We start from the raw sequence: 72,089 nt of genomic DNA, 5'->3' as shown, positions 1-72,089 counted from the left end.
GAACTATGATCGTGCCACTGCACTGCAACCTGGGCAACAGAACAAGACCCTATCTCAAAAAATAAAATAAAATGTCTTAGAAGTTTAGCTGTCCATCCTATGCAACTGAATATCTGTGTGTAATGTCCACCATGTCCTTCTGTTTTACCTCCCCCTTACTTAAGCCAGAAAGGCATTTGTGCGGAATATCATTGGCACATGGCCGGGCATGGTGGCTCATGACTGTAATACCAGCAAGTTGGGAGGCTGGTCAGGAGTTGGAGACCAGCCTGGCCAACATGATGAAACCGTGTCTGTACTAAAAATACAAAAATTAGCCGGGCACGGTGGTGCAGGCTTGTAAGCTGAGATCACTTCACTGCACTCCAGCCTGGGTGACAGAGCAAGACTGTGTCTCCAGAAAAAAAAAAGAAAAGAAAAGAATATCATGGGCACATGTATGGAAAGTTTGTTAGGCCGGGTGCCGTGGTTCACACCTAAAATCCCAGCGCTTTGGGAGGCTGAGGCAGGCGAATCTCTTCAGCCCAGAAGTTGGAGTTCCTGGGGCCAACCTGGGCAACATAGCAAGACCCTATCTCTAAAAAAAAAAAAAAAAAAAAAAAAGTTAGATTTGATGGTGCACACCTGTAGTTCCAACTATTCTGGAGGATCACTAGTGCCAGGGTGGCAGGGGCGGTGAGTTTGCAGTGAGCTGAGATCATGCTACTGCACTCCATCTTGGGTGACAGAGTGACACCTAGTCTCAAAACAAAAAGTAGCGGTGGGGAGAAAATTTGCTGTGTCAGCAAGTAAATCAAGAAAGGGACATTATTAGAGTTGAGAAAAAAATTGGAATGTGATTTGGTATCTTTCCCACAGAAGATAAGTCTGCTAAATGTGCTGAAATTAGAAGCATTATATAAGGCCGGGTGCAGTGGCTCATGCCTGTAATCCTAGCACTTTGGGAGGCCTCGGGGGTGCCTGAGCCCAGGAGTCTGGGGACCAGCACGGGCAACATAATGAAACCCTTTCTCTACAAAAAATATAAAAGTTAGCTAGGCCTTTCAGATGTGACAACTGATTGTGCCACAGAGACACAACCCCAGTGGCTTAGGACTCTGGGAAGATATAATCTCCCCCGTTTATCTAGTGATCCATAATGCATGAAAGCTTTGAAAGCTGGAGCAGGCGGCCGGGCGCGGTGGCTCACACCTGTAATCCCAGCACTTTGGGAGGCCGAGGAGGGTGGATCACGATGTCAGCTGATCGAGACCATCTTGGCCAACAAGGTGAAACCTCTGTCTCTACTAAAATGCAAAACATTAGCTGGGCGGGGTGGGGCGCGCCTGTATTCTCAGCTACTCGGGAGGCTGAGGCAGGGGAATCGCTTGAACCCGGGAGGCGGAGGTTGCAGTGAGCCCAGATCGCGCCACTGCACTCCAGCCTGGCCGCAGAGCAAGACTCTGTCTCAGAAAGAAAAAAAAAATCTGGAGCAGGCGTCCCTCAGTGGGTTCTAACCACCAACCTTCAGATTAACAGCCGAACGCGCTAACCGATTGTGCCACAGAGACACGTAGTGTATCTTCTTCTGGGCGCTATAGGAAGGCTGCACTCACCAAACACTCCCCAACCCTCCCATCCTCAGAGCCCACCGGACAGTACAACTGTGCAAGGCTTTGGAAAACTAACGATTAGAGCGGTGAATCGTGTTGGTCTCATTGGAGACCCGCAGGTTGGGAGATTCTGGAACCAGGACGACCTTGCCCCTCACCTGCATCAGAAGCCCCCGGAAACGCCCCGGCCGCGACCCGGACCTGAACCGCCTGGAGGCCCAAGGGAACCTGAACGGCCGGTGGGCTCCCGGGATGGCTCTTCCCGTTCTTTGCGCCTCCTTCACCCAGTGAAGGAGCCTGTGCCCACTCTGCCCAGTCACTTTTGAGGCCGCTGCGGAACTTCCGCTGTCATCTTAGGATCCTGTGTCCTGTACGGGGGTTCCACCAGGGCACGGATCGTGGTTAGGATCGCTCATGGGTCCCCTCGAGGGGAGCAGGGTCTGGCACTCACCAGGGCGCAGGACTAGGACTTGTTGAATTAATCCATCGTCGTCTTTAGCTTTTAGTCCTTTGAAGAGCTCTGAAAATGGAAATCATGAAATATTTTACCATGGGGAACTTTTGATTTGTTTTTTTGTTGTTGTTTTTGTTGTTTGTTTGTTTTGTTTGTTTTTGAGACAGGGTCTCGCTTTGTCGCCCAGGCTGGAGTGCAGTGGTGCAAACACGGCTCACTGCAGCCTCGACCTCCCGGGGCCATCGTCGCCTTTAGCTTTTAGTCCCTTGAAGAACCCCAAGAATAGAAATCATGAGATTTTTCCATGGGGAAGTTCTTTTTTCAAAGCGTTTATTCACGTTGATTTCTAGGTATCCCCCAGGGAGGGCAAGGAGCAGGGCCTCCAGTGCACCTTCTGCGCGGTGGAGCCGCGGGGGCTCAACTGGGCAGTAGTAGGGTCGTGGGGCTGCAGGGCAGGAGCGGGGGAAGGGAAAAGCAAAAGCAGGGAAAGAAGCCGCAGAGCGGTGGAACAGACATCTAGACCTCCTGAAAGGCTCGTGCAGAGGCACAGGCTGGATCTTCTGGAGGTGAGAATTGGTTGTTGTTGTTGTTGTTGTTGTTGTTGTTGTTGTTGTTGTTGTAGCAGAATGGGGAGGAACTGAGGGGAAAATTCAGAGAGAACATGGAAAAGCTCCAAACGCCAGGACTATAACTCCCCAAGAATAATATTTTCCAGAAGAACTAGACAGAAAACTAGGCATCTGGGAACCCTGAAATCCCTGGAGGAGTAGCATCATCATGACCCTCTGTGTTCCTTTTGGCAAAAGGACTTGCTTCGCTTGTTTGTACAATTGCTTGTGTTTGTTAAATAAATAAAACCCTTTTCATATATCTTTGAAAGTACATTGGCTCTATTATTGTAAGATTACAAATAATGCTGCAGTCATCATTCTTGTACACTTCTCATTGGCCACTGGTGTGTTTCTATAGGGTAGAGGCCTGGAGAGCAGTTGCTCCAGCATAGTGTTTACATATTTTTTATATCATTCCATTTTCTTTCCTTTTTTGGCTTATTAGCTGTAACTATTTCTTTCTGCTTGTCCACCACTCCCCGACTTCTTTTCCTGCTTTTGCTTTTTCAGTGATGGCTTTAGGGTTTTCAGAATACGTCTTTATCAGTGCCATCTAATGACATTCTACCTCCCCTTCTGGCTGTTATGCTAGTGTTGTCATGTAATTTGATTTTACCCATGTTATAAACCCCAGAATCCGTTATTATTGCTTTTGTTTAATCAGTCAAATTATTTTAAAAGATTTATATAATAAGAACATATATATTTAACTATGTACCTACCAATTTCCAGTAGTCTCCATTTCCTTGTGTAGATTCAGATTTCTGTCTGGTATCTTTATTCTTTGGCATGGAGGACTCCTTTTGCATTTCTTGTAGTGCGGGTTGCTGAATTCTTTTTTTTTTTTTTTTTTTTTTTTTTTTTTTTTGAGATGGAGTCTCACCCTGTCACCCAGATTGGAGTGCAATGGTGCGATCTCAGCTCACTGCGATGTCTACCTCCCAAGTTCAAGTGATTCTGCCTCAGCCTCCTCAGTAGCTGGGATTACAGGCACAACCCACCATGCCCGGCTAATTTTTTGTATCTTTAGTAGAGACGGGGTTTCACCATGTTGGCCAGGCTGGGTTGGCCAGGCTGGTCTCGAACTCCTGACCTCATGATCCACCCACCTCAGTCTCCCAAAGTGCTGTGATTACAGGCATGAGCCACCGCGCCCGCCTTGAATTCTTTCATTTTTTTTCTGCGTCTTTAAATGTCCTCATTTCAGTCACATTCTTGAAAGATTTTTCATTTTGGCATAGAATTCCAGGAAAACTTTATTTCTTTCAATGCTTTAGGATGTTGCCACTTTGTTTTTGTAAAACTGGCATAAAGTGGGCTTCCTGTACTTGTTATATAATTTTTGGAATGTGTATTTAAATTAATAACATTAAAATGGGCTGGACTGCAGGGCGCGGTGGATCACGCCTGTAATCCCAGCACTTTGGGAGGCCGAGGTGGGCAGATCACGAGGTCAGGAGATTGAGACCATCATGGCTAACACAGTGAAACCAAGTCTGTACTAAAAATACAAAAAACAGCCAGGTGTGGTGGCGGGTGCCTGTAGTCCCAGCTACTCCGGAGACTGAGGCAGGAGAATGGCATGAACCCAGGAGGAGGAGCTTGCAGTGAGCAGAGATTGTGCCACTGCACTCCAGCCTAGGCAACAGAGCAAGACTCTGTCTCAAAAAAAAAAAAAATGTCTGAAGGAGGTGGTGCACGCCTGTAGTCCCAGCACTTTGGGAGGGGGAGACAGGAGGATCCCTTGAGGCTCAGAGTTGGAGACCACTGTGGGCAAGATAGCAAGACCCTGTTGCTGTCTCACATATATACATATATATATATACACACACACACACACACACACACACACACACACATAAATCAATGTCCTAGATTCATCTTAAGTTCCACCAACAGTGCACTTAAAGTAAAATGTGCCCAACCTGAGGGTCAAACCTCCCTGCTAACGTGCAATTTGTGTTTGTGGGACATTCTCAACAGCATTTGCTTTCCCTAGCATAGTGGTTTTCATGTTTTCCTCACACCTGAATGTCTTAAGTGCAAAACCTGTCAGAAATAATTTCCTTTGCCAAAAGATTCTAAAATACTTTTTTTTTTGAGATCAGCTCACTGCAACTTCCACTTCCCATGTTCACAGGATTCTCCTGCCTCAGCTTCACGAGTAGCTGGGACTACAGGCCTGTGCCAACACACCCAGCTAATTTTTGTATTTTTAGTAGAGACAGAGTTTCACCATGTTGGCCAGGATGGTCTCAAACTCCTTACCTCAAGTAATCCGCCCACCTCAGCCTCCCAAAGTGTTGGGATTACAAGCGTGAGCCACCGCACCTGGCCTAAAATACTCTTACATCAAGTAAAAGTGCATTAAAAACAAACTTCTCAATTGTATCCCTGGAATCCATAGAAAGCCCAAGAGAGACAATAAACTGCTACAGGACCAAGTGCTAAACAGAGGAGGACAAAGCGTGGCTTCCTCACTAGGAGTCAGGGCAAAGTTAACTGCCTTGGTTTCCAATGGAGACCAGAACTCTGTTCACCTGCAATGGGAGGACGCGGCCCAGAGGAGGTGGACTTTCTCTTCATGGTGCCTTCAGATAGGAAATTTCCTAGGATTTCTTTCTTTCCCTTTGATCTACTCCCAACGCTCCCTTTCTGTTTCTTCAAGACCTTTTTTGGATCCCTACCATGCAGGACCTAAGGGGCTGGTGCCCTTCCCTACCCTCCCTGCCTGGGTGTCTTCAGCACCCAAGCTCACCCAGAATGTTACTTCCTGCCAGAGACAGCGAGAAGACCAAGGAGGGCAGCAGGTGCAGTGGAACCACAGCATCACCATGTACCTGTGCCTCATGGGCTCTGAGCAAATTGAATAAATGCCCCCTGAAGCTTTTCTGCAGGTCACAGGGAAGGGGAGGGTGGCTGCTGACCCGGTGAGGGAAGCATCAAGAAGTGTTGGGAGGACCTGACCCTACCCCTGGACCTTGAAGACAGGCCTGGCTAGGCTGATTTTAATGGGTAGGCCAAAGGAAAAGGCTCAAGGGCAACCCAAACCCCAACCCTGAGATTACGGCTTTCAAATGTCTGATCGTTCTGGTGATGGTCAGTAGAATCCATCCCACCGTTATCAGGAGACGCCTTTGCCAAAATTCCAAGATCCAGGATTCCTGCTTGTTGCCACAGAGAAAGCCAATCACCGAGATGATTATTGCCAAGGAAGGCACTTTGATAAGGTGATGCAGTGGGGGAGATGAGAACTCAAGTCTCAAATCCATCTCCCTGACCAACCAAAACCAGAGGTTTTGATGGCAGGGAAGAAATGTAACAATGTGTAAGAAAACAGGAACTAGGGAGGAGCAAGGAAGTAATCATGATGAATGAAGGGTCCCAGCATCTCACTGTCTGGATGAATTTCAGTTCTTTGATAGCTTTTTTGACAGGCCTGAAGGTCTTTTCCTGAGGAAGGAACTCAGATGGAACAAATATTAAGTTTCAAGCTTTAAGACCATTTGTAGGTTTATCCAAACAAGCTACATATGGGACTGTTGGGTGGTTTTCAGATCAAGGAAGAAATAGACTGTGCAGACCAAAGCACAGTTAACCAAAGAAAAAACAATTTTCTGACCAATAGGGTGTATGGAGCCAGAGAATGACCAGCATATAGAAGAACTGTTTTTTGTCCTGAGCATAGGGAAAGGATGAAGTTGCACCAACTAAGGTGCAATTAAGCTGCAGATGGGCAAAAATCTGAATTTTGGTTCAGATCCCTGGGATCTTCCTCAAAAGTCTCCTTCCTTGAAAGAGGAACCCTGTCTTGGTTTCTGCATCTCTCTGAGTCCTTTTGGAGGTTGAGAATGCTGAGTTCTTGGTGCTTGGCCCCCTCTAACCCTGAGTACTTCCCCTCCTGCAGGGCAACCTGGCCCAGTACCCGGGCCCCAGCTCCAGGGACCATTTCCCCCTACTTTGCTCCTGGCAAAGGCTATTTCTAGGTCAGTGGTGAGGTACAGGCAGGACAGGGCAACTCGTTCTGAGATTTTTGGTCCTGTAAGGCCTTGAGCACTGTGGTCCTGCAGAACCACTGTCTCCCTCTTTTGGAGAAAGCAGGGAGGAAATGACCTGTGTGGAGGGAATCGAGGGCTGCACCTGCATAGAGGAGCTGAGGCAAGCAGGGCAGTTCCAGTCTGTAAATGTAAAGGACATTTGTCATCCAAGAGGTTGGGCTGTTATTATTTTGGATTTTGTCAAAACAAGCTGCAGGAAAATTTGTCTTCTTACTTGTAAGAACCTTACAAGACCTCCCATCTTATATTCCAGGGAGAATTGTTGCGTATTACATGAACACATAGGTGAGACTGCCATTCTGACCTGCAGGCCTTGATGTCCTGGCACAGGGGCACCAGGGCACTGGCAAAGCCCTTCCCATACAAACAGCAAGCATGTTATGTCTACAACCCATCGGCACCAGTTCCAAGTACAATTTCTATTGGCTCTATGGGCTGAGTACACGTTCGCCCCAGCACAGAAATCCTACAAACTCCCGTGAATGCTATAGTGAAAAGCAGGGGCTGGCTAGGTGTGATGGATCACACCTGTAATACCAGCAGTTTAGAAGGCCGAGGCAGGGCGGATCACTTGAGTCCAGGAGTTGGAGACCTACCTGGGCAACATGGTGAAACTTCAACTCTTAAAAAAAAAAAAAAAAAAAAAAAAAAAAAAACAACAACAACAAAACAAGGACAGAAATTAGCCGGCTGTGGTGGCTTGTGCCTGTGCTACTCCAGAGGCTGACGTGGGAGGATTGCTTGAACCAAGATGCCACCAGATACAGTGAGACCCTGTCTCAGGGAAAAAGACAAACAAACAAAAAAAAGAGGCTGTGTAAGAGGTGACACTAGGGACAGGGGAAAAACACTAAGGTTTTCAAGTGGTATTAAAACCCAGTAGGCCTTGGGGACCATTGAGCAATCTACAAAGCAGGGAAGCCTAGATCCCTGAGCTCCACCTGCCAAGGACCACCACAGCTAACATGAGAGACCTCCCCCAGAGAGACTGCAATTTGCCTCTTGAGGAAACAAGTGACTACAGACATCTGTCCCAGGACAGTAAACAAGAAAACAAGGTCTCACAAAAACAAAAACAGCTGACCACACCATACAATCAGTGAGACCGAGCCTGCGACTACAGGTGAAAAAAAAAAGGCTGTCTATTATTCATACCATGAAGGACCAGGGGAAAGTGTGAACACAGTCCCCTACTACTGTTGTGGGAATGAGGAGAACAGAGAGACCAATGGGTGAAACAGGAGGATTTTTTATTGAGTGCACTTAGGCCCAGCAGATTAAAATCCAAAGGTTGAGCCCTGAACAAAGACAAGGCTTGACTTTTATACACATTTCTGAAAGGGGGTTGGCTAGTTTGGATGGCACAGTGGGAATTTGAAGGTGCAAAACTCACGGGGCAGGCAAGAGGGCTTACAGAAGCAGAACAAAGGCAGCTAATCAAACTGTGACAGGTCTTGCAATGCAAGCATAGCTGGTGACCTTGCAGCTGCACTGAAGGGAAATCAGGAACTTAACAAAACTTGAATAATGAGAAATGGTAAGGGGGAAAGAGAAGGTAGTAAAGGGATTTGCTGTTTTTTCCTCTTACCCTTGCTAGGGGCGGACTGTGTTGAGAGAGTCTCTGGAACTCATTCCTCAGGGCTCTGGCTTTTCAGACAGTGTTATCAAGGATCTGCTAGGGCTCTATGTATTGCTGGCCTTCGAGTCAGTCAAGTACTGTGAAGCTCAATTATGCAGCTGAGCTTCACACATTAGGGGAGATAACAGAGAACAGCACATCTGGAGTGCAATGGATGAGCCTCAAACTTAGGATGAACCACTATTGGTGACCATAGGATTTCCCCTACCAGGTAAGTGGCAGTCCACATATCTCTGCCCCACCACAGCTCCATACACCTCACCCTTTACACACATGGTCACTTGCCCCGAGAACCACCCCCAGCAATCCCCAACCACCCCGAGCCCTCCTAGCCCTAACACACAGCAGGGACTCTCACATCCAGCCAGCGGTCCTGGACTTGCTCCTACAGCACGGGAAATCCTCGGTGGTGAAGCAGCAGCCCTGTGCTGCCTCATCTACAGAGAAATGCCCTATTGGTGATGTCACCAACAGTGCCTTTCTTAATGTTCTGGAGATTATTAAATTTGATTTGTATAGTTGTGAAAAGTGCTCATATTGCTGATTCCATTGCTTATATGTGATCATATAAATCTTTTATCTCCTTTCTGTAGTGTGGTTTAAATTTAATCCTTAAAGGACATGTATTTGAATTTTTCAGCTGGTTAGAAATCTGAATATACCAATCAAAGAAAACTGCTCCTTAAATGCTACAGATTTAGTTTTCTTCCTGTACTAAGATATCTTTTAGATATAGTAAATTTGTTAAAGCCAAGAGCTCCTATGGAACGAAGTTGGATGGGAGGGGGGACGTGGAGTAGTAAGATCACTCTTGTAACAGGGATGCCACTCTTGCAGATATTGACAACTATTGGGCCCATAAAATTTTTACCAAACATTGGAAAGACAAGATATGAACAACTTATCATTGCTACAGTCTCAAATATCAGGAAATACCATTATTCTCAGGACAATAAATAGACAATAAAAAAAAGTCTCACAGAGCAGATTAGCTGTCATGTATTACCAAACAGGGACTGGATCCTTGTCAACACCACCCAACAGAAATTGTCCATAGAAATTCACTTCATAACATCAAAACCAAAATCCCACACTGATGGCAAAAAATAATGATGCAAAAATGAAAGAGAGAGACCTGTCCTATAGCCATACTTAGTGGGTAAAAGCCAAAGAGCTCAATTTCTGCTTGTGATACTTAATAGAACAGATGGAACATGAGCCAATAACTCAGTGGGTTCAGATATGCACCAAGCACCTGTTGGATGCAGGATTCTACTGTCTCCAATAGTATGTCTCAGATGGACTAGTTTTTTTTGTTGTTGTTGTTGTTGTTGTTTTGTTTTGTTCTGGGACAGAGTCTCACTCTGTTGCCCAGGCTGGGATGCAATGGCATGATCTCGGCTGACTGCAACCTCTGCCTCCTGGGTTCAAGCGATTCTTCTGCCTCAGCCTCCCTAGTAGTTGGGATTACAGACACATACCACCACGTCCAGCTTTTTTTGCTTTCGTGTGTGTGTGTGTTTGTGTGTGTATTTTTAGTAGAGATGGAGTTTCACCATTTTGGTCAGGCTGGTCTCGAACTCCTGATCTCAGTTGATCAGAAGTAGGTGAGGTCAGAAAACATACCTTGGGAGAGGCTGGCACAATGCCCAGAACCGCCATCGCTAGGCCTGGGGTTTTCTTTTGTAGTGGAATACTAGTATTCACGCAATGCAGGGACAAAACCAATTAGATACTTCTGGGAGTTAAAAAGAGATGAATTTACAGTGCCATTTGAGAAGGGTTATTAAGGAATTTGCCAGGGTACTGACGCGTGTCAGGTGCAAACTGCAGGTTGAGAGAGAGCTAAGTATTTTCTGTCCATGAAGGTGATAAGCGAGGGCCTGAAGAAAGAGGGACCGGGGAGGACACTGGCGCCAGAAATAGGAAAGGGCTGCTTAGGGGTGGGAAGGATGGGTCGGGTTGCTGTCTAGAAAGTTGCCTGGCAATGGATGTAGGATATGGAAGCGAGACATCAAACAAGAAGCTGTCATTTAAATAAAGTCTGAAGAAAGACTAGATATGTAAACGGCAGGAGATAGTAGGGAAACTGGACCCCGCTGCTCATAAAACTTCCCGCCTTATATTTCAGGGAAGATCGCAGCGCATTTCAGCCAAGACAGGTGAGACTGCGGTTCTGACTTGCCGGCCTCGAGGAAATTCATTAGGGCACCTGGGCGCTGGTAAAGTCGTTCCCCTCCACAAAGTAAGCGTGTTATGTCTACAGCCCAACGGGGACACTAAGAGCCCCAAAGGCCCTGTTTTCATCCCAAAGAACAGCGCCCTTCTGCGTAGTTTGTACCTAGCTCTATGAGGTGAGAACACATTCCCCGCTAGCGCAGAAATCCTACAAACTCCTGAGGGGGCTAGGGTTAGAAGCAGAGGCTGTGTAAAAGGTGACTCTTGGGGGCTAGACAAAAACACGAAGATTTTCACAGAGCGTGAGAACCCAAGACACTGGAGACCATGGATCAACCTCTGCAAAAAGCAGCCCTGCGTGGAAAGGGAAGAGCTGTGCGGCCTTCGTGCTAGTTTGCTTGTGTTAAGGCTGACGCTTCCTATTTCTCCTCCAGCGGAAAAGCGACACCTTACTTCCTATTCCTCAGCCTTCCACTGTAAGAATAACAGGACCAAGCCACAAACCAATGAAAGAAAAAAGTAACACTTAAAGTACAACTTATTCTTGAAACTACAAAATAACAAGGGAAAGCGCGAACGCAGTCCACCACTACCACAAATTTTGCAGTCGAGTTTCCCACATTTGGGGAAATCACATGGGTCAGCACATCCAGAGTGCAATGGATAAACCTCATCCTGGGAAAACCACCTTCATGATCATGGTATCTCCCCTGCCGGGTAAGTATGAAGTCCCGCACCTCCGCCCCGCCACAGCCTCATACACCTCACCCTTTACACTCACGGTCGCTTGCCCCGCGCACCCCTGAGCCCTCCTAGCCCTGACACACAGCTGGGACTCTCAGGTCCGACCAGCGGTCCTGAACCCGCTCCCATGGCTCGGGAACTCCTTCGTGGTGAAGCAGCAGGTGGGGAAGCAGCAGCCCCTGGGCTGCCTCATCTACACAGAAGTCGCCCTATCCATGATGTCACCGGCCGTGCCTTTCCCGGTCCCCGTCTGTCTTTCTGCCACTCAGCCGACCAACCCGCTGCCTGAGCCGGCAAGGGGAAGTGACGTCTGTCTCTCCCTTTTTTCCCTCCCTCCCAGGCATCTGTTCTCGCCCAAAGAAGCTGGTCCTTAGCCTGCGTTGCGGAGCAAACTTTCGGCGGCCAGATGGAGCCTGGGCACCCTTCTTCAAATAATGGCTTTTAATTCGCAGACTAGAACGTATAGGACTACAAAAGAAACCAGTTTTCTTCACATGCTTATCCTTGTGATGTAGCATTCCGGTTGAAATTGGAAGCCATTCAATGTGAGAGAGAAACCATATTTATGAAAGTAAAGAGACTGCTCAGATGACTGCAAACCAGCCTTCCTTACTGATTTTATCACTGGTAATGTTATAAAAACAGTTGTCCAGTTTCATGAATCCTGTAGTTTTTTTTTTTTATGTTGTTGTTTTTTTTCCCCCAAATTCAGTATTGTAGAAAAATATGCTGATCCACAAGAGATGATTGGACACTCTCAAACGTGGTATTGGACTTTGTCATCTCTTGCACAGCCATCTCCAGACCTTAGTGCTTACCTCATGTTAGTTTTTTATATTCTGCAAAGACAAAACCAAAATAATCCAAATTTGACACAAATACTTGGGATACACCTTATTTGAGATGTTTAACAAATGTCTGGATCATCTTTTCTTATACTGGATTATAACTCAGGAAACACTGTGAAGTAAGCAAAGTTGGAATTCCCAAGTCAAAGACCATTTGAATATTTACAAGTAGATTTGAGACAGGAATAATACAGGGTGGTCACAGGCTAACAAATTCTAGGCAGCAGATTTACATGACTTGAGGCTATGGGCTGGTAAGATGCTGAAAAACCAGGGTGTGGACCAAGCTGGCTAAGACTGACTGGACCCAAAGTGGTGCTGTATTTGACATAGGTTTTACCTAGGCCCTCATTATATGCTCATTAACATACTAAATCACACACCCACCAGTGCCATGACAGTTCTGAGACTAATATTTGATGTAAAAATGGATGGCACCACAGTTCCGAGAAATCTCCACCTTTACCCAGGAATTTTCATGAATATTCCACTGCTTAGTTAAAGAAACCTATCGAGATGAAACCCCAGAACCCATTGTTCTCTCTTGGGTATGCCCAAACTCCCCTTTCTTGAGTGTGTAGTTTTTGCTTTGCAATAAATCTCTTCTTTTACTATTTGCTAACTCATCCTTGACTTGGTTCTTGAGATGATGTCAAGAGCCTGGACACTACTGCTGGGTTCGAGATCCCACTAGTGTCCGGGAACCTTCCCCAGCCCACCAGTATCAGATTCTATTCCATTGCTCAAATCACGAAACATCAAATGGAGAGTTATCCTTTGAAGACCATAAAGCAAAGATTCTGTGGCATGGTGGCCAGTTAGACCACTGGAAGACATGGCAAAATATTGAAAATGAGGGATTAGATGACAGTGCAGTAACTGCTGAATGCAAAATACTTGATCCAGGCTCCATTCCCTGGAGACTGACCGGGAGACACATTGTCCAGGTAGTAGTGGAGAAATACTTTCTGGGTATCTGACCAGCCTTTGTGGAAAGAACTGGCACCATCCTGCAGATGTAACCACCTGATGGGTTCTTCCTGCTCACTGTACACACAAAATCAATTCATGGAGACCATGGCATTGGGGTAAAGAGTTTAACTGACACAGGCCAGCCATGACATGTGGGGGACAGAGTTATTACTCAAATCAATCTCACTGAAGGCTTGGAGGTAAGGGGTTTTTCAAAGACAGTTTGGTGGGGAGGGGGCTAAGTCTTGGGTGGTGCTTATTGTTGGGAATAAAATCACAGGGGTGTGGAAAATGGCCCTCCTGCACTGAGCCAGCTTCTGGGTGGGGACTAAGGGACTGGTTGATTTTTGGGCCAAATGGTGCCATCCAGTAGTCAGAAATGCAAAAGCCTGAAGAGACTTCTCAAGAGGCCAATCTTAGGTTCTACAATAGTGATGTTCTTCATAGCAGTAACTGGGGAAGCTGCAAATCTTGTGACCTCTGGAATAATGTCTGGTAATTATTTAACGAGGCATATATCTTACTTGAATTCAGGTCCCTTTCATCCTCCTAACTTGGTGGTCTTTCGTTAGTTTTACAGGGGTAATTTAGTTTTGGGGAAGGTTATCATTTTAACCAACATTTTTGGCTGTCCCCATTGTTTTTGGCACCAGGGACTGGTTTCATGGAAGACCATTTTTCCATGGAAGGGGGTGGTGGATAGTTTCCGGATGAAACCGTTCCACCTCAGGTCATCAGGCATTAGTTAGAGTCTCATAAGGAGTGTGCTATCTGGATCCCTCACACACGCAGTTCCCAATAGGGTCCAAGCTCCGATGAGCATGTAATACTGATGCTGATCTGACAAGAGGCAGAGCTCAGGTGGTAATGCTTGAAAGCCTGCAGCTCACCTCCTGCTGTTTGGCTGGGTTCCTAACAGGCCATGGACCAATACCTGTCTTGTGGTCCTGGGGGTTGGGGACCCCTGATTTAAACTATAAACTCAATTTTTCCCAAAAATAGCTTGGGCGAAATTGCACAAGAATGAGCAAAGACAGCTAGCCTGTGAGGCTAGAACCAAAGTGGAGTCAGCCATGTCAGAGTTCTCTTATTGTCATAATTTTGCAAAGGTAGTTTCAGAGGGACCACACAGGACACTTGTTAAAAGCATGAGACGGATTTTATTGTATGTACTACAGTAGGCAAGAGAGACCAGCAGAGAACTGAGCTCAACTCCAAATACAGCAAGAACAGTTGAAGATTTATAGCCAATAGGCAAGATAAAGTCAGTGGATGGAAAATTACTAAGAGGAACTTGATTAGCTATCAAAGGTGGTTGGGAGGACTCTTGCTAAACTAGGCTCAACAATATTCTTTTCTAAAACTGGACTTGGCAGGCCAAGAACTAATAGAGAAAAGGGCTCAGAGGAAACTACTAAGGTTTGGTCAAAGATGGAGTCCTTGTCAACTCTACATTGAAGCTTCTGCAAATAAATGAAGACCAACCAAATGAAAAAAAGCAAAGGCTATCTATTCTGAGCTTGCTATAGCAGGGAGTCAGCCACTGTTACTTGTGTTTTGGCAGACTTGAAGGCAGTCAGAAAAGTGGGAAAGCTTTTTAAAAAGAAAGGCTTCAGGTATGCTTCAACTGGAGGCTGTCAGCGTGGTGAAGATGTAGATAGATGAAAAAATCAAAATATTTTACCCCAGAATATATTTAATTGGCATATTTTAAGATGGCTGTCAGAGAGCCAGCAAACAGAAGTAACTCTGCAAAGCTGTCTTTTATAGGGGAAATTTACACCTGCAGAGAATCTGCATTAATCCAGCCTTCCCTTGTCAGGATTGAGAAATACAAATAAGGCCTAGGCCCTACAACCAACTGAACAGACTCCCTCTTGGCTGACAGGACCACAGAGAAACCTTGAAAGCTCTTTCTGGCTGTGGCAGGGTAGGAGGTCAGACATGCCCCCTTAAAACCCCTCCCTCACTAACTGCCGTTATGAGGCAGGAGAACAGCAGAGGGAGTTGGAAGTTGGCTAAAAGGCAGAATGAGTAAAAGCAGAAACAGAAGCAAGGTGATGGGGTAGGAGAGCAAGAAGCAAGATAAAAGGCAGAAGTTGAGCAGCCAAAACAAAAAGTAAGATTTTAAAAAGCAAGCAAGGCTGGGCACAGCTGCTCACATCTGTAATGCCAGCAGTTTGGGAGGCCAAGGCAGGCGGATCGCCTGAGGTCAGGAGTTCGAGACCAGTCTGACCAACATAGTGAAACCCCTTCTCTACTAAAAATACAAAAAAAATAGCGAGGCATGGTGGTGCACTCCTGTACTCCCAGCTACTCAGGAGGCTGAGACAGAGAATTGCTTGAACCCAGGATGCAGAGGTGGCAGTGAGCCAAGATTGCACCACTGCACTCCAGACTGGGCAACAGAGCAAGACCCTGTCTTAAAAAAAAAAAAAAACTAGCAAGGAAGGACCCCATGGCCAGCAAGATCCAAACCAATAAAGGGGCAGCTCTTCAGAGACAGTCACGTGCATTAGAGAGAAAAAGAATCCTTAACATGACTTCATATGATAATCAGATCATTAAAGCTCATGCATATGGACTGCATATCTTGCATGTACTTAAAATTGTGGGATGCAGGCAACATTCAAGCACGCAAGGGCCAAAGTAACTAAGCAACCCACCTATCAATCAAATGGCAAACCCTGGCTAAAAACTAGGCATCCTTGGCCGGGCGCGGTGGCTCACACCTGTAATCCCAGCACTTTGCGAGGCTGAGGTGGGTGGATCATGAGGTCAGGAGATCAAGACCACCCTGGCTAACACGGTGAAACCCCATCTCTACTAAAAATACAAAAAAATTAGCCAGACGTGGTGGCAGGCGCCTGTAGTCCCAGCTGCTGGGGAAGCTGAGGCAGGAGAATAGTGTGAACCTGGGAGGCAGAGCTTGCAGTGAGCCGGGATCGTGCCACTGCACTCCAGCCTGGGTGACAGAGCAAGACTCCGTCTCGAAAAAAAAAAAAAAATTAAAAAAATAGAAAATAAAGATTAGGCATCCTTGTGAAGAGAAGAAAAAAAAGCTACACATAAAAAGACCCAAAATACACCAAACTAATACTGCTCTCATCTCCCAGAGGTCAGCCCACTCTCCCCACTCTGAGAATGTTACTGTGCTTAATAAACTTTTGCTTTGCTTTGCTGCTTTGTGTGTGTCATGTAGAGTTCTTTGTTTAGGACACCAAGAGCCTGGAACTGCACGGTACCATCTGGTAAGAATTAGCCTTTTTTGGCCGGGCGCGGTGGCTCACGCCTGTAATCCCAGCACTTTGCGAGGCCGAGGTGGGCGGATCACGAGGTCAGGAAATCAAGACCATCCTGGCTAACATGGTAAAACCCCATCTCTACTAAAAATACAAAAAATTAGCCAGGCGTGGTTGCAGACGCCTGTAGTCCCAGCTACTCAGGAGGCTGAGGCAGGAGAATGGCCTGAACCCGGGAGGCGGAACTTGCAGTGAGCCAAGATCACGCCTGGCGTGCACGCCTGGCTGGCACGCACCCCCGAGCCCTCCTACCCCTGTCACACAGCTGGGACTCTCAGTTCCGACCAGCGGTCCTGAACCCGCTCCCACAGCACGGTAACTCCTTCGTGGTGAAGCAGCATGTGGCGAAGCAGCAGCCCCTGCGCTGCCTCATCTACATAGAAATCGCCCTATCCGTGATGTCACCAACAGCGCCTTTCCCAGTCCCCTTCTACTCTTCCGTCCCACCCTCCGCCAACTCAGCCTATCAACCCACTGCCGGAGCTGGCAGAGGAAGTGACGTCTGCTTCTTCCTCCTTTTTCTCCTGCCATTGTCCTTTGGGGAGGTTGGCAGAGACCCCGCACCTGGTCTCCCCAAAAGAGTGTGGTACTTGATCTGTGTCCTGCAGAGAGCCCTTCTAGCGGCCAACAGGACGCCTGTGTACCCTTCTTCAGATAATGTCTTTTAATGCACAGACTTGAACGTTTCGGATTACAAAGAAAAACAGTTGCTTTCAAACCTGTTTATCTTTGTGATGCAGCATTCCGCTTAAAGTTGAAAGCCGTTCAATGTCAGAGAGAAAACGTATCTAAGAAACCAGAGAGGTTGCTCAGATGGGTTGCAAATGAGCCATCCTTACTGGTTTTACCACTAAAAGTGTTACAAAAACAGTTGTCCGATTTTATGAATCTTGAAGGGTTTTTTGTTGTTGTTATTTCAAATACAGGGTAATACAAAAATATGTGGCCCCGGCAGAGATGATTGGACACTCTGAGGCATGGTGATGGACTTTGTCACCTCTTCCACGGCCATCTCAGAACCTTAGTGCTTACCTCATGTTAGTATTTTATATTCTCCAAAGACACAAAATAATCCCAATTTGACAAAACAAACAAACAAAAAGAAACATCTAGGGTATGTCTTATTTGAGGCCCTTAACAAATGACTGGATCATCTCACTTGTATATAACCGAGAAAACACTGTGAAGTAGAGCAAAATTGGAAAGCCCAAGTCAAAGACCATTTGAAAATTTCAAGTAGATTCCAGTCTGTTGCTCAAATCACAAAACATGAAATGGAGGGATCTCCTTTGGAGACCATAAAGTCTGTGACATGGTGGCCAGTTAGGTTACTGGAAAACATGGCAAAATATTGAAAATGAGGGATTAGGTGAGAGTGTAGCAACTGAATAATAAATGTTGATCCAGGTGCCATTCCCTGGATACTGACAGGGAGACACATTGTCCAGGTAATATTGGAAACACACTTTCTATAGTGTAAACCACAAATAAAATTCCAAGCCCCTCAACTATTTGAATGCACCCCTTCTCTCAGCCAGGGTCATTCCAAAGTTAACCCAAAAATCTAGTTCAGACCATGATGGGAAGTAGGGGTCAGATATGCCTCATTATACCCTCCTTCCTTTGGAATTCAGGCACAACTGACCAGCACATCTGACCAGGCACAACTGGCATTACAACAGAGATCTTAAGACTTTTTGTAGCAATAAGACACCAAATTCCGGCCTGACTCTAGTGTAGCATTACATGACAGATAGCAGGCCCTGAAAGAAATAAAAATATTTTACCCTAAAATATATTTTTTATCATATTTTGAAATGTCCCTACAAAGTTGTCTCTTGTGGGGAAAGTCTACATGCTATAGGGAATCCCTTTCCAGGTCTTTTCCCTAATCTAGGCACCTCTTTAAGTCTGATAAGAAACATTTACAATCAATTCTCTCAGCAGCTTGCTACCTGGAGGCTTCGTCTGCATAATAAGAACAACTCCTTAACACAGAGACTCCTTCTATGGATTCCAGGTCTTTAGATAAACTCTTTCAACCAATTGCCAAAGTATCAGAAAATAATGGCTGGTAACTATTTAATTATGCATATATATTAGTAGAATTTGGGGGGTGGGCACAGTGGCTCATGCCAGTAATCCCAGCACTCCTTCAGGAGGCTGGCAGATTGCCTGAGTCCAAGATTTTGAACCCAGCCTGGGAAACATGGTGAAACCCCATCTCTACCAAAAAAAAAAAAAAAAAAAAAAAAAAATTAGCCAGGCATCGTAGTGAGCACCTGTGGTCCCAGCTACTCAGGAGGCTGAGGTGGGAGGATTACTTGAGCCTGGGAGGTGAAGGTTGTAGTGACCCAAGCTTGCAACACTGAACTTCAGCCTGGGTGACAGAGGAATGGGCCTTCACTAGACACTGAACCTGCTGGCAACTTGATCTTAGACTGACCATCCTCCATAACTGTGAGCAATAAATTTTTGTTGTTTATAAGTTACTCACTCTGTGGTATTTGTTATAGCAGCACAACTGGATTAAGACATTAACCTGACCTTAAGAAATTACCTCAAATCAGTCTTGGCTTTGATGGGAAACAAGGGGCACACTCGGATGTGTGATTTAAAGAGAGTTTTGTTTTTGTTTTTGTTTTTTTTGAGACGGAGTCTCGCTCTGTCCCCCAGGTTGGAGTGCAGTGGCTCGATCTCGGCTCACTGCAAGCTCCACCTCCTGGGTTCATGCCATTCTCCGGCCTCGGCCTCCCAAGTAGCTGGGACTACAGTCGCCCGCCACCACACCTGGCAAATTTTTTGTATTTTTAGTAGAGATGGGGTTTCACTGTGATGGCCAGGATGGTCTTGATCTCTTGACCTCGTGATCTGCCCACCTTGGCCTCCCAAAGTGCTGGGATTACAGGCGTGAGCCACCGCACCTGGCCTACAGAGAGTTTTATGAACAGAATATTTATAAATGTATGGACAGGATCAAAATAACCCAACAAAGGACTGAGAGGCACTCAGAATTTGGAATCAGCAGAGAAGTTGTATTGCCTCTAGGACTGAATTGTTGTATAAGTCTGTTCAGGTTGCCATAACGAAATACCATACACCAAGTGGCTTAAACTATAGAAATGTATTTCTCATACTTCTAGAAGTTGGGAAGTCCAAGAGAAAGGTGCTAGCAAAGCGGATTTCTTTCTAAGATCTCTTCCTATGGCCTGTAAGTGGCTGTAGTTTCACTGTGTGCCCATGTGACCATTTCTTTGTGCACCAGGGGGAAGGCGGATGAGCAAGCTTTCTAGTGTCTCTTCTTATAATGGCATTAATCTCAGCATGAGGACCCCACTCTCATAACCTCTTTTAAACCTGATTACCTCTCAAAGGCCCCAGCTGCATAAACCATCACACTGGGGATTAGGGCTTCAACATTTAAGTGTGGGAGTTGGTGTTCACAATTCAGTCAACTGGAATGGAAATTGAAATGGGAAAGGAAAACTATAGTTACTAGAGAGATCTATTGTCTTGGGGAGGATCACTGGACAGGACTACAGTCTTTGGAGAAATCAGTGAGTGACAACTGACAAAGATTCTTTCTGTGAAAATAAGTAATTTAAAATGTAAGTTGTTGGAACTCCAAATTATTTTGAGCATTAAAAAAATGTGAGTATGGGCCAGACACCATGGCTCACACCTGTAATCCCAGTGCTTTGGGAGGCCAAGGCAGGCAGATCACCTGAGATCAGGAGTTCGAGACCAGCCTGACTAACATGGAGAAACCCCATCTCTACTAAAAATACAAAATTAGCTGGGTGTGGTGGTGCATGCCTGTAATCCCAGCTACTCAGGAGGCTGAGGCAGAAGAATTGCTTGAACCTGGGAGGCAGAGGTTGCAGTGAGCTGAGATCGCACCATTGCACTCCAGACTGTTTAACAAGAGTAAAATTCTGTCTCAAAAAAAAAAAAAAAAAAAGGAAAGAAAATGTGAGTATGGAGTCTAAGTCACATGGGAGGAACCTGTAAACTAGGCAGTTGTAACCTTTGTTTCTCTGATATAGATTGGCGTTCTTCCTTACATGCATTGTTTTCTTTTTTTTTTTCTTTTCTTTTTTTTTTTTTTTGAGGCGGAGTCTTGCTCTGTGGTCCAGGCTGGAGTGCAGTGGCATGAACTCGGCTCACTGCAACCTCGGCCTCCTGGGTTCATGCCATTCTCCTGCCTCAGCCTCCCGAGTAGCTGGGACTATAGGTGCACACCGCCATGCCCAGGTAATTTTTTGTGTTTTTAGTAGAGACGGGGTTTCACCATGTTAGCCAGGATGATCTCTATCTCCTCACCTCGTGATCCACCCACCTCAGCCTCCCAAAGTGCTGGGATTACAGGCGTGAGCCACCGCACCTGACCACATGCATTGCTTTCTAACATGTTATATAAATTACTGAAGGGTGCCAGGGAAGATTGCTTCCCTCTTCACTGCTGATTTTCATTACAGATTAACTTCCTTCTTACGTTGCTCTCATAAAGACTTCATGGCTATTGCATTGTCTTAAGATGCAATGTTAAATACACTCCCTTAAATTGGAAAGGAAATGTCAGCCAGCTATAAAGAAAGAAAACAAGTAGTATGGAAAGAGAAAAAGGTCGGGCACAGTGGGGCTCATGCCTGTAATCTCAGCACTTTGGGAGGACGAGGTGGGTGGATCACTTGAGGTCAGGAGTTTGAGACCAGCCCGGCTCACATGGTGAAATCCCATCTCTACTAAAAATACAAAAAATTAGCTGGGCATGGTGGTGGGCTCCTGTAATCCAGCTATTCAAGAGGCTGAGACAGGAGAATCGCTTGAAACAAGGAGGCAGAGGTTGCAGTGAGCCAAGATCATGCCACTGCACTCCAGCCTTAGTAACAGAGTGAGACTCCATCTCAGAACAACAACAACAAAAAAATTCTGCAACTAATTAATTTGTTGTAACTCTTAAAGCAGCCTTGTATAGAAAATGTTGCTATCCTATTAAATTTCTTTTTCTTTCTATGTAAGCAAGAACTTGACTTTTGACTTTGCAGCACTGACCCCATTTCTCTGGACTCTGTGTGCCCTGATTGGCTATTCCCAGATTTTAGTTTGAATAAACTGTTTTTTAATTTTTACCATTAGTTCCCACAAGCAGAATGAATAAACTTTTTAACACTAAATTCTGAACCTTTCAGTTATTTCAGGTTGACATCTCCTTGGTCAAACTCTAATCAGGCTCTTCTGAGTCCTCTTCTCACTAGGCCTCAACGATTGAGCTTCTGTGTTCCTCTCTGCATTGTTCAATCTCAGCAAGAATCCTTCTCAGTCAATTTAACCAGAATTCCCATCTTCAATAGCTGATCACTCATAATATCTAATAGGGCTCCTCATCCTTCACCATCTGCTAGGTGATGTCTGATCACCCTGCATTCAGCAAGAATCCTATATGTTGGGTTAGCCATGTGGGAAACCCAAAATATGCCACCCCAAAATACACTCCTTTGGTATATTTTGAGATGGCTATTTAGAGGGGCTGCAGATGTTACTGAGGGGTCTCACCCCAAAAAGGGACTCTTTCCTGTTTAGTATTGCAAAGCCAATGTATGAAACCAAGAGTGAGTGTCAAGCAGTGCAGGCTCTATTCAGTGGCATTGGAGAAGTAGGAGCATAGCATGGAATTGGAGTAGTATAGCTTGCAAATCACCTTCTGAGCTACTGAGAACCAGGAATTTACAAATATAGAGGATCTTTAATGAAGGGAATGAGCAAGGTGAGGAATATTCATGCTTTTCTTATGAAGGGATGGAGATTTTCCTAGAATCAAGGAGCCACCTCATTTCTATCCTTTCTTGGTCTCTTCATTGTCACAGTGATTGTCAACTGTCATGGGCTGATGGGAGTGCTATTTAGCATGGAAATTGGATTAAAATAAAGCTAGATGTTTTTCAGAGGTTGCGTAAGCTGCCATCATGGATTTCACCAGCTTCAGCTGGTTTAGTCCCAAGAAGAAACTTCTGACCACAGACATCCTGTTTCCTAAAAATAAGCAGAGTTAAAGGTGAGTAGGAATTCAGCCATGTCACATAGGCACTGCAATGGGCAACAACATCTGGGTAGAGGTCCAGGTAAGTGATGTAGGCAGTGCAATAGGTAACACAGTCACAGAAATACATATGAAAAGCTGTTCTTTTGTCAGGGAGATTAGCATGTGTAGAGGAAGTAAACATCAACTGCAAATAGGAGTTCTCTGAGACCTTCTTATCTGCTTTATCCAGATCCAGGTAAGATTAACTACAGGAAAAGGAAACAAAAGGTCTCATGCTTTTATAGGTCTGACAGAGAAACTTTTTTTTTTTTTTTGAAACGGGGTCTTACTCTGTCACACAGGCTGGAGTGTGCAGTGGTGCAATCTTGGCTCACTGCAACCTCTGCCTCCCGGGTTCAAGCGATTCTCATGCCTCAGCCTCCAGAGTAGCTGGGATTACAGGTGCCCACCACCACATCAGGCTAATTTATTTATTTATTTATTTTTTAATTTTTATTTTTTTGAGTCAGAGTCTTGTTCTTTCACCCAGGCTGGAGTGCAGTAGCGCGATCTCGGCTCACTGCAAGCTCTGCCTCCTGGGTGCACACCATTCTCTTGCCTCAGCCTTCCTAGTAGCTGGGACTACCTACAGGTGCCCGCCACCATGCCTGGCTAATTTTTTTGTATTTTTAGTAGAGACGGGGTTTCACTGTGTTAGCCAGGATGGTCTTGATCTCTGGACCTCGTGATCCGCCTTCCTCAGCATCTCAAAGTGCTGGGATTACAGGCATGAGCCACCGTGCCCGGCCTGTATTTTTAGTACAGATGGGGTTTGCCATGTTGGCCTAGGCTGATCTTGAACTCCTGACCTCAAATAGTCTGCCCACCTCAACCTCCCAAAGTGCTGGCATTACAGGCATGAGCCACCACATCTGACAGAGGGCTGCTTCTTGAGAGACTTCATCTGCATCACAACACAGCCTTTGCTCACCATGTCTTTCCTCCCCTCAACCTCCCATAACCTGTGGCCACCACCCCCTAAGAACTCTAAGCCTAGTTAGTCCTTTATGTGCTGCATATAAACTTCAACCATATGGCCTTCTTTGAGGCTTTTTTTTTTTTTTTTTTTTGAGACAGTGTTTTGCTTTTGTTGCCCAGGCTGGAGTGCAATGGTGTGATCTCAGCTCACCGCAACCTCTGCCTCCCATGTTCAAGTGATTCTCCTGCCTCAGCCTCCCGAATAGTTGGGATTACAGGCATGTGCCACCACACCTGGCTAAGTGTGCATTTTTAGTAGAGACGGGGTTTCTCCATGTCGGTCAGGCTGGTCTTGAGCTCCTAACCTCAGGTGATCGTGATCCACCCGCTTCAGCCTCCCAAAGTGCTGAGATTACAGGCGTGACCCACTGTGCCTGGCCTGAGGCTCATATTTTTATGTGACTCTGTATTAGTCAGGGTTCTCTAGAGAGACAGAATAGGATAGATATACAAAGGAGTTTATTAAGTATTACACTTAATTTTTTTTGTCTTTGTTTTTCTTCCTTTTTGTGGAGAATGGGGTCTTGCTATATTGCCCAGGCAGGTCTCGAGCTCCTGGGCTCCAGCTCTCCTCCAGCCTCTGCCTCCCTGAGAGCTGGGATTACAGGCGTGAGCCACCGCACCCAGCCAGGAGTTTATTAAGTATTAACTTACACAATCACAAGGTCCCACAATAGGCTGTCTGCAAGCTTAAGGAGAAGGAGAGTCAGTTCAAGTCTCAAAACTGAAGAACTTGGAGTCTAATGTTCCAGGGCAGGAAGCATCCGGCACAGGAGAAAGATGTAGGCTGGCAGGATAGGCCAGTCTTGCCTTCTCATGTTTTTCTGCCTGCTTTATATTCATTGGCAGTGGATTATATTGTGCCCACCAGATTTAGGGTGGTTCTGCCTTCCCCAGCCCATTGACTCAAATGTTAATCTCCTTTGGCAACATCCTCACAGACATGCCCAGGATCAATACTTTCATCCTTCAATCCAATCAAGTTTGTGAGAAACACATTCACCCATCTAAACCCAAACAATGAACTCAGAGACCTGGAGAACAGCCAAAGTGAGACTTTTAATGACGGTCTTGCAAGATCAGTGCCCGGCATGCAGGCACACCCAGCACAGTTTCAACAAGCAATTTATGCCCTAGTGCACAGGTCCCTCCCCCAGTTCCTCATAGGCTGAGTACTAGCCTTCCACAATCTTCCTAGACATCACCTATTAATTGTTCTTCAAGTACATTCTTTAGGGTCTTTCTGCTGCATTTTATTGCAGCACACAATGCGTCATGACTCTCAGGATTTTTCAAACATTTGACTTATGGCCCTAGTGGCTGCACTTAGCTAATAAGAAAGGGTACAATTATCTATGTTGCAAGCTAGCTTAAACTAAATTTCTTGGTGGAGTGGGGAAGGAGTAGATGAGGGGGCCCCCACCGATAGATGCCTGGCCACTGGGTGAAAGAGAAAGAAGGAAGGTGGAGGGGGTGGCTCAGTACATTCTGCTTCTTTGTTTCTTTATTTCCAGGTAGGCTGCCTAAACCTATACCTAGCCACTTAGAATTGAAAATAGATCATCACATATAGGTTATTTTCTACAATTCCCTCCTTTTCCTTTTACCCTTTTTGGTTTCATTTTCACTTAAATTGCTTTTTCAAACTGTTCCAGAATTGTTTACTTTTTTTTTTTTTTTTAGATGGAGTTTCGCTCTGTTGCCCAGGCTGCAGTGCAGTGGGATGATCTCGCCTCACTGTAACCTCCGCTCCCCAGGTTCAAGTGATTCTCCTGCCTCAGCCTCCTGAGTAGCTGGGATTAGAGGCGCACTGTAATTTTTGTATTTTTAGTACAGAAGGGGTTTCACCATATTGGCCAGGCTGGTCTTGAACTCCTAAACTGAGGTGATCGTGATCACCCGCTTCAGCCTCCCAAAGTGCTGGGATTACAGGTGTGAGCCACCGTGCCAAGCCAGAAGTTGTTTACTTTCTTCCTCATAGGAGGAGGAGTTTATTTGGTTTCTAATAATAGTAGGTTATTTTGTTGGAACATCAGGGGCATCTGTTTACTGAGAGTTGTTTTAATAAACCTTAGTGTTATATATATATTATATATATTACATATATATTATATATAGTAGTAGTGTTAAACCTCTTACACAAGTAATGATGCAACATCCTATGTCAATGACAGAACCTAAGTTGGAAGAGTATACTGTAGAAGATACATACTTCACTTTTTTTTGTTGTTGTTAGATGGAGTCTTGCTCTGTTGCCCAGGCTGGAGTGCAGTGGTGCGATCTCAGCTCACTGCAACCACCACCTCCTGCATTCAAGCAATTCTCCTGCCTCAGCCTCCCGAATAGCTGGGATTACAGGCGCCCACCACCACGCCTGGCTAATTTTTGTATTTTTAGTAGAGACACGGTTTCACCATGTTGGCCAGGCTGATCTTGAACTCCTAACCTCAGGTGATCCATCCGCTGTGGCCTCCCAAAGTGCTGGAATTACAGGCATGAGCCACCACCCTGACTCATACTTCACTATTGAAACAAACTTTTTTTGTATACAGAAGAAAAAAAATCGTACAGTTAATAGTGTCAGAGATAGTGAAAATATGAAACAAGAACTGCTAACAAGAAAGGAGCACTCAGTGGACCAAACCACTGCCAGAGCCGGCAGGGAAGTGACTTATGCCTCTCCCTTCTTTAACTCCTGTCCCCTCCCCTTGTCTCCTGCAATGAAGCAGGTACTTAATCTGTGTCCTGTGGAGGACCCCTTTGGCAGCAAGCTGGAAGCCCGTGCACCCTCCTTCAAATAATGGCTTTCAATGAGCAGACTAGGACGTTTAGGATTACAAAGGAAATGGATTCCTTTCAAACCTGATTATCTTTGTGATGTGGTACTGTGTGCATATCTTCATTAAAACGCATTAAAGGCCGCTGCACTCCACCCTGGGCGACAAGAGGTGACTGTGTCTCAAAAAAACCAAAAACACTCCCCCCTCAACCCCAAAGCATTAGACGTCAAGGCTGGCAGGGATGTCTGTTCTCTTGAAAGTTCAATATAATTATTCAATACTTTAAATTCACTGTAGTTTCAATCCATTGGTATGAAAAGTGTTTTGAATTATTGTACTGATTTTTTTCTATCCTCTTTCTGAAATGCATGTTAATCGCGTTTGGACCTTGGACATCTACCTTCCTGAAATTTTCTCTCCTGTTTTTACATTCTTATTTTCGTTTGTGGGAAATATTCTTGACATTATCTTCAACTTAATTTTTGTTCTTGCTTCTACTATTTTAGTTTAATTTCCAAGTATTTTGATATTGAACTTTCAAGAGAACAGACATCCCTGCCAGCCTTGACGTTCTAATGCTTTGGGGGGAGGGGGGAGTGTTTTTGGTTTTTTTGAGACACAGTCACCTCTTGTCGCCCAGGGTGGAGTGCAGTGGCCTTTAATGCGTTTTAACGAAGATATGCACACAGTGCCACATCACAAAGATAACCAGGTTTGAAAGGAATCGGTTTCTTTGTAATCCTAAACGTTCTAGTCTGCTCATTGAAAGCCATTATTTGAAGAAGGGTACACGGGCTTCCAGCTGGCCGCCAAATGGGACCTCCACAGGACACAGATTAAGTACCCGCTTCATTGCGGGGGACGAGGGGCGGGGACAGGAGGGAAAGAAGGGAGAGGCATAAGTCACTTCCCCCGCCGGTTCCGGCAGCGGGTTGGTCCGCTGAGTGGCGTTGGGTGAGGCGGAAGAGTAGACGGGGACCGGGAAGGTGTTGTCTGTGACATCACGGAGATGGCGATTTCTATGTAGATGAGGCAGCGCAGGGGTTGCTGCCTCGCCACCTGCTGCTTTGCCACGAAAGAGTTCCCGTGCCGTAGGAGCAAGTCTGCGACCGCTGGTCGGACCCGAGTGTCGCAGCTGTGTGTCAGGGCTAAGATGGCTACGGGATGCGCGTGAGGCAAGTGACCGTGCGTGTAAAGGGTGAGGCATATGAGGCTGTGGCGGGGCGTAGGTTTGTGAACTCATTACATACCATGATCACGAAGGTTCTTTTTCTAGAGCGAAGCTTGCCCTTTGGACTTTGGGATGTATTGACCCCTGCGATTCCTCTAAATGTGGGAAACGCGACTGCATGATTTGTGGCAATGGGGGACTGCGTTTGTGCTTTCCCCTAGGTTGTTGTCGTTTTAAGAGTAGATTTTGTTTGCTGTGGAAGCTTTTGCCAAGTGTTAGTATGAACTAATGAACAGGTGTTTATTCCCGTCTGTAACTTACGCTCAAAGTAAAGATTTTGCCAGATAGTGGTTGGTTCTCACGCTGGTAATCTCAGCAGTCTGTGAGATACGTTGATAACTTTATGTTAATGCCGCTCTGGAGTTTGATGTCAGTGTGGGCAAATATGGTGGACCCGTCTCTACTAATCTCTTAACTTTTTTTTTGTTGTGTAGAAATAAAACTAAGCTTTTCTTTTCCCTATGGGAGCCCATTGTAAACATTTATTAACAGCAAACAGTCCACTGGAGTGCATGGTGGGATCCTGGCTTACTGCAACCTCTGCCTCCTGCGTTCAAGCTATTCTCCTGCCTCAGCCAGAGAATACTCAGTCTCCTAAGTAACTGAGATTACAAGCGCAGGCCACCAAAAAATTAGACCTGGCTAATTTTTTGAATTTTTAGTAGAGACAGGGTTTCACCACGTTAGCCAGGCTGATCTTGAACTCCTGACCTCAAGTTATCCGCCCACCTCGGCCTCCCAAAATGTTGGGATTACAGGCCTTAGCCACTGCGCCTGGCCTGTTCACAGACTTTACAGACACATTTTGTTTACAGGCTTTACAGGCACGGTTCAGTTGCAGTTAGCGTATATTATGTTTGGCCCAAGACAACTGTCTTTTTTTTTTCCAGTGTGGCCCCAGGAATCCAAAATTTAGACAATCCTGCTCTAGAGGGTTTGATTCATGGTTCCACTGGGTTATGCTTATTGCGTATAATTCCATTTGATATTTTACAAATTTGATTTTTTAAAAAGCGTTTTCCTGAAGCACCCTAAAGCTTTCCTAATATGGGAACATAAGCCAGATTGGATGTATCAAAACCCAGCTGGAATCCTGCAACTTCTAACCTTAGTGTTAGATGAAGAAGCAAAACACCCACCAGTCCAAGGGTCAGGGAAGCTGAAGATCATGCCTGAGCTGTAACAACACCCTTCCCAGTATACAAAAGCAGGTAACAGCCACTTGAATTCTATCTTCCAAGTGTGTCCTGTGGCCCAGGCTAACCTACAGCTATCTAAAGATGGCAAATCTGGGAAATATGCATTCAGCTTAGCAAAACTGACACATTACAAATCCACCACAGTCCACTTCTTTTCAAGGTGGCATCAATGTACACCTTCCTCCTCCTCCTTCTCTTTTCCTCCTCTTCCTCATCCTCTTCTTTCTCTTCTTCTTCCTCCTTTTTCCTCCTTGTAAAACCACACTTAAGGTTCAAATAAAGACAATAGGAAAATCATACTTTTTCTCATTCAGTGAAAATATACCAACCCTTTCCCCAACAGGATAAAGTCTTTTATTTGGCTTTGAATGATGTTCACTCCTTTTTTAGCTAGGTCACATTCCATATTTGCTATCCTGTAACCTAAATATTGAGATTTCTAAAAGTTAATTATTAATGAATACGCTAGCTAGGATGATGCAAGAGGAGAATTCTCAAGAAAAGTATTGGTTAATATATACCCAAATGTATTCATCTCAAAATAATGAATAAATACTCCTAACAAGTCCTCATTTCTGCAACTGTCACTGGCCCTAGCTGGTATTTGTAACTATCTTCACATCTTGCACTCACAGCCATTTCCTTTGGGCCTGGGCCGGTGGACGTGAGCGTGGGAAAGACCAGAACCCGCGGTGCCCCCAACCGCATCATTCTCGGGTCTCCAGAGTTGGGATCCACCGGGCAGGGACCTTTGCTGAATTCTAAACTAGCTCTGGGGATACAAGAACAGCTGCCTTTGAGAACAGTTCAGGTCTCCATATTCCAGACTTCCTAGTAGGACTAAACGCTTAATGTTCACACGGGAATTCATGGTTCTCCTAAAACCCTGCGGTGGAATGCCTTCCTTCACCGAGCATTTATTGGGCGCCTACTAGGTGCTAGGCTGGCTCTGGGCGAAGGGCTGCAGCCTGTGCAAACTCCAGGTCCCTGTCTGGTGGATCCCACCTCTGAGGGCCCGAGGGCGACGCGATGAGAACACCACGGGTTCTGGTCCTTCCCACCCGCGCGTCCGCTGGCCCCAGGCCCGGCGGAAATGACTGCGAGCGCAAGGTGTGAGCGGGGCTAAGAATGGGAAAGCGAGTGACTTCCGCTGGAGAAGCTGCAGTTGTTGCCTGTAGAGGGGTCGGCGACTTTTGAGACGGTGAAGAGCAGGCGGGGGAAGCAGTGAAGAGCAGACGGTGAGGAGCAGGCGGCGGTTTGGCCGTTGGAGTCCCCCAGCTGACTCTGCCCGGGAAGAATGTCCAAAGTGCCCAAAGACCCGACTCTTGGCTTCATTGTCTCCCGTGTTCTGGGCTTCTGGAGTGCGCGGAATTGGACAGGCCACAAATATATGAGATTATCTGCAGCCAGAGGTTAAAAAGCCATTTCTGGTATCAGCAAATGAGTTTAAGACACAAGCCATTAGAGTCTCTATGGCGCAATCGGTTAGCGCCTTCGACTGTTAACTGAAACGTTGGTGGTGCCAGCCAACCCAGGGATGGCACCTTTTCTTAGGCAAGATTCACACTTTCCGTTTAAAGACTTTAATCCTGGGGATCCTCCGGACCTCTACTAGCTTTAAATCAGATGCCAAAATATGCTGCACGAAGGCTCAAGTTCCATGGAAGTTCCTAAAAACAGGAATATTTCAGCAAAAGTAATTTTTCAATAGAGCCTGAGCCTGGGGCTTCAGAGCTTACGCCAGAGCCACTACACCTATTTCATCACCTCCTGAAGCTGGGTTTTTACAATTGCACATTCCTGGAAATCCAAAACTCCCAATAATTGAAAACAAGAAAACCCCAGTCTTCACTTGTGGTGAAGCCTCAATTTCTGGGTTGAAATCTTGGTTCATTCATGACGTGACTTTTAAAACGTTACTGAATTTTCTGTACCTCAATTTCTTCATCTATAAAAAAGAGCAGCCGGGCGCGGTGGCTCACGCCTGTAATCCCAGCACTTTGGGAGGCTGAGGCGGGTGGATCACGAGGTCAGGAGTTCAAGACCAGCCAGGCCAAGAAGGTGAAACCCCGTATCTACTAAAAATACAAAAAATTAGCCGGGTGCAGTGGCAGGCGCCTGTAATCCCAGCTACTAGGGAGGCTGAGACAGGAGAATCGCTTGAATCGGAGGGCGGAGGTTGCAGTGAACTGAGATCACACCACTGCACTCCAGCCTGATGACAGAGTGAAACTCCGTCTCAAAAAAAAAAGTGCTTTCCTTGGCCGGGCGTGGTGGCTTATGCCTGTAATTGCAGCACTTTGGGAGGATGAGGTGGGCAGATCACCTGAGGTTAGGAGTTTGAGACCAGCCTGGTCAACATGTGAAAATACTCTACTAAAAATACAAAAATGAGCTGGGCATGGTGGCGGGTGCCTGTAATCCCAGCTACTCGGGAGGCTGAGGCAGGAGAATCACTTGAACCCGGGAGGCAGAGGTTGCAGTGAGCCAAGATTGCGCCACAGCACTGAAGCCTGGTGACAGAGCAGACTCCATCTCAAATAATAATAATAAATAAATAAACAATGCTTCCCTCATGGATTAATCTAACATTTGTGAATCCAAAACTATGTGAGACACGTCTCAATAAATTTAGAAAGTTTACTTTGCAAAGTTAAGGTGGCACCCATGACAGCTTCAGGAGGTCCTGGCAACATGTGCCCAAGGTGGTCGGGTACAGCTTGCTTTTATTCATTTTAGGGAGACAGAATATATTGATCAATACATGTAAGATTTACACTGCTTCAATCTGGAAGGGCGGGACAACTCAAAGGATGGGGGGCTTCCAGGTCATAGGCAGATTTAAAATTTTTCTGGTTAACCATTGGTTGAAAGACTTATTATTCCAGAAGGGAATTTCTGGGTTAGATAGGGGGTTGTGGAGACCAAGGTTTTATCACGCAGATGAAGCCTCCAGGTAGCAGGCTTCAGAGAGAATAGATTGTAAATATTTCTTATCAGACTTAGGGTCTGTGTTGATGTTAATGCTAGTTGGATTTTCCTGAGTTCCAAAAGGAAGGAGCGTATAATGAGGCATGTCCAACTTCTCCTTCCCATCATGGCCTGAACTAGTTTTTCAGGTTAACTGTGGAATGCTCTTGACCTAGAGGAGAGGTCCATTCAGATGGTTGGGGGGCCTTAGAATTTTATTTTTGGTTTACACATTTGATGAGAAATACACATAAAGCATTTGAGCACCTAATAAATGTTCATTAAATGTTAGCTGCTGTAACTATTTTCAGTGGCATCATCATCACCACTTTCATATTTTACCTCAGGCTTTTAAACAACTGCTTATCTTTTTATGGTATGGATGAACCAGTGTATATTTAAATGGCCCTCGGCTAATGGACACAAAATTGTGTCTAATGCTTATTCTTATAAAAAATTATTCTGAGAACATCCTTATACAACTATCTTTCATCATTTGTGCAAGGATTTCTTAAAACAGACTTCTAGAAATGGTCTTGCCTTGTCAAAATATTTGTGCCTTTCCAATTTTTCTAATTGATACTTAATTGACCTCTAAAGAAGTTGGGCCTAGTCATATTCCCACATCCTAAGAGAATGCTCCTTCCTTGGCCACACTATCTGACATTTAATAGCAGCACAAACTCTTCACTTTTGTTTGGGGAATGTTATTGCTTGCTGGTCTCACACACAGCCCCGAATCTTACAGGTAAGGAGCTGGTGCTACGCTGTTCTCCTTTGTTCTCCTGACACCTGAGAATTCTGGGAAAGTGGTTCACGAGAGACTCGAGGTTAGATTCACCTGACTGTAAAAGTGCTGACAATGGGTGTTCCCACTGTTCCTGTGACAGAGAGCCCAGGCTTCAGCTGCTGAAGAAGAACTGAGACCTAACCCTCCAGAGTGGGACGTTTAATTTGGCACAGAGTTGGTCCTCAGCCAAATAAAAATTGAAAAGGGGAGATTTTAAATTTTCATCTAATTGAGACTTTATATAATGAATCTTTTTCTTATTTTATTGTGGCAACAAGAGGAGAGATTGCATTCTTGGGTTTTTATTGTTGGAACTTAATAATACTGGCTATTCTTCTGCTCTTGTGGAATTGTTTGGTCTATGCTGGTACATGGTACTTGCTATGAAACACTGGTGAGCTGGATAGGCAAGTAGCTAAAGAAAATGTCATAAGAAACAGAAATAGGAGTTGAGTCCAATCTCTCTCCTGCACTGCAAGATTCTGTTGCAGTGGTCCCTACACCTATTGCCATAGTGCCCCCCCAAATTTTCTTTAAAGCTAAGAAAATAGAAATAGAGGATGGATTCTCAAATAGATATACCTAGAGTTAAGTAAAGTCTTATTTTGATTCTTTCAGAGGTTTGGATGTCATAGTTATCTCAGGCTGCTGTAACAAAATACCATCTACTGGGTGGCTCAAACATTCATTTCTCACAGTTCTGGAGGATGAGATGTCCAAGATCAAGGTGCCAGCAGGTTTGGTTCTTGGTGTTAGTCCTCTTCCTAGTTTCTAGATAGTGATTTTTTTTATATATACAGTATTTACCCTGGCAACAATAATCTTATTTTTCCATTTGGTTAGTTTTTCATGTATCTATTACTTAATACTAGCCAATTTCTCCCCAGTTCTGTAAATCTCTCCTGAAGACACAGAAACACACAATCATTTTGGTTGGTTTGCTTGGTTGCATGTTTCTTCAAGAAATTTTTCCTGGCTGGGCATGGTGGCTCATGTCTGTAATCCCAGCACTTTGGGAGGCCCAGGCATGTGGATCACCTGAAGTCAGGAGTTCAAGACCAGCCTGGCCAGCGTGGTGAAACCCCGTCTTTAATAAAAATATAAAAATCAGTCAGGCATGGTGGCGGGCAGCTGTACTCCCAGCTACTAGGGAAGCTGAGGCTGGCAGGCACCTGTAATCCCAGCTACTCAGGAAGCTGAGGCAGGAGAATCACTTGAACCCTGGAGGTGGATGTTGCAGTGAGCCGAGATCACTCCATTGCACTCCAGCCTGGGCAAAAGAGCGGGACTCCTTCTCAAAAAATGAAAATAAATAAAAAAGAAAAAAGAAAGAAAGAAATTTTTCCTGGCACATTTTTATCTGTTCCATTCTGGATGACTTGCTCTTCAGGCTTATCCCACGGCTGTTATCATAATATCTCTCTTTACTGCACCATCTTGGGATTTCCATTGCCTCTCTCTTTTGTTAGATCCCCTGCTTCATGGATCTCAAGGGGGTTCATTCCTTACTCACTTCTTCCTTTTGATGATGCATATCCTCCAAAACCTCCTATAAAGTGGTTACCTTAGAAATAAACTTTTTGAGACACTGCATGTCTGAAAATGTCTTTTATACCCATATATTTAATTGATATTTTACTAGATAGAGATACAAAAAGATACGTTGAAATAATTTCTCTCAGATTTTTAAAGGCATTGCTTTTTTTTTTTTTTTTTTTTTTTTTGTGACAGAGTCTCGCCTCGCTCTGTCGCCCAGGCTGGAGTGAGGCGGTGGGATCTCGGCTCACTGCAACCTCCACCTCCTGGGTTCAAGCGATTCTCCTGCCTCAGCCTCCCCAGTAGTTGGAACTACTACTGGCGCCTGCCACCAGGCCTGGCTAATTTTTTATTTTTAGTAGAGATGAGGTTTCGCCATGTTGGCCAAGCTGGTTTTGAAAGAGGAGACCACTTCTCATATTGTCTTATATTTAATTTCTTGTTTGCTGAAAAAGTGGAGGTTGAAAGAATGGGCAGAAGTGAAAATCACGGTCAGACAACCGGACACCACATTTCGGGCCTGGTTGTTAAAATTCAACCCCTGACCTCACCACCTGTGCTATCTATAAATTCCAGACATTGTACAAAAAAGCATTATGAAACTCCCTTTTCTGTTCTGTTTCTTTCTGATTACCAGTACATGCAGCCCCCAGTCACGTACCCCTCTCTTGCTCAATTGATCATGACCCCCCTCACACAGCCCCTTTAGAGTTGTGGGCCCTTAAAAGGGACAAGAATTACTTATTCAGGGAGCTTGGTTTCTAGAATATGAGTCTACCGATGCTCCCAGCTGAAAAAAGCTCTTACCTTCCACAATCCGGTGTCTGAGGGATTTTGTCTATGACTCCTGCTACAGTTTCAAACTCCTGACCTCAAGTGATCCGCCTCCCTTGCCTTTGCAAAGTGCTGGGATTACAGGCCTGAGCCAAGACTCCTGGCCCTTGTTGTTTACTGTTTTCCATAGTTGTTTCTGAGGAAGAAAAAAGTAACCGTTTTCTGCTCTCAGCTACAGCGGGTCTGACAAACACTTAGGCCATGATGTTCCATGGTTAAAACTAAAAATTTCATAACACCAATATCAGGCAAAGTTACCTTCTCACTAACGTGAAAGAAATACTATTTCACAATCATATTTGAGCACAAACAGAACACTGTTCAAACCATAATATGATTAAACATCCCAGCTACTAATAGTGACTGTTAATTATTTTATTTTTTATTTTTTTGAGATGGAGTCTTGCTCTGTCACCAGGCTGGAGTGCAGTGGTGCAATCTCAGCTCACTGCAACCTCTGCCTCCTGGGTTCAAGCGATTCTCCTGCCTCAACCTTCCGAGTAGCTGGGACTACAGGTGCCCGCCACCACACCCAGCTAATTTTTGTATTTTTAGTAGCGACTGGGTTTCACCATATAGGCCAGGCTGGTCTCAAACTCCTGACCTTGTGATCTGGCCCCCTCAGCCTCCCAATGTGTTGGGATTATAGGCATGAGCCACTGTGCCCAGCCTTTATTATTTTTTTTTTTTTTCAAACAGTCTCTGTTGCCCAGGCTGGAGTGCAGGGGCATTATCTCAGCTCACTGCAACCTCCGCCTCCTGGGTTCAAGAGATTCTTCTCCCTCAGCCTCCCAAGTAGCTGGAATTACAGGCATGCCCAACCATGCTCAGCTAACTTTCGTAATGACTGTTGATTATTTACCAATTATGTGTTTAGTCCTGCAACCATTTCTCCCACTTTCTGGATAAAAATATAGAGATTCCCAAAAGAAGAATTGTCCCACAATTTCCCCATAGTGTTTGCTGTCTCCTCTGTTGCAATGAGCCAATATACTCAGGTTTGACTATAGGTTTGTTCCTGATGGTTATACACTGGAGAACATCAACACCATAGAGAAGATGGATGCCATTCTGATTCTTTGTTATTTGCCTTAAACTGTTCTCCCATCTCCCCTCCCAAAAGCCTATAGAATCTTCTACTTGTTCCTATTATTTTGAAACTTCATGATCTATTTTCATCCACCATGCTGGGTACTCAGTGTGCTCTTTCAATATAGGAATTTATATTTTAGAGGTATCATTCCAAAGATGTTTATGCATGTAAAATTAAAGGTATATATTTATTTCCTGCAATTACCATCACTCTTTTGATACACTTTTGATGTATAATAAACCATCCCAAGCTTATTGACTTAGAATAACAATAATTGGCCGGGTGCGGTGGCTCACGCCTGTAATCCCAGCACTTTAGGAGGCCGAGGCAGGCAGATCACGAAGTCAGGAGATCGAGACCATCCTGGCTAACACGGTGAAACCCCGTCTCTACAAAAAGTAGCGGGGCATGGTGGCGGGCGCCTGTAGTCCCAGCTTCTAGGGAGGCTGAGGCAGAAGAATGGCGTGAACCCAGGAGGCGGAGCTTGCAGTGAGCCGAGATCGAGCCACTGCACTCCAGCCTGGGCTACAGAGTGAGACTCCGTCTGTTAAAAAATAAAAAAAGAATAACAATAATTTATTATTTTTAGTGATTCTGTGAGTTGGCTTGGAAATTCTTCTAGTCCAAACTGATTCATGTGGGGCTGGATGGTCTGGGATGGCCTCACACATCTGGGGTATAGCTGGATTGGTTGGAAAAAGTGGGATGCATGGCTCTTTTTCTTCATGTGATCTCTCCAGCAGGCTAGCTTGGGGGGATCTTCAGATCATGGCCTCAGGATTTCAAGTGAAGCAAAAAGCAGGTAATCCCCCCATGTGCAAGCCTCTCTTCTGCCAGGTTTGCAAAGGCATGAACATTTGCCCAAAGCAAGTCATATAGCCAATCCGAGATTCAAACAGAGGAGAAATAGACTGTCTTGATGAGAGAAGCTGCAAAATATAACCACTGTTTTTTTCAATCTATCACAGTATACCATACAGGACTATCAGTAGCTTCCTCATTTTTCTTTCTTTCTTTTTTTTTTTTTTCTTTTTGAGACGGATTCTTGCTCTGTCGCCCAGGCTGGAGTGCAATGGAGCCATCTCGGCTTACTGCAAGTTCCTCCTCCCGGGTTTAGCCATTCTCCTGCCTCAGCCTCCCTAGTAGCTGGGACTACAGGTACCCGCCACCACGCCTGTCTAATTTTTTGTATTTTTAGTAGAGATGGGGTTTCACCGTGTTAGCCAGGATGATCTCGATGTCCTGACCTCGTGATCTGCCCACCTTGGCCTCCCAAAGTGCTGAGATTACAGGCGTCAGCCACCGCGCCCGGCCATGACACAAGTTTAAAAGAATAATTTTTGTTTGTTTCAGACGAGTCTCGCTCTTTTGCCAGGCTGGAGTACAGTGGCATGATCTCGGCTCTCTGCAACCTCCGCCTCCCGGAGTCCAGCGATTCTCCTGCCTCAGCCTGCTGAGTAGCTGGGATTACAGGTGCCCACCACCACATCCGGATAATTTTTGTATTTTTAGTAAAGAAGGGGTTTCACCAAGTTGTCCAGGGTGATCTTGATCTCTTGACCTTGTGATCCGCCCTCCTGGGCCTCCCAAAGTGCCGGGATTACAGGCGTGAGCCACCGCGCCTGGCTAAAAGAATAATTTTTATTTTATTGTTTTATTTTATTTTATTTTATTTTTTGAGGTGGAATTTTGCTTTTTTGCCCAGGCTGAAGTGCAGTGGTGCGATCTCTGCTCATTGCAACCTCCGCCTTCTGGTTTCAAGCGATTCTCCTGCCTCAGCATCCCGAGTAGCTGGGATTACAGGCACCAGACACCATGCCTGGGTAATTTTTGTATTTTTAGTAGAGATGGGGTTTCACCATGTTGGTCAGGCTGGTCTCGAACTCCTGACCTCGTGATCGGCCCACCTCGGCCTCCCAAAGTGCTGGGATTACAGGCCTGAGCCACCTCGCCCGGCCTACAAGAATAATTTTTAAAAATCTTTTTTTGGTCAGGCTTGGTGGCTCACACCTGTAATCCCAGGACTTTGGGATGCCAAAGTGGGTGGATCACCTGAGGTCAGGAGTTCAAGGCCAGCCTGGCCAATATGGTAAAACCCCATCTCTACTAAAAATACAAAAAAATTCGCCGGGGGTGGTGGTGTGCTCAAGTGGTCCCAACTACTTGGGAGACTGAAGTGGGAGAATCACTTGAACCTGGGAGGAGAAGGTTATAGGGAGCCAAGATTGTGCCACTGCACTCCAGACTGGGCAACAGAGAGAGACTCTGTCTCAAAAAAAAAAAAAAACAAAAAACAAAACAAAAAAAAACAGCAAGCAAGGACCCCGTGGCCGGCAAGATCCAAACCAGTAAAGGGGCAGCTCCTCAGAGATAGGCATGTGCATTACAGAGAAAAAGTAGCCTTAACATGACTCCATATGATAATCAGCTCATTAAAACTCATGCATTGGACTACATATCTTGCATGTACTTAAAATTATGGGATGGAGGCAACGTGCCAGCACACAAGGGCCAAAGTAACTAAGCAACCCACCTATCAATCAAAAGGCAAACACTGGCTAAAGATTAGGCATCCCTGTGAAGAGAAGAAAAAAAACACACACATAAAAAGACCCAAAGTACACCAAACTAATACTGATCTCATCTCCCAGAGGTCAGCCCACTCTTCCCACTCCAAGAGTGTTACTGTGCTTAATAAACTTTTGCTTTGCTTTGCTGCTTTGTATGTGTCATGTAGAGTTCTTTGTTTGGGACACCAAGAGCCTGGAACTGCATGGAACCATCTGGTAAGAATTAGGATTTTTTTTCCTACGGGTTAACAACCCAACTCTTTGGAAAGATTTGCTTCACTACTGTTATCAACCAACGGCCTGATACTTTCCCTGCCTTTTGTGGTTTTGACAAAACAAGCAAGCAGCATTCCCTCCTGATAAGAGACCACCGACCTAGGAATGATTCTGGCCAGCCTACAGAGGATGTACAGTGAGGGTTTTCATGTCCTCTGCATCAGCTTTTGATGTCAGAGGGCCACAAACTCCACTCTCAGATGATTGCTAATGCCACCATTTTATGAACATGTACTCCATGGAGAGGCACGAAGCTCAATTGCACTTCTGCACATTTTTCCTCTTATAAATATTGATATTGGAATACTATTTGGTATTGCTCCCATGAAAGATACATTTGCAGAATGTACTCAAATTAGAAGCATTATATAAACACTATAAAGTAGCAATGGTGCATCCAGTTCTCTACACTATAGAAATATCTGTGGTGTAGACATTTCCACAATGACCAAAGATATGTGTACAAGAATGGTGACTGCAGCATTCTTTGTAATCCTAAAACCATGAAACCAACCTCATCTTTTTTTTTTTTTTTTTTTTTTTTTTTTTTGAGATAGAGTCATACTCTGTTGCCCAGGCTCAAGTGTAGCCATCTCAGCTCACTGCAGCCTCCACCTCCCAAGTTCAAATGATTCTCCTGCCTCAGCCTCTCCAGTAGCTGGGATTACCCAGGCCTGCCACCACGCCTGGCTAACAAAAACATTTTGAAAAGGGTTAAATAAATAATGCACAAACTGAGGAAAAATACTGTTTTCAAAAATGATGAAGAGGATCACTATGATGATGAATGATTCCACTGGTCACATTATTGATAGAGCAATCAGTAAATCCAGGCACATCCTGGAGATACTACTGGACTCCTATTACTAAAATATGAAAAAACGGAGGCACGTAAATTACTCGTTTAAGCGTGTAACTGGCTGAATTAGAATTTTATCACACCAGAAGTGGGTTCCTAGGTCTCTGTTTCAGGATTCCTGAGTTACACAGGGTAAACCTGCCATTTCAGGAGATACGCGGTTAAGAATCTGGTTGGGGAGCTGGGCTGGCCATTGTCATGGATCAGTCATAAATTAGTGGCTTGGGGCTGGCCCTTGACATGGATCAGTCATAAATTAGTGGCTTGATACTCTGGGAAGATAAAATCTCCCCATTCATGTAGTGATTGACAATGCGTGCATGCTTTAAATGTTCCAATAAGCGTCCCTGGGTGGGCTCGAACCACCAACCTTTCGGTTAACAGCCGAACGCGCTAACCAATTGCGCCACAGAGACAAGCACTGCTGACTCCACTGGGCGATATAGGAAGGGCGCACTCACTAAACTTCCTCCGTCCCTTCTATTCTCAGGGCCCGCCTGGCAGGACGACTGAGCAAGTCCTTGGAAAACCAGAGAGATTAGAGCGGTGAATCGCGCTGGTCACGTTGGACACCTGCGCATTAGGAGATTCTGGAGCCAGGACAGCTGACTGGCCTTCGCCCGCCCTGCCCCTCTCCTGCTTCAGAAGCCCCCAGAAACTCCACGGTTGGCCACCCAGCCCGAGCCGCCTGGGGTCCCAAGGGAAGCTGAACACCCGGTGGGCTCCTGGGATGGTTCTTCCCGTTCTTTGCACTGCCTTCGCCCAGTGAGGGAGCCTGTGCCCATCCTGCCCAGTCGCTTTCGGGGCCGCTGCGGAGCTTCCGCTGCCATCTTCGGGTCCTGTGTTCCCCACGGGGGCTCCACCAGGGCAGGGATTGTGGCGAGGGTCGCTCCTGGGTCCCCTCGCAGGGAGCAGGGTCTGGCACTTACCAGGGCGCACGACTAGGACTTGTCGAATGAATCCATCATCGCCTTTAGCTTTTTGTCCTTGGAAGAACCCTGAGAGTGGAAATCAAGAGATTTTTTTCCATGGGGAAGTTCTTCTTACAAAGCGTTGATTTCTCGGCACCCCGCGGGGCGGGCAACTGGCAGGGCCTCCTGTGCACCTTCTGCGCTGTGGAGCCGCTGGGGCTCAGCTGGGCGGTGGTCGGGTCGTGGGGCGGTAGGGCGGGAGCGGGGGAAGGGAAAAGCAAAAGCTGGAAAAGAAGCCGGGGAGTCGTGAACCAGACATCCAGACCTCCTGAAAGGCTAGTGCAGAAGCACAGGCGGGATCTTCTGGAAGTGAGAATTGTTTTTGTTTGTTTTTCTATTGTAGCAGAATGGGGAAATGGAGAGAGAACCTAAAAGAGCCCCAAACGCGAGGACCTATTGCTCCCCAAGAATAACATCTTCCAGAACTAGACAGAAAACTAGGCGTCTGGGTACCCTGAAATCCTTGGAGGAGTAGCATCATCCTGACCCTCTGTGTTGCTTTTGGCAAACGACTTGCTTCCATTGTTTGTTTGTTCAATTGTCTGTTTGTTAAATAAATAAAACCCTTTTCATATATCTTTAAAATTACATTGGTTCTATTATTTTATGATTAGAGACAATACTGCAGTCATCATTCTTGTACACTTCTCATTGGCCACTGGTGTATTTCTATAGGGTGGAGGCCTGGAGAGCAGTTGTTCCAGCATAGTGTTTACACAGCTTTTATTTCATTCCGTTTTCTTTCCTTTGTTGCTTTATTACCTATAACCCTTTTCTTATTTCAGTGGCTGCTTTTGGGTTTCTGGGATACATCTTTAATTTATCACATTCTGCTTCCAAGTGTAATTATACCTCCCTTTCTGGCCTTTATCCCAGTGTTATGTATTTTTACTTTATGCATTATAAGTTTTGTGATTATCATTACTTTCATTTGTTATGTCAAATATTTTTTAAAAGATTTAAATTATAAGCAAATGTGTAGTACATGCTTTCTAAATGCCATTTCCAATATTTGTTTTTGTATAGGTCCACATTTTTATCTGGGATCCTTTTTCTTCTGCGTGGAGGACTCTTAAGATTTCTCGTGGCGTGGGTTGGTGAATTCTTTTAGTTTTTGTATGTTTTTCAATGTCCTTATTTCACTCACAGTTTTGAAATTTTATTTTTGCATAGAATTCTAGGTTAACTTTTTTCTCTAGTACTTTAAAAATGTTGCCATTTATGAAACATTGTCATTTAAAATATCATCTTTCTTTCCTGTGGTTGTAAAAATGGCATAAAGCTGGTTTCTTGTGCTGGTTATATAATTTTCAGAATGTGTATCTAAATTTAAAATATTAAATTTTATGAAAAAACTAAAAATATTAATCATGAATGTCCTAGATTCATCTTAAGTTCCACCAACAGTCCACTTAAAATGTGCCCAACCTGAGGGTCAAACCTACCTGCTGACGTGTAATTTGTGTTTGTGAGACATTTTCAACAGCATTTGCTTTCCCCAGACTACTGATTTTCCTCACATCTGAATGTCTTCAGTGCAAAAGGAAACGTTTTTCTTCGCAAAAATACTTTCAAATATTCTTACTTCAAGTAAATGCATTAAAAACAAACTTCTCAGTTGCAACCCTGGAATCCATCGAAAGCCCGGGAGAGATAATCAAGTGCTTCAGGATCAAGAGCTAAACAGAGGAAGACAAAGCGTGGCTTATTCACTAGGAGTCAAGCCAAAGTCAACTGATTTGGTCTCCAGTGGAGATCAGAACTCGGTTCACCAGCGACCTGAGGACCCGTCCCAGAAGAGGGACTATCTCTTCATGGTGCCTTAAGATAGAAAATCTCCTAGGATTTCTTTCTTTCCCTTTGATCTACTTCCAACTCTCCCTTTCTATTTCTTCAACACCTTTTTCGGATCCCTATTGCGAAGGACCTAGGGGGCCGTGCCCTTCCCCCCTGGTCCCTCCCTGCCTGGTGTCTTAGGAGCCCCAGCTCACCCTGAACATTACTGCCCGCCGGAGACAGCTAGAGGACCAAGGGTCGAGGCCGTGCGGTGGGAACCACAGAGTCACTGCGCACCTGCACCTAGCGGGCTCCTAGAAAATTGAATAAATGCCCCCTGAAGCTTCTCTGCAGGTCACAGGGAAGAGGAGGGTGGCTGCCCCCACACGGGAGAGGCTTCAAGAAGCGTCAGGAGGACCTGGCCCTGCCCCTGGGCCTTGAAGACAGGCCTAGCCAGGCTGACTTTGTCCGGCAGGCTCAAAGAAAGGGTTCAAGGGTGGCCCAAACCTCGACCTCGAGATTAAGGCTCTTAAATGTCTGACGGTTTTGAGACTCTTCAGTAGAATTGATCCCGCCTGTATCAGGAGAATCCTTTGCCAATATTCAGAGACCAAGAAAGAGAAAGATTGGGCAGATCAAAGTCTGTAATTAACCAAACAGGAAACAGAAATTTTCTGACAAATTTGATGTGTGCTGCGAGAAAAAGACTAGCCTCAAGGAGAATCTGTTTTTTTGGCTTGAGTGTAGGGAAGAGTGGAATTGCCAGCAACAGTGGTGTGCTGAAACAGCAGGTGCATCAGGCTGTAGATGTGAAGGAATTAAAAATATTTTACCCCAAAATACATTTCTTTGACATATTTTGAGATGTCTGTTCAGAAAGCCAGCTGTAGAAGTAGCCCTGCAAAGTTGTATTTTGTTGGGGAGATTTGCATCTGTAGGGAATCTGCATTGATGCAGCCAAGTCTTTCCTTGCCCAGATCTAGGAAAGCTTAACTGAGAGTCTGACAGCTGTAAAGGTCTGAAAGAAACTTTTAGGGTTTACTCTCTCTGACAGCTGCTACCTGTAAGGTTTCATTTACATATTAAGACCACCTTTGCTAGCCAAGCCTCCTCTTCTCTCCCTCCTATAACCTGTCTTGCCCACAATAAATGGATATACTTCTGACTCTGATGGTACCTGGTTTTGGCCATGTTTTGAGCCTTCATTCATTCTGTTACCTAGAGATGGTATATAAGCCTCTGCATCCCATTGTGGGTTTCACTCGTGTCCGTGTGAAGAGACCACCAAACAGGCTTTGTTTGAGCAACAAGGCTGTTTATTTTACCTGGGTGCAGGAGGGCTGAGTCCAAAAAGAGTCAGCGAAGGGAAATAGGGGTGGGGCCATTTTATAGGATTTGGGTAGGTAAAGGAAAATTAAAGTCAAAGGGGGTTGTTCTCTGGCGGGCAGGGTTGGGTTCACAAGGTGCTCAGTGGGGGAGCTTTCTGAGCCAGGATGAGCCAGGAGAAGGAATTTCACAAGGTAATGTCATCAGTTAAGAAAAGGATTGGCCATTTTCACTTCTTTTGTGGAATGTCATCTGAACAGGCTATTTAAATTTCACTTCTTTTATGATTCTTCAGTTACTTCAGGCCATCTTAATATCTACTTGCAGGTCACAGGGGATATAATGGCTTACCTTGGTCTCAGAGGCCTGACATTCCTGTCTTCTTATATTAATAAGAAAAATAAAACAAAATAGTGTTGAAGTGTTGGGGCGACGAAAATTTTTGGGGGTGGTATGGAGTGATAATGGACAATGCTTCTCAGGGCTGCTTCAAGCGGGATTGGGGCAGTGTGGGAACCTAGAGTGGGAGAGGTTAAGCTGAAGGAAGATTTCGTGGTAAGGGGTGATATTGTGGGGTTGTTAGAAGGAGGATTTGTCATATAGAATTATTGGTGATGGCCTGGATACGGTTTTGTATGAATTGAAAGAAGAACGGAATAAGACAAGGAGAAAAACAGGTATTAAAGGACAAGAATTGAGAGGACCCAGGACATCCAATTAGAAAGTGCCCAAGGAGGTTCAGCATATCTCTGCCATCAAAGATTATTTATTTACTTTAAGAGGAAGTTAAGAGTGGCAATTTGGGGATAGCACCAGGAGATACAAGCTGTGTTGGCTTGGAGAAACAGTGTAAACTGGCAGTGTAAACAAGAGCAGGGCATTTATGAGTAGTTGAGAATGGTGACTAGGAGTAAGACTAGACAGAAGATAGCAGGGATGACAAGATTTTTTGGGTGCAGTCCAAGTTGGTCTGGTGTCTGGAATGAGACTGGGGCCTAATAAAAAGGAACGTCTATACAGGAGCTTAAATGGGCTGTACCCTGTAGCATTCCAAGGACAGGCCCGAATTCTGAGAAGGCAAGTGGTAAATGTATTGCCCAGTCCTTTTGAAGTTGGTGGCTGAGCTTGGTGAGGTGTGTTTTTAAAAGACCATTAGTCCGTTTTACCTTTCCTAAAGATAGAGGACCCTAAGGGGTATGAAGGTTTCACTGAATACCAAGAGCCTGAGAAACTGCTCGGGTGATTTGACTAATAAAGGCCGGTCCACTATCGGACTCTATAGAGGTGGGAAGGCTAAACTGATGAATTATGTCTGACAAAAGGGAAGAAATGACCGTGGTGGCCTTCTCTGACCCTGTGGGAAAAGCCTCTACCCATCCAGTGAAAGTGTCTACCCAGACCAATAGGTATTTTAGTTTCCTGACTCAAGGCATGTGAGTAAAGTCAATTTGCCAGTCCTGGGCAGGGGCCAAATCCCCTAGCTTGATGTGTAGGAAGCAGGGGGCCTGAGAAATCCCTGAGGGGTAGTAGAATAGCAGATGGAACACTGGGAAGTGTTTCCTTGAGGATAGATTTCCACGATGGAAAGGAAACGAGAGGTTCTAAGAAACGGGCTAGCGGCTTGTAACCTACATGGAAGAGGTTATGAAATAACGACAGAATAGAGTGGGCCTGTGAAGCTGGAAGGAGATTTTTTCCTTAGTCTCATCTTGTGTGGGAAGAGATTGATAGGTGGAAGTTTCAGCGGGGGAGTATGTGGGAGTGGCCAGATGCGAAGGAGAAAAACTGCCCTGAGGGATAGAAGTTGGAATGCTAGCTGCTTTTTTTAGCTAACTTAACAGCATAAGCATTGTCCTGAGTGATGGGATCTGATGCCTTTTGATGGCTGCTTTTTTAGCTACCTTATCAGCATAAGTGTTGTCCTGAGCGATGGGATCTGATGCCTTTTGATGGCCTTTGCAGTGAATGACTCCAGCTTCCTTTGGAAGTAAAGTGGCTTTGAGAAGCATTTTTATTAAAGAGGCATTAATGATGGAGGACCCTTGCACAGTGAGGAAATCTCTTTCAGCCCATATAACAGCGTGGTGGTGCAGAATATGGAAGGCATATTTAGAGTCGGTATAAATATTGATGCATAGTCCTTTTGCAAGAGTGAGGGCCTAAGTTAAGGCAACTAGTTTGGCTTGCTGAGAGGTAGTGGAGGGTGCCAGAGTGGTAGCTTCAATGATAGGTGTGGAAGATACTATAGCAAAACCTGCCTTTGCTGGTGAGTGGCGATTAGGCCTGGTGGAACTGCCATCAATAAATCAAGTGTGTTCAGGGTGAGGAATATGAAAGAATATGGGGAAATGGAGTGAATGTCAGGTGGATCAGAGAGATACAGTCACGGGGGTCAGGTGTGGTATCAGGAATAATGTGAGAGACTGGATTGAAGTCTGGGCCAGGAACAATGGTAATTGTGGGAGACTCAACAAAGAGTGAGTATAGCTGAAGGACCTGGGGAGCAGAAAGTATATGCATCAGGTGGGAGGAAGAAAATAGATTTTGGAAGTTATGAGCACTGTATGTGATTTTTAGGGCCTCTAAAAGTATTAGGGCAGCAGCAGCCACTGCACACAGACATGAGGGCTAGGCTTAAACAGTAAGGTCTAGTTGTTTGGACAGAAAGGCTACAGGACATGGTCCTGGCTCTTGTGCAAGAATTCTGACCCCACTAACCATGCCTAGGAAGGAAAGGAGTTGTTGTTTTGTAGAAGGGATTGGGGTTTGGGAGATTAGCCAGACACGATCAGCAGGGAGAGCACATGTGTTTTTATGAGAATTATGCCGAGATAGGTAACAGATGAGGAAGAAATTTGGGCTTGACTGAAGTAAAGGGGGCTATCTGTGAAGCTTTGCAGCAGCACAGCCCAGGTAATTTGCTGAGCCTATGGTTGTCAGGGTCAGTCCAAGTGAAAGCAAAAAGAGGCTGGGATGAAGGATGCAAAGGAAAAGTAAAGAAAGCATACTTGAGATCCAGAACAGAATAATGTGTTGTGGAGGGAGGTATTGAGGACAGGAGAGTATATGTGTCTGGCACCATGGGGAGGATAGACAAAACAATTTGCTTGATAAGGTGCAGATCCTGAACTAACCTGTAAGGCTTGTCTGGTTTTAGGATAGGTAAAATAGGGGAATTGTAAGGAGAGTTTATAGGCTTTAAAAGGCCATGCTGTAACAGGCAAGTGGTAACAGGCTTTAATCCTTTTAAAGCACGCTGTGGGATGGGATATTGGTGTTGAGTCGGGTAAGGGTGATTAGGTTTTAATGAGATGGTAAGGGGTGCATGATCAGTTGCCAAGGAGGGAGTAGAGGTGTACTATACTTGTGGTTTAAGGTGGGGAGATACAAGGGGAGGATGTGAAGGAGGCTTTGAACTGGGGGAAGAGGTGACAATGAGGTGTGGCTGTAGCCCAGGAACAGTCAGGGAAGCAGATAATTTAATTAAAATGTCTCAACCTAATAAGGGAGCTGGGCAGGTGGGGATAGCTAAAAAGGAGTGCATAAAAGAATATTGTCCAAGTTGGCACCAGAGTTGGGGAGTTTTAAGGGGTTTAGAAGCCTGGCAATCAATACCTACAACAGTTATGGAGGCAAAGGAAACAGGCTATTGAAAAGAAGGTAATGTGGAGTTGGTAGCCTCTGTATTGATTAAGAAGGGGACAGACTTACCCTCCAGTGTAAGAGTTACCTAAAGCATCTGTGATGGTCCTGTAGGCTTTTGAGGTGATCAAGCAGTGTCAGTCTTCAGCCACTAAGCTGAGAAGATCTAGGAAGGAGTCAGTCAGAGAGCCTTGGACCAGAGTTCCAGGGGCTCTGGGAGTGGCTGCTGGGTGAGTTGAACAATCCAATTTTCTGTGGGGTCCTGCACAGATGGGACACGGCTTAGGAGGAATCCCAGGCTGCGGGCATTCCTTGGCCCAGTGGCCAGATTTCCGGCACTTGTAGCAAGTTCCTGGGGGAGGGGGTCCTGGAGGAACCCCTGGCAGTTGTGGTTCAGGTGTTTGAAGTTCTTGTGTGCTGGAGATGTGGCTGGGGTTTGTCTCACAGTGGAAGCAAGGAATTGCAACTCAGAAATACATTGCTACATGGCTGCCTCTACTCTATTATTGTACACCTTGAAGGTGAGGTTAATTAAGTCCTGTTGTGGGGTTTGAGGGCCAGAATTTAATTTGTGGAGTTTTATTTAATGTCGGGAGTGGATTGGGTAATAAAATGTATATTGAGAATAAGACGGCCTTTTGACATTTTAGGGTCTAGGGCTGTAAAGCCTCTCAGTGTTGCTGCTGAATGAGTCATGAACTGGGCTAGGTTTTTCATATTTGATGAAAAAGAGCCTAAACGCTAACTGATTTGGGGAGAGGTTGGATAAAGAAAAAGGAGCATTAACCTTGACTATGCCTTTAGTTCCAGCCACCTTTTTAAGAGGAAATTGCTGGGCCAGTGGGAGAGGACTAGTCACCGAATGAAACTGTAAGCCAGACCGGGTGTGAGGAGGGGAGGTGATAAAAGGATTATAGGGTGGGGGAGCAGAGGCTGAGGAAGAATTGGGACCTAGCTCAGGTGGGCAAGGAGCAGCCTGGGGAGGAGGGGAGAGGTCAGATGAGTCTGTAGAAAAGGAAGATTAGAAAGACTCAGCAATGCTTGGGGTTGGGACTGAGAAGACAGGCAGGAGGGAAAGAAGGAGGACTTGGGATGAGTCACATTGGGAACAGAGACTAGGGAGGGAACAATGTGTAAAAGAATGCCTGGACATCAGACACCTCAGACCATTTGCCCATTTTAAGACAAGAATTATCTAGATCTTGTAGGATGGAAACATCAAAAGTGCTGTTTTCTGGCTATTTGGAACCACTGTCGAGTTTGTACTGGGGTCAAGTGGCATTGTAGAAGAAAACAAGGCATTTAGGTTTTAGGTCAGGTGTGAGTTGAAGAGGTTTTAAGTTCTTGAGAACACAGGCTGAGGAGATGAAGGAGGAATGGAGGGTGGAAGGTTGCCCATAGTGAAGGAGGCAAGCCCAGAGAAAAGAGAGAGTAGAGACACAGAGAGAAGGGGTGAGGGGTGCTTGCCCCCCACAAAAGTGGTACTTGCTGCTAAGGGTGAAGGACCAAGGCAGGCATCCCTGCAATGATTAAATACCAAGGGAAGGCTGCCTTCCTGAGTCCGTGACCAGTGCCGGAGTTTTGGGTTCACGGATAAAATGCATCTCCTTTGTCTACCAGAAAAGGAAAGGAACTGAAATTAAGAGAAAGGAAAGATTGAAGTGTGGCGCCAAGATTGAAAGGAGAAAGAGGTTGAGGGATAGTGAGAGAGGTTGGAGGAGACAGTGAAAAAAGGCTGCTTACTGGATTTAAAATTGGCGAGATGTTCCTTGGGCTGGTTACTCTTAGGACCAGAGGTCATAGGTGGATCTTTCTCACGGATCAAAGAGCAGGAAGACAGGGGATTGATCTCCCAAGGGAGGCTCCCCGCCCCCCCGATCTGAGTCACAACACCAAAATTTCACTCGCATACATGTGAAGAGACCACAAACAGGCTTTGTGTGAGCAACAGGGCTGTTTATTTCACTTGGGTGCAGGTGGGATAAGTCCGAAAAGAAACTCAGTGAAGGGAGATAGGGGTGGGGCCGTTTTATAGGATTTGGGTAGGTAAAGGAAAATTACAGTCAAAGGGGGTTGTTCTCTGTCGGGGTCACAAGGTACTCAGTTGGGGAGCTTTTTGAGCCAGGATGAGCCTGGAGAAGGAATTTCAGAAGGTAATGTCATCAGTTAAGGCAAGGATCGGCCATTTTCACTTCTTTTGTGGTGGAATGTCATCAGTTAAGGCAGGAATAGCCCATTTAAATTTCACTTCTTTTGTGATTCTTCAGTTACTTCAGGCCATCTGGATGTATACCTGCAGGTCACAGGGGATATGATGGCTTAGCTTGGGCTCAGAGACCTGACAGTGGGTAGGACACGGTAATCACTCTGTAGTGCTCCCCATGTACATGTTCGTACATTTTATGCATTTTCTCCAATTAATCTGCCTTTTGTGAATTGATTTTTGAGTGAAACTTCAGAGGGTTAAGAGGGAGGGTTTCCATTGGCCCCTACAGTTTTGGAGCTGTAAGCAGGATAGCAAAGCTCTGCTTTTCTGGAAGTAAGGGAGGAGACCACCCCTCATATTGTCTTATGCCCAATTTTTGCCTCCAAAGAAAGAAAAGTAAAAATTAAAAGGCAGACATGAAATCCACAAGCAGACAGCCTGGTGACACACCCTGGGCCTGGTAGTTAAAGATCGACCCCTGACCTAAATGGTTATGTTATCTATAGATTACAGGCATTGTATAGAAAAACACTGTGAAAATCCCTATCCTGTTTTGTTCTGATCTAATTACTGGTGCATGCAGCCCCCAATCACATACACCCTGCTTGCTCAATCTATCACAACCCTCTCACACACACTTCCTTAGAGTTGTGAGCCCTTAAAAGGGACAGGAATTGCTCACTCGGGGAGCTTGGCTCTTGAGACAAGAGTCTTGCTGATGCCTCCCGCCAAATAAACCCCTTCCTTCTTTGACTCAGTGTCTGAGGAGTTTTATCTGTGGCTCGTCCTGCTACAGAAGCTGCAGTGAAGAACCCAGGATCTGATCAGCTGTCTTAAGGGTAAGAATCTTTTTTACCAGCCAAGCTCCCGGCCTCCTTCTCTGTGTGGAATCTGATCAAGTAGACAGTAAAAATCACTGTTTCTTTCTTTTCCCTCTCCAAAATCTTGATTAATTGGAGAAAAGGATTTGTGTGACTAGTCTTGGGTGTAGTGACTCTGGTGTGCTTTTTGGTTCTTTGTGGTACCAATTCATATTGTTTAATCCTTTTCTTCCCAGAAATTGTCTGTTCCTTTGTCTTTGTCTCTATGTGTTATTGTGTCATAAAAGGGGGTAATGGTTGAGGTTCCTTCTCATCTTATTTTATGTTCTTGAGAGCTTGACTTGTGACCAAGTGGGAGCACTTTCTCTTGGTTTCCACTATTGGGTAAGAGGTGGTAATTTTCAGGTCATATTAGGTGGCCTGTCTGAAAATGGCTGGGAACCTGAATACTTTTGGTTTGGACTATGTCACGCTCTTGTGGTTTGTCTTAAGAAGTCCCATCCCTTCGAGGCTTTTGTCATCTCAATTCTTGTGGCCTGGTTAGTCGTAGGAAAGCTCAATCCAAAGAGGGCCTACCTGGTATCACAGATTCACAGGTCTGTGACTGGAAGCCCCCACAAATTTGTGGGTTACTGGAGGCAAACATCATCCTTAACCATCTGTGGCCTACTCCTTACATTGAACTTTTTTCTTAGAGGGGAATCTTTGGGATTGCCTCTTCTATGGCCTTCCCAGGAAGTTAACCTGGAAAATGACATCCTGGGCTTTCCACAAAGAGGCTATTTGGTTGAATTGTTATTGGGATAATTACACCATTGGATATTCTAGTTGCCAATGGCCTGAAGATGGATCCCTTAAATTAGACACCTGAATTAAAGAAAAAAATGATTTTAGAGATCTCTTACTTGAAACAGTTGATAGGAAGATCAAATTAAAAGAAAGGCACATACTAGTGTCATGGCTACCCTTAAAAATTCTCTTGACAATATTATGTGTTGTGTAGGGAAAAAAATTCTCTTGACTAAATTAAAGAGCAAAATTTGACCCAAAACAAAGTTAAAAATTCTTCATAAGCTCAACCTGCCTGCTCTGGATCCCTTCCAGGATTCACAATAAAGTCTGCTCTACCTTGCAGTTCAGTACTTAAAGTTCTGTGCTTTTGCTGCCATAGCCTGGGTTCAATTTCCAGTCAGGGAACCAGTTTATTTTGGCTTGATATTTGTGTGACTTTTGACTTTTTGGAATACCCATTTATTTATCCTTTTCCTGTTCACGGGCAGCTTTTTTTTGTTCATTTGTTTGTTTGTTTATTAAGACAGAGTCTCACTCTATCACCCAGACTGTAGTGCAGTGGTGTGATCTCGGCTCACTGCAACCTCTGCCTCCCAGGTTCAAGTGATTCTCCCACCTCAGTGTCTCAAGTAGCTGGGATTACAATCACCCACGACCATGCTTGGCTAATTTTTGTGTTTTTAGTAGAGACAGGGTTTTGCCATGTTGGCCAGGCTGGTCTTGAACTCCTGACCTTTAGTGATCTGCGCACTTCGGCCTCCCAAAGTGTATAGACGTGAGCCACCGCTCCTGGCCATTGGCAGCTTTTGATTTCCTGTCCTTCCAGCTTCCAAAGTTTCTGATAAGAAATCTGTTGATAATCTTATTAAAGATTTCTTACATGTGATCAGTTGCTTTCCTCTTACCGATTTAAAGATTCTCTGTTTTTGACTTTTGAAAGTTTGATTATAGTGGCCAGGCATGGTGGCTCACACCTGTAATCCCAGCGCTTTGGGAGGCTGAGGCAGGTGGATCACGAGGTCAGGAGATCAAGACCATCCTGGCTAACAAGGTGAAACCCTGTCTCTACTAAAAATATAAAAAATTAGCCGGACGTGGTGGCAGGTGCCTGTAGTCTCAGCTACTTGGGAGGCTGAGGCAGGAGAATGGCGTGAACCTGATAGGTGGAGCTTGCAGTGAGCCAAGATTGCACCACTGCGCTCCAGCCTGGTGGAGCCGAATGGAATCATCATCGACTGGAATTGAATGGAATCATTGAATGCACTCGAGAGGAATCATCGGAGAATGGAATCGAATGGAATTATCAAATGGACTAGAATTGAATCAACTTTCAATGGAATTGAATGGAATAATTGAATGGACTTGAATGCTATTATCGAATGGACTCGAAAGCAATCATCATCGAATGGAATCGAATGGAAACATTGAATGGACATGAACGGAATTATCACCGAATGGGATTGAATGGAACCATCAAATGGACTCGAATGGAATTATCATCAAATGGAATGGAATGGAACCATCGAATGGACTCGAATGGAATCATCATCGAATGGAATCGAATGGAATCATCATCTAATGGAATCAAATAGAATCATTATCGAATGAAATAGAATGGAATCATCATTGAATGGAATCAAATGGAATCATCATCGAATGGAATCAAATGGAATCATCAACAAATGTAATCGAATGGAATCATCGAATGGAATCTAATGGAATCATCATCGAATGAAACCAAATAGAATCATCATGAAATAGAACTGAATGGAGACATCATCGAATTGAATCGAATGGAATCATCATCGAATGGAGTCGAATGGAATCATCATCAAATGGAATCTAATGGAATCAACATCGAATTGAATCCAATGGAATCACTGAATGAAATTGAATGGAATGATCATCGAATGGAATCGAAGAGAATCATAGAATGGGATCGAACAGAATCATCGATGGTAATTGAATGGAATCATCGAATGGATTCGAAGGGAATCATCATCGAATGGAATTGAATGGAACCATGGAATGGACACGAATTGAATCATCATCAAATGGAATCGAATGCAATCATCGAATGGACACGAGTGGAATCATCCTTGAATGGAATCAAATGGAATCATCGAATGGCATCAGATGGAATCATCATCGAATGCAATCTAACGGAATCATAGAATGGACATGAATGGAATCATCGAATGGACTTAAGTGGAATCATCATAGAATGGAATCGAATGGAATCATCGAATGGACTCGAATGGAATCATCATCAAACGGAATAGAATGGAATCATCAAATGCAATAAATTGGCATCGTCATCAAATGAAATCAAATGGAATCATCGAATGCCCTCGAATGGAATCATCAACGAATGGAATCAAATGGAATCATTGAATGGACTAGAATGTAATCATCATTGAAAGGAATTGAAAGGAATCATCAAATGGACTGGAATGGAATCAATGAATGGACTTGAAAGAAATCATCATCGAATGGTATCGAACAGAGTCATTGAATTAACTCGAATGGAATAATCATTGTATGGTATTGAATGGAGTCATTGAATTAACTCGAATGAAATAATCATCGAATGGAGTCAAAAGGAATCATCGAATGGAATCGAATGGAATCATCATTGAATGGGATCGAATGGAATCATCATTGAATGGGATCGAATGGAATCGTCATCGAATGGTATCGAATGGAATCATCATCAAATGGAATCTAATGGAATAATAATGTATTGGGAGAGAATGGAATCATCAATGAATGTAATCGAATGGAGAAATCAAATGGAATCCATTCGAATCATCATCGAATGGAACCAAATGCAGTCATCATTGAATGGAAGTGAATGGAATCCTCCACTGAATGGAATCGAATGGAATCATCAGCGAATGGAATCAAAAGGAATCATCATGGAATAGAATAGAATGGAATCATCAAATGGAATGGAATGGCATCATCATGGAAAGGAATCACAGGGGATCATCTAATGGAATCGCACCGAATCATCGAATGGAAACGAATGGAATCATCATCGAATGGACTCGAATGGAATTATCATTGAATGGAATCAAATGGAATCATCAAATGGACTCGAATGGAATAATTGAATAGACTCCAATTGAATCAACCAATGAAATCGAATGCAATCATCGAATGGACTCGAATGGAATCATCATAAAATGGAATCAGATGGAATCAATGAAGGGACTCGAATGGAATCATCAAAAGGACATGAATGGAGTCATCATTGAATGGAATCAAATGGAATCATTGAATGGACTCGAATGGAATCGTCATTGAATGGAATTGAATGGGATCATTGTCAAATGGATTCGAATGGGAACATCATCAAAAGTAATCCAATGGAATCACCGAATGGACACGAAAGTAATGATCAAATGGACACAAATGGAATCATCAAATGGAATCAAATGGAATCATTGAATGGACTCAAATGGAATTATCGAATGGACTCAAATGGAATCATCATCAAATGGAATCGAATGGAATCCTCGAATAGAGTCAAAAGGAATCATCAAATGAAATCGAATGGAATCATCATCCAATGGAATCGAATGGAGTCATCAAATGAAATCGAACGGAATCATCATCCAATGGAATCGAATGGAGTCATCAAATGAAATCAAACGGAATCATCATCCAACGGAATCCAATGGAATCATTGAACGGAATAGAAGCAATCATCATCGAATGGAATCAAATGGAATCATCGAATGGAATCGAATGGAATTATCATCAACTGGAATCAAGTGGAATCACGGAATGGAATCGAATGGAATCATTGGTGAATGGAATGGAATGGAATCAATGAATGGAATTGAATGCAATCACCAATGAATGGAATTGAATGGAATCATCCTCGAATGGAATTGGATGGAATCATCGAATGGACTCGAATAGAATCATCATCGAATGGAATTGTGTGGAATCATCTAATGGGCACGAATAGAATAATCATCAAATGGAATCGAATGGAATCATCTAATTTACTCGAAGAGAATCATTATTGAATGCAATAGAATGGAATCATCGAATGGAATCGAATGGAATCATCATCGTATGGAATCTCATATTTGAGATGGTTCTCTCTGGCAGAAATAGCTCTTCTTCCTTGACTTCTGTGACCCAGCATTATGTCAAGATTTATCCCGCCACATCAGTTGCTCATTCCTTCCCTTCCTTTTTTCTGTTATCATTTATTGAACACCACTGAGGATAAAATGAAGGAGTCCTGGTCCCTTACCTCATGGAGGGCTCAATCAAATGGGAAGGCAGCAGACTCAGAGCAATGTGATAGTGGTGCAGGGGACACTGTGACAGGCATCTCTTGGGCATTTGGGGCAACTCTTGGGCTTATTTTTTGGCTTTTTAAAAGATTTTTGTTTGTATATAGTTACAGACTGCAAGTGCAGACTTCTTACATACGTATATAGCATAGTGGTGAAGCGTGGGCCCGAGCTCATTCGAGAAAGGTGAATAGAAATGTAACGCATGCCGGGTGCGATGGCTCACACTTGTAATCCCAGCACTTTGGAAGGCCAAGGTGGGCAGAGCACGAGGTCAGGAGTTCAAGACCAGCCTGGCCAACATGGTGAAACCCCATCTCTACTAAAAATACACAAATTAGCCAGGCGTGGCGGTACACGCCTGTAGTCCCAGCTACCCAGGAATCTGAGGCAGGAGAATCACTTGAACCCGGGAGGCGGAGGTTGCAGTGAGCCTAGATCATGCCACTGCACTCCTGCCTGGGGAACAAAGTGAGACTCTGTTTCAAAAAACAAATAAATATGTAACACAGGCAGAGAGGAGAAAATAGCATTCCAGGCAGTGGGAAATAGATTCGAAGAAGGCATTGACAGCACCAGGTTTCTCTAAGACATAGCCTGTCTGGCTGGGATCAAGGCTGCTTGCTGAGAGGCGTGGAAAATGAAGCTAGGCAGGCTGGGACCAGATCATGGAACCTATGGTGATTGTTTTGTTCTCCATGGCCTCTCATTTTTTCCCTCTTCCTCTGTCTCTCTCTCTCTTTTTGTTTTTGTTTTTTTCCAAGACAGAGTCTCGCTCTGTTGCCCAGGCTGGAGATCAATGGTGTGATCTCAGCTCACTGCAACCTCCATCTCCTGGGTTCAAACGATTCTCCTGCCTCAGCCTCCTGAGTAGCTGGGGTTACAGGTGCACACCACCATGCCTGGCTACTTTTTTGTATTTTTAGTACAGACAGAGTTTCACCCTGTTGGTCAGGCTGGTCTCGAACTCCTAACCTCATGTTCCGCCCACCTCGGCCTCCCGAAGTGCTGGGATTACAGGCGTGAGCCACCTCACGTGGCCCCCCTGTCTTTTGAGGACAATACTTAAGGCTCAGTCCTCTGCTCTCTTTTCCTTGATAACTTTTCTTTAAACCACTTCATCTGCTTTTTTAATTTAACTTCATGGGTAACTCACAGTTCCACATCTCAGACCCAAACCTCACTTGAATCCCAAGTCTGTGTCTTCATTAGCTACCAGCTAGCTAGTTTCTCTTGATTGCCTGCAACACCTTTTCCATGTCTACATGTTCTTTGTCCCAAAATAAGCTTCCTCTTCCATGCTTCCTATTTTTTCAGGCCCCAAACTTCCTTCATCTCTTCAAATGCCTTCAAGGGCCAGACAGGGAAGACTTCCTGCATTAAGTGGGCAGCTGGGATTATCTCCAGTGGCAAACTAGAGCCGTCAACGGCAGATTTTTACTAAGTGGGAATGCAAGCTGAGAATTCCTACATCATCTGTTTATTTGTTTTAAGAGAAGCCTGAAATCTGGATCTCTAAGTGAAATGTCCCAATATTTTAATGTTGACAATAAATTCACATTAAAAAAAATACCATGTGGGCCAAATAAAACATATCACAATATACTACTTTGGGATCTCTCTTTCTCATATCTATCTAGGCAGACGCCAGGCCTGTTTGTTCTAACTCTGAACTCTCTTTTCTCTTCATTACTTTCTCTTCTCCTCATCACTTTCTCTTCTCCTCATCCTATTTCTGGTTCTTTGTCCCAATTAGGTAGTCATTTAAAATAATAATGAAATCTATTTATTAGTACAGAAAAATGTATAAGACTGTAACTTTGACCATATTTATATAAACTGCAACCCCCAGAGGGTTATAGAATAATAATATATCAAATACCGGCCAGGCGCGGTAGCTCATGCTTGTAATCTCAGCTCTTTGGGAGGCCGAGGCGGGTGGATCACCTGAGGTCAAGAGTTTGAGACCAGCCTGGCCACCATGGTGGAACCCCATCTCTACTAAAAATACAAAAAAAATTAGCTGAGTGTGGTGGTGGGCACCTGTAATCCCAGCTACTCAGGAGGCTGTGGCAGGAGAATCGCTTGAACCCAGGAGGCAGAGGTTGCAGTGAGCTGAGATCGCGCTGCTGCCCTCCAGCCTGGGCAACAAGAGCAAAACCCTGTCTCAAAAAAATATATAAACAACAATAATAATAACATAGCAAATATCTACCTAGCTATCATTATTACAAAGATAAATAAGGCGGGTCCCTCTTCTTAAGTTGTTCTTATTATTATTTTTAAACATGTCTTCTTCAATCAGTTTAAACTGTTCCCCTCCCCAGACATACCTGGAGTATTTTCAATAAATGACTTCTCCATCATGAAGATAATATATACTAAGTAGTGAAATGGTATAGTATAAAGCTCTTAGGAGACCTGCTTCTGTAATCTAAGAGAATACTGTGGCACTTTGATGAATATATTGGCAGTGCTGGATATTCATTTCAGGAGCTAAAATGTATGACTCGCTGACCTTTCTTTCTCTTGGCGCCCTGAAAGATTCACTCTATCCTGTACCCTGCGATTGCTCATGGGGTTTGGATAATGCGCGTGTTAAGTGTTTGTGGTCAGAATATCGTTTATATGTGACCACATCAATGTTGTCTGCTTTGATTTTGAGTTCCTACTTTGGAAAAGCCTGTTTTTCTGCTAACAGCATTTATTTGGGGAGTGGGAATAGGAGCAGTAAGTTCAAATGTTGACTTGATCAACAGAGATCAATGTTCCATTGATCTATGTCTGTGTTTTGGTACCAGTAACATGCTGTTTTGGTTACTGTAGCCTTGTAGTATAGTTTGAAGTCAGGTAGCGTGATGCCTCCAGCTTTGTTCTTTTGGCTTAGGATTGACTTGGTGATGCGGGCTCTTTTTTGGTTCCATATGGACTTTAAAGTCGTTTTTTCCAATTCTGTGAAGAAAGTCATTGGTAGCTTGATGGGGATGGCATTGAATCTATAAATTACCTTGGGCAGTATGGCCATTTTCACGATATTGATTCTTCCAACCCAAGAGCATGGAATGTTCTTCCATTTGTTTGTATCCTCTTTTATTTCATTGAGCAGTGGTTTGCAGTTCTCCTTGAAGATGTCCTTCATGTCCCTTGTAAGCTGGGTTCCTGGGTATTTTATTCTCTTTGAAGCAATTGTGAATGGGAGTTCCCACATGATTGGGCACTCTGTTTGTCTGTTATTGGTGTACAAGAATTCTTGTGAATTTTGTACATTGATTTTGTATCCTAAGACTTTGCTGAAGTTGCTTATCAGCTTAAGGAGATTTTGGCCTGAGACAATGGGCTTTTCTAGATATACAACCATGTCATCTGCAAACGGGGACAATTTGACTTCCTCTTTTCCTAATTGAATACCCTTTGTTTCCTTCTCCTGCCTGATTGCCCTGGCCAGAACTTCCAACACTATGTTGAATAGGAGTGGTGAGAGAGGACATCCCTGTCATGTGCCACTTTTCAAAAGGAATGCTTCCAGTTTTTGCCCATTCAGTATGATATTGGCTGTGGGTTTGTCATAGATAGCTCTTATTATTTTGAGATAATGTCCCATCAATACCTAATTTATCGAGAATTTTTAGCATGAAGGGCTGTTGAATTTTGTCAAAGGACTTTTCTTCATCTATTGAGATAATCATGTGGTTTTTGTCCTTGGTTAGGTTTATATGCTGGATTACGTTTATTGATTTGCATATGTTGAACCAGCCTTGCATCCCAGGAATGAAGCCTACTTGATCATGGTGGATAAGCTTTTTGATGTGCTGCTGGATTTGGTTTGCCAGTATTTTATTGAGGATTTTTGCATCAATGTTCATGAAGGATATTGGTCTAAAATTCTCTTTTTTGGTTGTGTCTCTGCCCGGCTTTGGTATCAGGATGATGCTGGCCTCATAAAATTAGTTAGAGAGGAATCCCTCTTTTTCTATTGATTGGAATAGTTTCAGAAGGAATGGTACCAGTTCCTCCTTGTACCTCTGGTAGAATTCTGCTGTGAATCCATCTGGTCCTGGACTTTTTTTGGTTGGTAAGCTATTGATTATTGCCCCAATTTCAGAGCCTGTTATTGGTCTATTCAGAGATTCAACTTCTTCCTGGTTTAGTCTTGGGAGAGTGAATGTGTCGAGGAATTTATCCATTTCTTCTAGATTTTCTAGTTTATTTGTATAGAGGTGTTTGTAGTTTTCTGTGATGGTAGATTGTATTTCTGTGGGATCGGTGGTGATAACCCCTTTATCATTTTTTGTTGCATCTATTTGATTCTTCTCTCTTTTCTTCTTTATTAGTCTTGCTAGTGGTCTATCAATTTTGTTGATCTTTTCAAAAAACCAGCTGCTGGATTCATTAATTTTTTGAAAGGTTTTTTGTGTCTCTATTTCCTCGAGTTCTGCTCTGATTTTAGTTATTTCTTGCCTTCCGCTAGCTTTTGAATGTGTTTGCTCTTGCTTTTCAAGTGCTTTTAATTGTGATGTTAGGGTGTCAATTTTGGATCTTTCCTGCTTTCTCTTGTGGGCATTTAGTGCTGTAAATTTCCCTCTACACACTGCTTTGACTGTGTCCCAGAGATTCTGGTATGTTTTGTCTTTGTTCTCGTTGGTTTCAAAGAACATCTTTATTTCTGCCTTCATTTTGTTATGTACCCAGTGGTCATTCCAGAGCAGGTTGTTCATTTTCCATGTAGTTGAGCGGTTTTCAGTGAGTTTCTTAATCCTGAGTTCTAGTTTGATTGCACTGTGGTCTCAGAGACAGTTTGTTATAATTTCTGTTCTTTTACATTTGCTGAGGAGAGCTTTACTTCCAACTATGTGATCAAGTTTGGAATGGGTGTGGTGTGGTGCTGAAAAAAATGTATATTCTGTTGATTTGGGGTGGAGAGTTCCGTAGATGTCTATTAGGTGTGCTTGGCGCAGAGCTGAGTTCAATTCCTGGGTGTCCTTGCTAACTTTCTGTCTCATTGATCTGTCTAATGTTGACAGTGGCATGTTAAAATCTCCCATTATGATTGAGGGGGAGTCTAAGTCTCTTTGTAGGTCACTCAGGACTTGCTTTATGAATCTGGGTGCTCCTATATTGGGTGCATATATATTTAGGATAGTTAGCTCTTCTTGTTGAATTGATCACTTTACCATTTTGTAAAGGCCTTCTTTGTCTCTTTTGATCTTTGTTGGTTTAAAGTCTATTTTATCACAGACTAGGATTGCAACCCCTGCCTTTTTTTGTTTTCCATTTGCTTGGTAGACCTTCCTCCATCCCTTTATTTTGAGTCTATGTGTGTCTCTGCACGTGAGATGGGTTTCCTGAATACAGCACACTGATGGGTCTTGTCTCCTTATCCAGTTTGCCAGTCTGTGTCTTTTAATTGGAGCATTTAGTCCATTTACATTTAAAGTTAATATTGTTATGTGTGAATTTGATCCTGTCATTATGATGTTAGCTGTTTATTTTGCTCATTAGTTGATGCAATTTCTTCCTAGTCTCAATGGTCTTTACAATTTGGCATGTTTTTGCAGTGGCTGGTACCAGTTGTTCCTTTCCATGTTTAGTGCTTCCTTCAGGAGCTCTTTTAGGGCAAGCAAATCTCTCAGCATTTGCTTGTCTGTAAAGGATTTTATCTCTCCTTCACTTATGAAGCTTAGTTTGGCTGGATATGAAATTCTGGGTTGAAAATTATTTTCTTTAAGAATGTTGAATATTGGCCCCCACTCTCTTCTGGCTTGAAGAGTTTCTGCTGAGAGATCAGCTGTTAGTCTGATGGGGTTCCCTTTGTGGGTAACCCGACCTTTCTCTCTGGCTGCCCTTAACATTTTTTCCTTCATTTCAACTTTGGTGAATTTGACAATTATGTGTCTTGGAGTTTCTCTTCTTGAGGAGTATCTTTGTGGCATTCTGTGTATTTCCTGAATCTGAATGTTGGCCTGCCTTGCTAGATTGTGGAAGTCCTCCTGGATAATATCTTGCAGAGTGTTTTCCAACTTAGTTCCATTTTCCCCGTCACTTTCAGGTACACCAATCAGACGTAGGTTTGGTCTTTTCACAGAGTCCCATGATTCCTGGAGGCCTTGTTCATTTCTTTTTATTCTTTTTTCTCTAAACTTCCCTTCTCCCTCCGTTTCATTCATTTCATCTTCCATCACTGATACCCTTTCTTCCAGTTGATTGCATCGGCTCCTGAGGCTTCTGCCTCCTTCATGTAGTTCTCGAAACTTGGCTTTCAGCTCCATCAGATCCTTTAAGCATTTCTCTGCATTGGTTATTCCAGTTATACATTCATCTAATTGTTTTTCAAAATTTTTAACTTCTTTGCTATTGGTTTGAATTTCCTCCTGTAGCTCACAGTAGTTTAATCATCTGAAGCCTTCTTCTCTCAAATCGTCAAAGTTATTCTCTGTCCAGTTTTGTTCCGTTGCTGGTGAGGAACTGCATTCCTTTGGAGAAGGAGAGGCACTCTGCTTTTTAGAGTTTCCAGTTTTTCTGCTCTGTTTTCTCCCCATCTTTGTGGTTTTATCAACTTTTGGTCTTTGATGATGGTGATGTACAGATGGGTTTTTGGTGTAGGTGTCCTTTCTGTTTGTTAGTTTTCCTTCTAACAGACAGGACCCTCAGCTGCAGGTCTGTTGGAGTTTACTAGAGGTCCACGGCAGACCCTGTTTGCCTGGGTATCAGCAGTGGTGGCTACAGAACAGCGGATTTTGGTGAACCACAAATTCAGCTGTCTGATCATTCCTCTGGAAGTTTGGTCTCAGAGGACTACCCGGCCGAGTGAGGTGTCAGTCTGTCCCTACAGGGGGGTGCCTCCCAGTTAGACTGCTCGGGGTTCAGTGACCCACTTTAGGAGGCAGCTGCCCAGTCTCAGATCTCCAGTTGCATGCTGGGAGAACCACTACTCTCTTCAAAGCTGTCAGACAGGGGCATTTAAGTCTGCAGAGGTTACTGCTGACTTTTTGTGTGTCTATGCCCTGCCCCCAGAGGTGGAGCCTACAGAGGCAGGCAGGCCTCCTGGAGCTGTTGTGGGTTCCAACCAGTTCCAGCTGCCTGGCTGCTTTGTTTACCTAAGAAAGCCAGGGCAATGGCGGGCCCCACTCCCCCAGCCTCGCTGCCGCCTTGCAGTTTGATCTCAGAGTGCCGTGCTAGCAATCAGCAAGACTCCATTGGCATAAGACCCTCTGAGCCAGGTGTGGGACACAATCTCCTGGTGTGCCGTTTTCCAAGCCTGTTGGAAAAGTGCAGTATTAGGGTGAGAGTGACCCGATTTTCCAGGTGCCATCTGTCACCCCGTTCTTTGATTCGGAATGGGAACTTCCTGATCCCTTGTGCTTCCTGAGTGAGGCAATGCCTCACCCTGCTTCTGCTCCCACACGGTGGGCTGCACCCACTGTCCTGCCCCCACTGTTTGGCACTCCCTTAGTGAGATGAACCCGGTACCTCAGATGGAAATGCAGAAATCACCCGTCTTCTGCATCGCTCATGCTGGGAGTTGTAGACCGTAGCTGTTCCTATTCGGCCATCTTGGTTCCACCATTCATTTCATTATTTTATCATTTCACTACATTTTATCATTTCATTTCATACCATTTCTTCATTACATCATTTCATCCTTTCATTTCATTTCACCATTTCACTTCATCATTTCATTTCAGCATTTAATTTCCTCATTTCATTGCACCATTTCATTTCAACATTTCATCATTTCATTTCATCAGTCCATTTCATCATTTCATCATTTCATTTCATCTCATCATTTCATTTCATTTCAGCATTTCATTTCATCATTTCACCATTCCATTTCATCTCATCATTTCATTTCTTTTCATCATTTTATCATTTCATTTCATCATTTCATCATTTCATCATTTCATTTCATGTCATCATTTCATCATTTCATTTCATTGATACATGTATTTAAGTGCTAATGCGATGCCCAGGAAACACCCTATTTCCCTTTGTAAAACACCTCCTTCAACAAAACTCAACCTCTCATGGCTGGCTAAGTCTACAGGGATACCAGCCTCTCTTCAACCACCCAATTTCATTTAGAACCTCAAACAGCACCTCAGTTTCATAAAAACCTAAAACATAAACACAACACTTGGTTGTAAGTGAGCCAACAGTTTCTTGTCTCTTTCTCTGCTCAAGGCTTAAGGCCGTGTCTCCCCAACTACGTTTAGTGGAAGAAAATAACCCCTGGACAAATAAGTTTGAGAACTGTTGTTGCAGGACTTCTGAGAACCTTTAAAACACAAATCCTCATCCGCAGGGATCTTCAGGAGGGAGATGGCTGAGGCAGCACAACTTTCTTTCACAGGAGCATCTTGCAGAATACAGTATGAGATGCAGAAAGGCTGCATTGAGTCTTTTTAATGGCCAGGGCCTTTGTGGCGGTGGGGTAGGAGCTCTCCAGATAGCATCTAATGAGTAGGAACATTCAGGTTGCTTTTTTTTTCCTTACTGGCAAAACTGTGTGTGCATCATGAATGAAGCCGGTCTCCCTCATCCATATCAAAACTAAACCCAAATTAAGTGGCTAAATTGGGACTCAACACCTCCAGGAGCCATGCAGAAGAAAGCCCCACCACACTTTAAAGTAGCTTACCTCATCATATTTGAGGAAAGCAAAACGCTTATGACCAGTATGCTGCTAATACAAGTCAGCAGATAATGCTGTATGAAAAATTATTTTTCCCAATCATAGCTACCATAGTCGACATTTTGCATTACAACTTCCCTCCTTTTTTAAAATTTTAAACACAGGTCCTTTTGTCTCCTTTTTAAAATTTTTAATTTAATTACACAAGACGGAGTCTCAGTATGTTGCCCAGGCTGGTCTTCAACTCCTGAGATCAAACTATACATCCATCTCCGCCTCCCAAAGTGCTGAGATTACAGGCCTGAGACACTGTGCCCGGCCTTAAACACAAATCTTAATTCATTCTTACAATTATCCTGAGGTTAGAAAAATGGAAGGGGAAGAAAAATGGCAAGCAGGTAGGCTGACTTCTGCTTCATTATTTGGAAGGACAGTTTGCTCGGTTAAAACACACTACTGCCCACAAAGGCCAAGACAACAGAAAAATGCAGACACAAAAATAGATTTTATATGTGACAGCAGTTTGAATGCTTTTTCAATGCAAATGGCAAACAGCTGTCCTTGGGAATCAACGACAACGAATTTTTTTTATCTCAACAGCTGTCCTGAGAGCATGTCTCTACATCTCTACCTGCATTCTGGAGTCAGGGAGATAGCCAAAACGGACGACAAGACACTAGATCAGCCGTGTCCAACCCTTTGACTACAAGGACTTTTCCACCTATCTGTGGTGGTGGGTATCATGAAAATTATGCACAAACCTTTTTTTTTTTTTTAAGCTCATCAGCTATCATTAGCAGTAGTGTATTTTATCTGTGGCCCAGGAGCATTCTTCTTCCAATGTGGCCCTGAGAAGCCAATAGACTGGACACCTGTGCACTAGATCAAAAGGCTGCTCCTTCTGGAAGCAATTGTGAATAACTTCTGACATTATCTTGACATGAAAACCAATGGATAGTGGGACAGAATGCAAAATCTTCAAGAATTTTTCTTGTTGGTTTTTTGTTTTTTTTTTTTTTGAGTCAAGGTGTTGCTCTGTGGCCCAGGCTGGAATACACTGGTGAGATCACAGCTCAGTGCAGGCTCAAGTGCTCCTCCCGCCTCAGCCACAGTAGTAGCTAGGACTACAGATGCGCACAACCACTCCTGGCTAATATTTTATTTTTTGTAGAGATGGGGTCTCATTATATTGTCCAGGTTGGTCTCAAACTCCTTGACTCAAGGGATCCAGGACAGGATAACAGAACTTTTAAGACAAATACAACGCTCCACAAAAGTTAAGGTTTTCCCACCTAATTTCCAGGGGATCTTTTGGTGCAAGGATGAGAAACCCTTAAAAGTACACAGACATCTCCAAAGATTCAAGACAGTTCATTCGGGCTGAGCCAGCCCACTGGGCAGACTGACCTTCAAACAAGGCCCACCCATGACATACACCAGATGGCTCTCCAAGAATCTCTCCAGTTCTCAGGGTCCCTAAGGTACTGGACAGAGGTAGGAAAGCAAACCCATTTGCTTCTTCCTGCAGGAAACCACTTGAGGTCAAGACCCCACAATCAGACGAGGATGGAGTGCCTCACCCTCAGTCAACAGGCCAGACTCAAGGTGGTATAGTGTCTTAACCAAGGGTGTGGGACTCCAGGTCTGAATCCGAACTCAGTTCTCCTTTGATAACCACACTTTGTTAATTTTCCTTAACAGGGGTTCCTGGCAAGTCATTTCTCCCTCAGGCCTTCGGTTTCCTAACCTACAAGATGAGAAGGCTGCACCAGATGGAAATTCGGGGCGTAAGGCGATGTCTGCGCGCAGCCCACCCCGCCCACGGGCCCCTTGAGCCTCCATCACAGTTCCCAACACGCACCCGCCCCACAAATCCTGCCCAAGGTGAGGGCTGGGCCCGGGTCCTCCGGCCGCCGCATCAGCGACTCCAAGAGGGAGGAGAAGCCTCCAAGGGGGTGACGCGGGCTCAAGGATGCAACTCGGCCAGGAGGGAGATGTCCAGTCCGGTGCTAGAGCCCAGCCCTGGTCCCGGATCCCCTTACCTGCATGGTCCATATCTCCTGCTGGGTGAGGTCCTTGGACACAGCGCACTTGGTGCGCAGCCCGCGCAGGCTGCCAAGGGAGATGCCGATGAACTTCTGAAGCTGCCCACACTGCTGCAGCACCCGGCTGGCTGCGGCCCCTGCGCCTCCCTCCGTGATAGCCGCGTCACCCCCTCCACCGCTCTCCTTCTTCTCTCCCATCGGGGCCGAGCGCAGTGCAGCTCTATGCAGGCTGCAGCTGCCCAGGAACAGAGCCTGGGGCGCGGGTGTCTAGGCAAGGAACCCCCGAACCGGGAGAGCTGGACCAGGAGTGACCCTCGGCGCTGCCTTAGCCAGGACGCAGGGAGATCTGGAAGCTGAGTCTGCTGATCCCGCCCTCAGACCCGCGGCGGTGGGGGCAAAAAGTCAGGGCGGTGGGGGCAAAAACCCACGACGGCGGGGTGAAAAAGCCGCAGCGGTAAAAACCTGTGGCGGCAGGAGTAAAAAGCCGCGGCAGCGGGGAAAAAGCCGCGGTGATGGGGGCAAAAAGCCGCAAAAAGCCGCGGCGGCGGGCGCAAAAAGCCGCAACGGTGGGGTCCAAAACCCGGGGCGGTGGGGGAAAAAGTCGGGGCGACGGGGGCAACAAGCCACGGCGGCGGGGGCAACAAGCCACGGCGGCGGGGGCAACAAGCCACGGCGGCGGGGGCAACAAGCCACGGCAGCAGAGGCAAACAGCCGCGGCGACAAAAAGCTGCGGTGGCGGGGGCAAAAAGCCGCGGCGGCGGGGGCAAAAAGCCGTAAAAAGCCACAGCATCGGGGTCAGAAAGCCACGACAGCGGGGACAAAAACCGCGGTGGCGGGGTAAGAAGCCGCGGCGGCAAAAAGATGCTGCGGCGGGGGCAAAGAGGCGCAGCGGGGGCAAAACGGTGCGGCGGCGGCAAAAAGCCGCGGCGTCCGGTGCCAAAAGCTGCAAAAAGCCGCGGCGGAGGGGGTAAAAAGCCGCAAAAAGCCACGACAGAGGGGACAAAAAGCAGGGGCGGCAAAAAGCCACGACGGTGGTGACATGAAGGCGCAAAAACCCTCAGCGGCAGGAGCAAAAACCCGTGGCGGCGGGGGCAAAAAGCAGCTGGGGTGACAAAAAGCCGCGGCGGCGGGGGCAGGAAGCCGTGTATGGGGCAAGGAGCCGCAGCAGCGGGGGCAAAAAGCTGCGGTGGCAGTGGCAAATAGCAGCAAAAAGCGGCTGCGGGGGCAAAACCACACAAAAAGCCCGGGCAGTGGGGGCAAGAAGCCGCGGCTGGAAAAACCTGCGGCGGAGGGGGAAAAAAGCCGCGGCGGCGGGGGCGAAAAGGCGTAAAAAGCCGCGGTGGCGGGGGCCAAAAGCCTCGGCGGGAAAAAGCCGCAAAAAGCCGGGGCGGCGGGGCAAGAAGCCACGGCGGGAAAAACTGCGGCTGCGGGGGCGAAAAGCAGTAAAAAGCCGCGGCGCCGGGGGCCAAAAGCCATAAAAAGCCGCGGCGGCGGTGACAAAAAGCCGCGGCGGAAATATTCGCGGTGGCTGGGGCAAAAAGCTGCGGCAGCAGGGGGAAAAAGCCGCAAAAAGCCGTGTCGGCTAGGGCAAAAAGACGTGGCTTCAGGGGCAAAAAGCCGCGGCGGCGGGGGGGAGAAAGAGGCAAAAAGCTGCGGCGGCAAAAAGCCGCGGCGGCGAGAGCAAAAAGCCCCAAAAGCCGCGGCGGCAGGGGCTAAATTCCACGAGGCCGGGGGCAGAAAGCCGTGGCGCGGGGGCAGAAAGCAATGGCGGCGGGGGCAGAAAGCCGCAAAAACCCGCAGCGGCGGGGTCAAAAATCCATGACGGCAAAAAGCCGCGTCGGCGGGGGCAAAATAGTGGAAATGGGGTAGAAAGCCAGCACAGCTTGGCATTCCTGGAGTGTGATGTGGAAGGAAAAGTGCAGAGGAAGACAAACAAAGATGTAAGTAGGCTTGACTCAGTGCAGCTAAGAACCCACATGTTATCTTGATGTTATGTATCAGCTAATTTTTTGTATTTTAGTAGAGAAGGGGTTTTACCACGTTGGCCAGGATGGTCTCGATCTCCTGACCTCATGATCCACGCACCTCAGCCTCCCAAAGTGGTGGGATTAGAGGCATGAGCCACAAAGTGCTCAAAAAATCTATTAATTAAAAAATGTGTATGTAGCCGTCTTTAATCTACCATGTCCATTAGCAGATAAATACTATAAGCAAAATAACAATGAAAGAAACATAGACTTAGATACTCTGATTTATTTAATAAAAATTTGAAAATAGACCAAATTACTCTACGATAAAAAAAAAAATCTGTTACTACTGAGGATGAGGGTTAGTGTTTGGAAAGGGGCAGGAGAAGTATCTCTATTTTTAGTAATGTTCTATTTTCATACATGGTTATAAGCAAATACATGTGTTTCATTAATGAAGCTATCCATATTTAATCATTGTACTTTTCTGCATGTATGATATATGTCAATAAATGTCTTAAATTATATACAGCAAAAATAGACAAAAACACAAGAAGACATACACAAATGTTAAACCTAGAGAGAAATTTGAATATAAGTAAGTCTCTGAATGACTGGTAGAACAAACCGAAAAATAGGATGGAGAGGTTTGGAACAGCATGATTAGCAAAATTGCCATATCTGTCTTTTAATATAGGTAGAAACAGAGTTAGATAAAAAAAAGGACTTGTCTCAGAGCATGATTTCTGAAAATAGTGGAATCGAGTTTGAATCTAGTAAGTACATATAAATAAATGTCTTAAAACTCTATTATTGTAATAGACATTAGAAAATATTTTAATAAATTGAGTGCATTTCACACGCTAAGGAAATGATCTTACTTGCATTTGATAGTTCAATTAGATACATATATACCTATAGGTAGTTTAAAATATTTCTAATAACCTTATATACTTTTAAAAAGCATTGATATATGTTTGCACTATCTGGTCTATAGAGTACACACACCAAACATGATTATAGCTCTTCTGCTATAAACTTCAAATGTCTAATTAATACAAAAATCTAGAATGAGAAGACTTCTTTGCATTTTTTTTTTTTACCAAATAGAATATAGGAAAGATAGCTGCAAATATACCTGACACACTTATCTGTGAGTATGGTGGTAGCCTTTTTATTTTATTTTATTTTGAGAGAGTGTCTCACTTTGTCACCCAAGATGGAGTGCAGTCATGTGATCAGAGCTCACTGAAGCCTTCACATACTGTGCTCAAGCGATTCTCCCACCTCAATCTCCTGAGTAGCAGGGACTGCAAGTGCATGACACCATACTAGCTAATTTTTGTAAAGATGGGGTTTCACCTTGTTGCCCTGGCTGATCTCCATCTCCTGGACTCAAGAGATCTGGCCACCTTGGCCTCCCAAAGTGCTGGGATTATAGTTTTGAGGCACCGCAATCAGCCCAGCCTTCAAAAAGGCAGACTAGAGATCTTTATCTATGTATATCTATATCTATCTATAAAATAAACATATGTGTTCCTTATATAAAAATATATGTTATTATATAAAATTTTTTTTTCAAGGTAGAAATATATAAAGAGGGTGCATGTAGAGCCTGGGGCATTGTGTAGTGAAGCTCAAGGCCTCTGAAGAAATGCCCCTTGCCTCTTTTGTCTGGGCTAGAATCCGAGAAGGGAAAGCAGCAGATGCACTGGTTCCCAGGTTCTTGGCATCCTACAGAGAGAAACTTGTTTGAGCTAGGGTAGTGTTTAACACCCTTATTCTTACTCTTCTGTTTTATGTAGTAAGCAGAGACTAGCTTCATGAGAACAGACAGTGACAGTCAAGGCTGTCTGTTATTTTCTGCAGCATTAATTGAGAAATTCTAGCACCTGAAGACCTCTGGGCAATTTGAGGGTAGGTGCAGGGGAGGAAAGGGAAGTTTGCATCCCTCCTGCTGTGGAGAGAACCCGTGGGAAGCACAGACCTTGTCCTAACTGAAAGCAGACCCCCTGGCTAACCAGCTTCTCATCAGCCAACCCTGGATGAGTTTCCATGTCTATTTACTAAATAACCCTTATCGCTCTTCTTCGTATGGGCAAAGTATGGTTTACAGGGAATATTGTTCCTTTGAGCACCCATCGTGGAAACCCCTTCCTGTTGTGGGAAAACAGGCTTCCATATGTGTCTTATTGGGAAACACATAGGCAATTTCTATGTTTTTACTGCATCTATTTCAGGGATATGGGAACTGAATAGTGCCCATCAAAGTCTCACCTGATGTTGGAAATTGATCTGAGAGCGCGGAAGGACAGAATTCTTTCTTTGTTCCTGGGCAGCGGTGGTTGAGGGATCATTTTGTGGCAGCTACAGTGGCAATGATGGAGGCAGAATGGAGGGCTCAGTACCAAGACAAGGAGAGACTTGGCCTCACAATGGCAGCATTGCAGGGGTGCGCTCTACAGAGCATTTGCTCACATGGTTTTGGGCATTGTCTCTAACTACATTGCTTCCCCAATAGGTTGACCCATTCTAAATAACTCCTTTTCTCTTTAAAAAAGCAAACTTCATTTGTATGACTTGCAATTGTAAACGACACCAATTGGCCAGTTATCATTCAAATTCTCTGTTACTTAATCCTGCCTTTTCCTGACGTATGCAACTTTCGCCTAAAAAATTGGACACTTTGTTGCTACTCATTGTCTTTACACATTTTAAAATGTTGCTTTGTGCCCCCAATCCCTAACTACATTTTCAATGTTTTGCAAGTGGAGTCCATGTGTTCTTGATTTACATGAAGCTCAAAATAATGGTTATAGTAACTAGTACTTCATAATTAAGCAAAAAGCTCTTATTGAAAAATGAAAGAACTATACATAGGGATGAGAACATGGAGAGATATTTCGTGAGATCACAAAGTTATGGTATGACAGAAGTAGAACGCTGAGTAGAGACTCTGTGTTCCCAATCATTATTTCTACCACCAGCTTTCTATTTTGATGTTAATAATGTTCTTATGTGGGAAACCCTACATATTTGCCAATGTTTAGTTCATTGACAAAGAAATAGAAAGAGCTTCAAGAACACTCTAATCTTTAAAAAATAAAATACCTATAATTGGCCATACGAAAAAATTGGTACTTGACATAGTAATACTGAGATCGTTTTATTTTGTGCTAGACAAATGAAGTCATAGAACAGAATGTGCTTTAAATATTATGAATAGTGCTTGCATGTGTGTGTGTCTATAGATGCATATTAGGCCGCTGAAAAGTTTTATTATTCTTCCCAGGAGAGAGACTGCCAACTTTTGAACCTAACTAGAACAAGTATATTGCTTCTTCATATTTTTATTAAGGCAAAGAGAGTCTAGTTAAAAATAATTCAAATTGTCGTGGAAATGCTATAAATTGCTGTGAAGTGAGTTGCTGGCTATGGCTTGTCAGAGCAAATATATTGTACAAATCTTAGGGGAGAATTAGTGCTTGTGCATTAAAATCAAATCATCTTGCAGCACACCGAGAAAAAGGTTAGATTTTTAAAATAATTTCAAAGTCATGAAAAGAGCAAATATGCTCCACAAAGAGCCTAGCAACCCTCAATGACCAATGCCCCTTTTATATAGTTTGGTATCTGAATTAGAATCCCAGAATCTACAAATTCCTCTGGGTGTGGGTGCTGCATTTTGAGGATTTTATAACACTGCCATCGCCAAGCTCTCTTTTGATATTCACTTTACGGAGATAATTTACTGGCAACCAGAGAGCATAAACCAAAGCAGATATCTATCTAGATAGCTAGATACATCTCCATATCATTGACAGGATACCTTCTGGCCGAGTGTGAGTACAACCTATGGATGTGGTTGGAGAGAACAAGTGTTCCACCTGAATGGCAGATCAGGATTATTCCTTCTCATCTGCTGCAATGGCTTAATGTGTTAAGGAGAGGAGCGAGACAGCAAGAACCGCATTCATTCAGTCATACAGACCAAAAGGAGGA

At 44.6% G+C, this 72,089-nt stretch overlaps 1 long non-coding RNA gene and 2 other non-coding genes across 3 annotated transcripts; 1 reads left to right on the top strand and 2 right to left on the bottom strand.

The window, feature by feature from the left end:
* Positions 1–11,093: 11,093 nt before the first annotated feature.
* LOC112207625 (U1 spliceosomal RNA) lies at positions 11,094–11,257 on the bottom strand. Its single transcript, XR_002942053.1, has one exon. It is a non-coding gene; the product is annotated as a U1 spliceosomal RNA (small nuclear RNA).
* Positions 11,258–39,938: 28,681 nt separating this feature from the next.
* Positions 39,939–40,012, bottom strand: TRNAN-GUU (transfer RNA asparagine (anticodon GUU)). The gene has a single exon. It is a non-coding gene; the product is annotated as a tRNA-Asn (tRNA).
* A 64-nt stretch (positions 40,013–40,076) lies between these two features.
* On the top strand, positions 40,077–41,143 carry LOC134808801 (uncharacterized). Its single transcript, XR_010152584.1, has 2 exons — positions 40,077–40,313; positions 40,911–41,143. It is a non-coding gene; the product is annotated as an uncharacterized LOC134808801 (long non-coding RNA).
* Positions 41,144–72,089: the final 30,946 nt, after the last annotated feature.

Source organism: Pan troglodytes, chromosome 1 (assembly GCF_028858775.2).
Source record: "Pan troglodytes isolate AG18354 chromosome 1, NHGRI_mPanTro3-v2.0_pri, whole genome shotgun sequence".
Taxonomy (NCBI): domain Eukaryota; kingdom Metazoa; phylum Chordata; class Mammalia; order Primates; family Hominidae; genus Pan; species Pan troglodytes.
This window is presented reverse-complemented; position numbering and strand designations above follow the sequence as displayed.